Consider the following 72089-nt stretch of genomic DNA (forward strand, 5'->3'; position numbering starts at 1 on the left):
CGACTAGGCCCGCGTTGCAGTTGGAGACGACGGCCTATGTCCTCCCTCAACTAGCCGGAAATCTGCCTTCCTACCCAATTCCGCAAAATTTCCTTCGGGATCTTCCCGATTTTCCACTGGCGGATCCAAAATTCTATGAGAGCGCACAAATAGATGTCCTTATCGGAGCCGATATTCTGCCTTCGGTGCTTCTGAGTGGAGCAAAAACCAACATCTGTGGCTCTCTCTTGGGGCAAGAGACCATTTAAGGCTGGGTACTTACTGGGCCAGTGTCAGCCTCAGCACAAAGCAGAATTTCCTCTTTTTCGACGCAGATCTCCCACGCGTACGATAATTCACTGGACAAACTACTCACAAAATTTTGGGAGGTGGAGAATATACCAACAAAGTTGGTAAAAGAATCCGATTCCTTTAAACGACCACGAGAAGCGAGTGCGGCAAATATGTCGTTACTCTGCCTTTTCGCGACCCAAAACATATCGGTTCCGGGCTAGGGCATTCTAGGTCTTTCGCGTTGGCTCAGTTGGCGATTCGGTGATCCAGGAATATCTCGACTTAAAGCACATGCGTCAAGTTCTTCCTACCCATGATTGCAACGCCTATTATATGCCACATCACGCCGTCTTAAAACCGGAGAGCGTAACTACTAAACTCCGTGTAGTATTCAATGCCTCCAGCCCTTCATCGAATAGTACCAGTTTAAATGATATATCAGCCATCCAAAAGCTAGCAATATCATTCGAAATTTCATTTATGCTCCGGCTCTAGGCGGAGCGGACTCCACGGAAGAAGCTCAGCTCATGGTGCAAGAGCTCCGAGACGCTCTGAATTCCGCCGGATTTCCATTGAGGAAATGGACCTCCAACCAAAAGGAAGTTTTAGCGGCCATTCAGAGCAACCATCTATTAAATACTGATTTTCTCGAGATCGATGCAGAAAGCACTGCCAAAACCCTCGGTATTCGCTGGAAGGCAACCTCCGACGAATTCTTCTTCGTCCCGCCAGAGTTGGCTATTGAAACGTCCTTTACAAAACGCCAAGTCCTGTCCCAAATTGCCAAATTGTTCGACCCTGCAGGCTGGTTAGCGCCGTTTATCGTTCGAGCTAAAACTTTCATGCAGAAGATTTGGCTACAGGAGCTTGGGTGGGACGAAGACATTCCAAATGAGCTTTTTCAGCGATGGCTTTATTTTCTCCGAAGTTATTCGGTTTTGGAGCAGATACGCATTCCACGCTGGCTATCGTTTCATCCAGATTTCAAGGTCGAGCATCATGGCTTTTGCGATGCATCGCAAAGAAGTGGGCAGCACCATTATGGTGCAACTCCTAACCGCGAAAACCCGGGTAGCACCAGTCAAAACGGTTTCGCTCCCACGACTGGAGCTGTGCGGAGCGTTATTGCTTTCCGAAATGGCTGCAGCCATCATTCCGCAGATGCCTACGATTAACTCCGAACTTTACTGTTGGACAGACTCCACGATAGTGCTTGCATGGTTAAGCAAGCCAGCGTGCCAGTGGACCACATTTGTAGCCAATAGGGTGACGAAGATCGGCCAGGCCACAAAAACAGAGAATTGGTCTCATGTTCAATCTGAGCATAATCCAGCAGACCTGGCAAGTAGAGGAGTTTCCCTCCAAGATCTAGCCGATAGCCAGTTATGGTGGCACGGACCGACTTGGTTGCAAAATCCACGCAACCAATGGCCAACGCAGGTCGACAACGCTCCGGTGACCGACCTGGAGAAGCGTGCTCTAAAAGTCCATCTCGCAAAAGCTCTTTCTGAAGAGTTGTTGGCACGTTTCTCCAAGCTTGAGAAAGCTCTACGGGTCCTTGCTTATGTTCATCGCTTCATTCAGCGGTGCAGGAAGCAGACATCTCCATCTGATGTGCATTTGCTGGCCACTGAAATCGCCGCCGCCGAGCGGTTCCTAATTTCGAACACTCAGCGCAGAGAATTCCCTGTGGAATATCACTGCCTAAGTGAAAAGCGTACAGTGCCAAGTTCAAGTGCCATCCTAAGCATGAATCCGTTTCTAGATCCGCAAGGACTGATCAGGGCGTGCGGCCGTGTGGCGGCTTCCGAAAGCCTTCAATACAATGAACGGCATCCAGTGATTCTTCCGTATAACTGCCTGCTTTCTCGCCTCCTTGCGAATTTCACTCATCGCATAACTCTCCATGGTGGTAACCAGTTAATGGTGCGCCTCATCCGCTCGAAATACTGGATTCCGAGAATTAAGAACCTGATGAAAGCAGTAGTAAATTCGTGCAAAGTATGTGTGATCCACAAAAAGCGGTTGCAAAGCCAACTGATGGGTGTCCTGCCCAAAGAAAGAGCATCGTTCTCCCGACCATTCATGTATACTGGCATGGATTACGCCGGTCCGTTCGATATAAAGAACTATACGGGAAGAGCATGTCTTATTACAAAGGGGTATGTGTTAGTTTTTGTTTGTTTCTCCACCAAGGCCATCCATTTAGAGCCTACATCTGACTTAACGACCGAAAATTTTCTTGCCGCTTTCGCTCGTTTTGTATCCAGAAGAGGGTGTCCACGTCAAGTCCAGTCAGACAATGGCAAAACCTTTGTTGGCGCTGCCACCCTGCTTTCCCGCGATTTCCTTCAAGCCGTAAAAGAGTCGGTGACAAATGCCTATAGTCATCAAGAGATACAATGGCAATTTATTCCTCCGGGGGCACCCCATATGGGAAGCCTTTGGGAAGCAGGCGTAAAAAGTTTTAAGACGCTATTTTACAAATGCACTGCCACAAGAAAATACACGTTCGAAGAGCTCTCCACGCTCTTGGCAAAAATAGAAGCGTGCCTCAACTACAGGCCGCTCTCTCCTATGTCTGAGGGTCCGACAGATTTGCTGGCTCTGACGCCAGGTCATTTCCTTGTCGGGGGACCCCTTATGTCCACGGTGGAACCCGAAGTAAAGGAAGAAACGAAATCCATTCTTAATCGGTGGCAGTATTTGAAAGCTCTCCATCAGCAGTTCCGTGTGCGATGGAAAGAAGAGTACCTCAAAGAACTCCACAAGCGCACTAAATGGCAGGCCCCGTCCAAAAATCTCCGCATCGATGACATGGTCGTCATCAAGGACTACAACTTACCCTCTAATGAGTGACGGCTCGGCAGAATTGAGTCTGTCTTCCCAGGAGCCGACGGCAACATCCGTGTAGTAAATATCCGTACTGCACGTGGAGTTGTTAAACGTTCAGTGGCAAAAGTGGTGCTTTTGCCGACGGAGTCTTCCGAATCTCCACACTAATAGGCGCTCCTCTCGTCCTTAGCTGTAGTTCACTAGCACTAATCATCCATTATTTTTCATTTCGTTTTCGATCTCCTTTCGACATTCAACTACGCACAGCATGGCCCCTCGTCAACAAAACGCATGCAGTGCACGTGCCTTGGAGAGCAGACGTACCCGAAGTATTCAATCCTACCGATGCCGAGTCTGCCGCGGTATCCATCCTCTTCGGAAGTGCGCGAGGTTCCTAAAGCTCAGCGCTGAAAAGCGTCTGCGAGCAGTCTTCATTAACAAATACTGCGCCAATTGCCTCGCTCACGAGCATTCCACGGGAGACTGCCGAAGCGGTGATCGTTGCAAGAAGTGCGACCGATCCCACCACACGCTGCTCCACATGCACGAGCAGGTTAGCTCGTTGTTGCGGTCGCGAGCGCGCTCGCGTCTCCAGTCGGTGCCAACCCGGCAAGCAGCTTCGGCCACGTCCCAACGTTCCCGCTGGCAAAATCCGCCAACTCAGCGTAGGAGTTCACCGCCACGACGCCCGGAATCGACCACGCCAGGCCCATCGCTGCAACGCCACAGCGTGAACATCCTTCCGACAGCGCTGGTCAAGTTGGTCAAGACCGCAGCACTCATCGATACCCATGAGCTGCATCGACGCTTCGTTGGCGTCAGCCTTTACGCTTCCGATGACCAATGTTGGCGACGAGAAGGTCTGCACGACGACGATTCGCTCCAGGGTCGACGCGAAAACTAAGCTGGAGGTCGTGCTCAAGATCGAGCCCAGTGTACGGATCCGCACACCTGTCCGGGCATTGAGCGACACAGTGGTGTCCAAGTTCCGGGACATCATGTTGGCTGAAGACCAGTTCCATCAGCCTGCTACCGTCTCCATGGTCTTGGGAGCAGATGTTTATCCAAAGGTTATCCAATCCGGATTCCTGACCTTCGACGAGGGAATGCCGGTCGCTCAGAAAACTGTTTTTGGGTGGATCGTGTCCGGTGCCTGCAGCCTGCCGTAGGATGGCTATGTTGCAACCCCAGTGATTGCAAGGAGGGTGGAATGTCCAAGTTACGGGGTTTGGAATGTCACTCGCTCTCCGCTCCCTCTTACGCTCTCTCGCTCTTCACCACAGAGTCTCCAAGGAGTCTCCGCTGCGCTTGGGAGAGCCTAGCTAATTAGAATAAGCTTCAGTGTAAAAACTATTACGATCCAATAAACATACGCCCGGTCACGCCCGTGCATCTAAGAAGAGTCAAGTGTTCGCCCTTTCGAGTGTTTTCTATTTCAGCCGATTTGGAAAATTCTAGGACATCAACTCCCATCACACCCAACAGGTAGAAAAGAACAAAATGTCTGGATACTAGGAAGAATATAAGCGAATAAATTGTATAGAGTATGGAAAAATGCAATACGGTATTTCAAAAAGTTAGAAGGTATTCACCTATTATTTCACTTATACGCATTCCAGACAGAGTGTATACTTAATGTGTGCTCGACCAAGACGACGGAACCTATTATGTCCTGTTCGAAGGAAGCGAGCATCCTGAAAAAAAAAGAAAAGCCTATGTCTAGTCCTGGCGCCGAAAGCTACCGACGTCGCCTGGACAGTTCTTGAACTCACCTAGATGTTTTCATTTGGCTGGGGAAATGCACTGCACTGCACTGCGCTGAATATGAACTTAAATTGATATTAAATATGACTGTTTTTTTTAAGTTCTTACCTGGAGCACGGTCTTTGGATATCATATTCCGAAAAGCCATCTTGATTGTAGATGGGTTCTGTGCTCTTTTTCTTAGGATAGTTTACCGCATCACCGCTGGCCATTTTAAGAAACTGTTGGTCATCATCTACATCAAATAAAGAAGTACGTGGCATTTTGTTAGAAATGTAATCGTACTGAATTTTTAGATGCCAAATTTTTCCACGCACTGTACAACTCTATGGGTGGCAACCTTAAGTTATTTGTTTGAAATTTATCCTATCGGAACGACAGAATTGTATATTATCGTTGTGAAAATGATTAAACTGTTTAAAATAAAATTTTTATCATATATTGTTTCTATTGGGTTAGGTTTTTATACCCGTTACTCGTAGAGTAAAAGGGTATACATGATCAAAAGTATGTAACGGGCAGAAGGAAGCGTCTCCGACCATATAAAGTATATATATTCTTGATCAGGTTTAATAGCCGAGCCAATCTGGCCATCTCCGTCCGTCTGTCCGTATGAACGTCGAGATCTCAGGAACTACAAAAGCTAAAAAGTTGAGATTAAGCACGCAGACTGTAGAGACATAGACGCAGCGCAAGTTTGTTGATTCATGCTGCCACGACCACTTTTACGCCCACAAACCGCCCAAAACTGCCATGCCCACAATTTTGAAAAATGTTTTGATATTTTTATACCCGTTACTCGTAGAGTAAAAGGGTATACTAGATTCGTTGAAAAGTATGTAACAGGCAGAAGGAAGCGTTTCCGACCATATAAAGTATATATATTCTTGATCAGGATCAATAGCCGAGTCGATTTGGCCATGTCCGTCTGTCCGTCCGTCTGTCTGTCCGTCTGTCCGTCTGTCCGTCTGTCCGTATGAACGTCGAGATCTCAGGAACTACAAAAGCTAGAAAGTTGAGATTAAGCATACAGACTCCAGGGACATAGACGCAGCGCAAGTTTGTCGAATCATGCTGCCACGCCCACTCTAACGCCCACAAACCGCCCAAAACTGCCACGCCCACACTTTTGAAAAATGTTTTGATATTTTTTCATTTTTGTATTGGTGTTGTAAATTTCTATCGATTTGTCAAAAAAATTTTGCCACGCCCACTCTAACGCCCACAAACCGCCCAAAGCTGCCACGCCCACACTTTTGAAAAATGTTTTGATATTTTTTCATTTTTGTATTAGTCTTCTAAATTTCTATCGATTTGCCAAAAAACTTTCTGCCACGCCCACTATAACGCCCACAAACCGCCCAAAGCTGCTACGCCCACACTTTTGAAAAATGTTTTGATATTTTTTCATTTTTGTATTAGTCTTGTAAATTTCTACCGATTTGCCAAAAAACTTTCTGCCACGCCCACTATAACGCCTACAAACCGCCAAAAACTGTGTTTAAGACTCTCCTTCTCCCTTCCACTAGCTGAGTAACGGGTATCAGATAGTCGGGGAACTCGACTATAGCGTTCTCTCTTGTTTCAGTTTTGCTTTAGTCTTATGAATTTCTATCGATCTGCCAAAAAAATTTTTGCCACGCCCAATCTAACGCCCACAAACCGCCCAAAGCTGCAATGACAATTTTTGTATTAGTTTTGTAACTTTCTATCGATTTGCCAAAAATATTCAACGGCTCGAAAAGTTTCTCAAAATCCTTAAGGAGAGTGGCTTAACACTTCGCTATGACAAATGCAAGTTTCTTCAATCGGAGATAACGTTCCCTGGACACATCGTAAATAAAAACGGAACTACCCCGGGCGACAATAAAGTTAGTAAAATTTTAAAGTTCCGACAAATGCCAAAGAGGTCAGACGATTTTTAGGTCTCACTGGATTCTTTCGAAAGTTTGTGGAAAACTACTCCCTAATCTCTAGGCCCGTAACTCTACTTTTACGGAAAACTGAACAAGAAACATTTAATTGGACGAATGTTCAACAAGAAGCTTTCCATGAACTCATCGGAAAATTGTGCTCTGTACCAGTACTGGTTTTATACGATTTTACAGAGAATCACGAGGTCCACACCGACGCTTGTGCTGTGGGTCTGGCAGGAGTGCTGCTACAGTCACATGATCAAAAGGATTGGAAACCTGTTTGTTATTTTAGCCGACATTGTACAGCAGCTGAAAGTAAGTACCACAGCTACGAATTCGAGACATTGGCCGTAGTAGAGACGCTTACCGTTTCGTTACGTAAACCGTTTCATCTTATTACTGATAGTTCTGCTATTGCCAAAGTTAAGGTGAATACAGAATTAATACCTCAGGTAGCTCGTTGGTGGATCAAGATCTTGGACTACGATTGTGAATTCATTCACCGAGATGGTAGCAAAATGGCTCACGTTGACGCCTTGAGTCGTACTCCGGACTTAAGTTCTCAGATACCTCTAGATGAAATAGTACGCACTATAATAACTGACATTGACGACTGGCTTTTGACTATGCAACTACATGACCAAACGCTTGCTGAGATTATCGCCGTCTTAAAGGGTCAACGACATAAGGATCAGTCAAAGCAACTTCAAGCTGATTACGTCATTGAAAATCACCTTCTGTATGCAAAGTCGAAAATGGAAAGGCTTTCGTTGTTCCAACGGCAGTTAGGTGGCGTACAGTACGGACAAGTCACGATGATATAGGGCATTTTTGATTCGACAAAACCATTGCACGGATTAAATTAAGATTCTGGTTCCCAAAAATGCGAAAATATGTAAAGGACTACATATTATCATGCATTGAATGCTGGTACTACAAGTCGAAAGGTGGAAAACCCGAAGGATGTATGCACTACAACGACTCCGATCCAATACCATTTCGAAAACCTCACATAGACCATCTGGGACCCTTCATTCGCATCAAACGAGGATTAACCCATATTCTGGCTATATCTGATCCGTTCAGCAAGCCCCTAACAGTAAAAAGTACGAAAACCGCACCCGTACTAAACATCCTTAGTGAAATATAAAGTTATTTCGTTTTGCCTAGCGTTATTATATCCGACCGTGGAACAGCGTTTACTTCAAAGCAGTTTGAAGATTATTGTAAGAACAACCAGATCCAGCACATCAAAAACGCCGAACGAACACCTAGAGCAAATGGACAAGTAGAGCGTGCGAATCAAACAATCCTTAATTATGTACGGACTATGAGTGAGAACCCGAAGGATTGGGACCTATCTTTACATAATCTTCAATGAAGTGTCAATTCACAAAGAATGATACGTCGGGATTTATTTACTATTAGTATTATTCATAAACTTTTAATTGTAAATAGGATTATATTCTGGGCCTTCACTGTACCATGCTGTTTTTAAGTTGGCACTATGATGCTACCTTCGACTGTACGTAGGTAGGTCAGGCCTGGGTTTTGTTCTTCGCAACGAATTAATAGAGAATAGATTCAATATAAATAGCTGCATTACTAAAAGACTTGAAGGGCCAACAACCAAAAAAAAGAAATGCAATGCCTTGTTTACATAATATATCGTTGCAAATAAGAGAGACAAATTTTATGATATCACTTACATGTTGTTTTCTCCCACGGCGAAAGTACTTTCTCCGGCGAAATTCTTATTGTTTCATGTTTAGGACTTGATGAATGTTTGCGCAAAATTGTTTATATATTTTATTGAGGTATTGCATTGGATGAGTGGCTTGAGTATTATTTATGGTTTTAGTTTTGATAAATATACCTGTTACTCCTAGAGTAAAAGGGTATACTAGATTCGTTGAAAAGTATGTAACAGGTAGAAGGAAGCGTTTCCGATCAGGATCAATAGCCGAGTCGATATGGCCATGTCCGTCTGTCCGTCCGTCTGTCCGTATGAATGTCGAGATCTCAGGAACTACAAAAGCTAGAAAGTTGAGATTAAGCATACAGACTCCAGAGACATAGACGCAGCGCAAGTTTGTCGATTCATGTTGCCACGCCCACAAACCGCCCAAAGCTGCCATGCCCACCCTTTTGAAAAATGTTGTAATATTTTTTCAGTTTTTTATTAGTCTTATAAATTTATATCGATCTGCCAAAAAAAATGTTGCCACGCCCAATCTAACGCCCACAAACCGCCCAAAGCTGCCACGCCCACACTTTTGAAAAATGTTTTGATAGTCTTGGGAGTCTTGTATGCTTAATCTCAACTTTCTAGCTTTTGTAGTTCCTGAGATCTCGACGTTCATACGGACAGACGGACGGACAGACGGACATGGCCAGATCGACTCGGCTATTGATCCTGATCAAGAATATATATACTTTATATGGTCGTAAACGCTTCCTTCTGCCTGTTACATACTTTTCAACGAATCTAGTATACCCTTTACTCTACGAGTAACGGGTATAAATATTGGATATGGTTTCTATAAAGTATGTTTTGTTTTTATTTATGTATCATACCAAATTACTTATCTGACTTGTGTATCATACCAAATATATTCTCTGACTTGTAGGCCAAGGATAAACCGCTTCTTCAAAAAAAAACAAGAGAGAACGCTATAGTCGAGTTCCCCGACTATCTGATACCCGTTACTCAGCTAGTAGAAGTGCGAAGGAGAGTCTTCAACACTGACAGTTTTTGGCGGTTTGTGGGCGTTAGGGTGGGAGTGGCAAAAAGTTTTTGGCAAATCGTTAGAAATTTACAAGACTAATACAAAAATGAAAAAATATCAAAACATTTTTCAAAAGTGTGGGCGTGGCAGCTTTGGGCGGTTTGTGGGCGTTAGAGTGGGCGTGGCAAAAAGTTTTTTGGCAAATCGTTAGAAATTTACAAGACTAATACAAAAATTAAAAAATATAAAAACATTTTTCAAAAGTGTGGGCGTGGCAGTTTTGGGCGGTTTGTGGGCGTTAGAGTGGGCGTGGCGACATGAATCGACAAACTTGCGCTGCTTCTATGTCTCTGGAGTCCGTGTGCTTAATCTCAACTTTCTAGCTTTTGTAGTTCCTGAGATCTCAGCGTTCAGACGGACGGACAGACGGACGGACAGACGGACAGACGGACGGACAGACGGACATGGCCAAATCGACTCGGCTATTGATCCTGATCAAGAATATATATACTTTATATGGTCGGAAGCGCTTCCTTCTACCTGTTACATACTTTTCAACGAATCTAGTATACCCTTTTACTCTACGAGTAACGGGTATAAAAGCGTTTTCAATGGGCTCAACGGCAATGAGACACCATCATATTTAGCGATGAAGCTAAATTTTATGTTAGTGTCGGCGATATGAGGAAACGCATCATCCGTACAAAAACCGAAACATACCATAAAGACTGCCTTAAAAGGACTGTAAAGTTTCCTGCAAGCACTATGGTATGGGGATGTATGTCTGCCAAAGGATTGGGGAAGCTGCATTTTATTGAAGGGACGGTTAATGCTGGAAAATATATTAATATTTTGGAAGAAAGTTTGCTGCCATCTATACCAAAACTGGCAGATTGTGGTGAATTCACTTTTCAGCAGGACGGAGCATCATCGCACACAGCCAAAATAACCAAAAATTTGCTGCAATATAAGCAAATGGAGGTTTTAGATTGGCCATCTAAGCCCTATAGAAAATATTTGGTGGCTAATGAAAAGCAAACTTCGAAATGAGCCACAAAGGAGCATTTCTGACCTTAAAATTAAGTTGCAAGATTTCTCGAGAACATTGCAAAAATTTATTAAAATCAATGCCAAAACTTGTAAAATGTTTAATACAGGCCAGGGGCGATGTTACACAATTCTAATATTAATTAATTTGTTATATTACGCAGCGTTCGAATTAATAGTGGTCATTTTTTTTTTCATCTCTTAAGTCTACCGTTTGAATGAATTAGTCATGTTGTTGTTGTTGGAAGTACAAGAAATTGTAAAGAGAACAAAATTCCCTTTTAGACAAAATACATTAGCATAAGTTATCTGTAATAGTATTGAAAATATAGTGTGTTGAACATTGCACACTGTCAAAAACACATACTTTTCGAATTAATAGTGGTTGGGGCTCGTATATAGTCATGTTTTACGACTATCAGATACCCGTTATATAGCGAATAAGTATTTCTTGCGCTGGGTCTCTGTCTCTCGAGTCTGAATGCTCATACACAACTTTCTAGCTTTTAAGCTTATAGTTTCTGGGATCTCGACGGACGGACAGACGCATGAACTGTACGAGTAAAGGGTATAAGAATATATTGTTTAAATATTACAATTCACAAGTAAGCACTTGTAATGGAATATTTATTTTGATTTCCCATTCTATAATCTGGTATCTGGTGCACCCCGAATTCAATTGGAAGGTTTTTAGTGCTATGTGTCTGTATTGAAGTAGCTATTGCGAAAATACGCCATAGATATACCATAACACTGTGCCACTCAGGCACGTAGTATTCATTCATACACCATCTAAAAGCCGCATTTTCACATCAACTGCCAACAATTTCGGGTACTTTCCAAAGTCGCCACACATAAATGAGGACCTCAGCTTCCCTGGATCCGCTTGGATCCCCCTTACCACACACTAATGGCACTCTGGTGCTGCTAGCAAAGTCTAAAAATCCGACCAAAAACTGTTTGCCTTCGCTTGCCTCCTTCGCCGCCGCAGGCGATGGGCAAAAGTGTCAAAGTGCTAAAGTATGTTCAAAGATTCATAAGATTAAATGCAAAAGCCTATCCCTTTCTGCTAGCACGGAGGTATGTGAAGCTATCTGGAGACAGCCGAATTCTGGCAATAATAGCTGAGCCAAGTCTCTAAACACTTTAGGCAGAAAAGAACAAAATGTCTGGATACTAGGAAGAATATAAGCGAATAAATTTAACGTTATTTAGCATTTAAAGGGATTTTTTAAAATAAAAAGACTAGTAAATTGTATAGAGTATGGAAATATGCAATACGGTATTTCAAAAAGTTAGAAGGTATTCACCTATTATTTCACTTATACGCATTCCAGACAGGGCGTATACTTATTGTGTGTTCGGCCAAGACGACGGAACCTATTATGTCCTGTTCGAAGGAAGCGAGCATCCTGAAAAAAAAGAAAAGCCTAAGTCTAGTCCTGGCGCCGAAGCCTACCGACGTCGCCTGGACAGTTCTTGAACTCACCTAGATGTTTTCATTTGGCTGGTGGAATGCAGTGCACTGCCTGTATTAGCCTATACCGAAAAGTTCATTATCCTGCGGCCTTTCATTTTCTCTATTTAAGAAATCCACTTTAAGGATCCACTGGATCCTCCTCTAATGGCTTTGCTATGCTAATTTATCGATGCCTGCTGGCCATTGGAGTCGCCTTGCGCCCCTTACCAGACGACTTTTGATCCTGTTTCTTATTAATTTAATTATAAATATTATTCTTTTTTACGTTTTCTGTTTTTTTTTGTTTTGTTGGTGGCAATTGCTGAGTAACAGGAAATGGAAAACATTCAAATGTAAACATATGCACAGTGATTTGCCGTGATTTTTAGGACAGAGATTTTAGTCAAATGTGCTCTACGATGCGGAAAATGAGAATATTAGTGCATGATTAGTGTATAATAATTATAATTATAATCAGGTGTTACAACTTTTTTCACCAAATAAAAATATAACAAACAGAATTATAATTAATATGAAAATCAAGCTCTGCATTGTATACCAAACATTGATATCCAATACTCTTTTTCTGTGGGAAACTGCATTCACTTTGCTGACCCAGATGCGTTAATTTACTGATGTAAGACCGAAGAACATCGTTATCATGGGCTCACCCATTTGCCCTCACTTTCGTGCAGAAAAAGAGAAACTGAGCTGGAAAGTCTTTCATAAGAGTCTCATAAATTCTTTGTCTATTGTGGCAAATTCTTAACCATCCAGTTGGCTAACCGTCGTGTACTTTTGTCCCTTTTCTGTTCCATCCCGTTTCACTCTGTTTCTTCGTTTCTAACTGTGCCATATGTGTCCAGGCTTCCAAGTCCTCAAATTGTAACTAGAATTTGATTGTGCCGAGAAATGCGAGTGCATTGATTGGATTAACTTGAGAAAAGCCGACTGCATGTGGCCATAAATGAAATGGAACCCCTTTAAGCCAGGGAAAGCTGTGGATGCAGATGGCCAACAGTGGCATTGCTAAAATTGGGAAATCTTTTAACTAGTCGCTCTCGGAAAGCAAAAGGATACGGGACTAGTTAAATGGGTTTATTTCAAATTTACTTCACCAGCTAAACAAATAGAATTGAAGAAAAACAGAGGTTTTATGTCAGAAAAACTGAACTACATAAATCATAATTTCCAAAACTATGTAAGTTGGCAAACCATTTAGAATATGGTAACGAGAATATCGATTTATTTTAAATATTTTGTGAGATTCTATTAAAAATCAAAGGGAACAGGAATTTTACTATGTACAAGTATATATAATATTATTGTTCTTTAGTTTAAAATTTTAATTAGGAAACTTAATGGCTTTAGTAAGTTGAGTATAAAGCTTTGTGTTGATGCACATTTTTCATGTAAATAATACTATTGGTGTTATTGTTTCTTGTATTTATTCATGTATTATGCTGGAAGTTGCCTTTTTGGTAGCCCTTCCATTGTTGCTTGCCTGTCTTTCTTCCGGGCTCTTTTAACCTGCTTTCTGGCTTTGGTTGGTCCTGTTTGCAGGTATGTGGCTGTGGAATGGCTTACAAGCCGCTTCCCTGTTTTTTCCGGGCCATCCTTTTGGCCTAAGGGGCGACTGTAGCTGCATCCGAATATCTTACGACTTTCCTTCGTCTCCTGCCTTATCTCTGATTATTATCCTTTTAGCTCAGGAACTGCCTCGTTCACGAAGTACAGCTGCTTGTAAGTGCATTCTTAAGCTCAATCAAACTGGATGCTGGGCGAATATGCATTGAATTAAGTGGGCGAAATTCGTATTGGCTCTTGGGCTAGAAAGGCACCAGAGTCTTATGATTAAAATGCCCCGAGCCCGGAATCCCCTATGCCCATAGGTGCATTCCGCTGCAGAATTTAAATGTCCCTTCACCCGAGTGCTTGCGTGTGTGCGCTCGACGTTCAAGTGAAACTTAAGAAAAAAGCCAGACCGCTCGGAATTCTTTTTTCTGTGTCCGCCCTTCCGGGCCGTATTGTTTTTGCTGGCTAAAGCCGTGCAGACATTTGGACCCAACTACTTGAAGTTGTATGCCCCGTTTCCTTATTTATTTTTCCCTTTTTCCTTTTTTCTTTCCTTATGGGACTTTATGGCGCACACGTGTGGGTTCCTTTGGGTGCATATTGAAAACCCAGCATAGTTATGACTTTGAAACAAACTGAGGGCGAAGCACATTTCCTTCTTAGCCCTCAACGTCCCAGGAAAATAAGAGGCTGGAAAAAGCGAGCGTGAATAAAACTGTTATCGGTCTGCGTGCTCAAAAGCGCACTTGATTGCTCAAATCCTTTGTGTATCCCCTTTTAAGCCTTTTGTTTTCCACCAAGACACCAACCAACGCCAAAGCCAGAGCAACAAAAACACTACCCCGGGAGCAACTAAAAGGGGAAAAAAGTCCAAGTCCAAGACGACGTCTCAAGCGGCACTTCTTCCGCAAAAAAAACAATTAACCAAGGAAAGGAAACGAAATTAGCATGACTACACAATTTAAAAATGCTTTGAGGGACAGAAAATATTTGAAGGATACATAGTTATACTGCTTACTTTGCACACCCTGGCAGAGGAGGGTATATTGATACTAGTGAGATGTTGGCTTAGCAATTCTGCAGTATGTGTAATCTATGTTTTGTAAAATCTATGTTTAATTAAAATCTAATCAATAGCAGAGTAACGGGTATCTGATAGCAGAGAAAGAATTCCACGCCTATTCATTTTAAAGAACATAATAATGATTGAACCCATTTTTGAGCCATTGAATTGTTTACCAAAGCGTTCTCAGCTTTATTATAATTACTATTCTATTTTCGATCACATCCTTACATCATTCTGTTTGTAACTCGTAAGTTACATTTTTTTTGATCAGTCGTAGTCCATTGGTTTCTTTTTGATGACGTCTATGGTGGCCTTTCGGTGATTGGCCGTAAGAAGGTACAGTTTCTTCAGCATATTATCCGCCTCACCCGTGGTCATGGCAAACACCTGGACCATTCCCGTCTCATGAACACGGGCCGCCACCCCGGGAACTGCCTTGTCCACGTAGTAGACATACTTCATATGGGGCTCTGGAGAAAGAACGCTTAACGCAGTGAACACCGGCAAAGAGATCCCAAATGGAAAGTGGGCGCAGGAAATGAGACGCAGATGTAGAAGCTTGTTTGAGGGGTCGGCTTTGAAGTTCGCCCTCCCAAGGGTCCTAAACATCAGATCCCTTTGTGTTTCCGCAAGCATCGCATGGCCTCTTCCATTGATTATCAAGACACTGCCATCGGACCAAATCCAGGCTATCTGTGTGGCCTCATACCGGATTTGGATCACATCGATGTCGTTATTGTAAACGGCGTTTCTTAGGAACCTAACCGTATTTTGCAGATCCAAGTTCTTATTCATACTCAGTGTGCAATACATTTTGCAAAAATTCATATCGACGTGCATGCGAAATTCCTCGACCTTGCGCCTTTTGGGACGCCTTAGGATTCTAATCCTCTGGAGGCACTGGTCCAAGTGATCTGGCAGAGGCGGAAGCAGAAGACATCTCCTCAAATTCTCCACCGATTTTGATCCAAACTGCTGGTTCCACTTTGAGCGGAGTCTCTTAGCTTGGGGGTCCCTGAACTCCGTCATGGTTTGGTCAATGATGTACTCGAAGTCCTCGAGGAAAACTGTGAAGCTGTTCTGCCATCCAGTCTCCGCTGAGACATTTCTGTTGCTTTTTCCCAGGACTCGGGGCTTCATTTGCTCCTTGCTGATCTCGGTTTCGAAGTCAATGGCCTCTGGTTCTGCATCAGTTTGATTGTTGGAACTGTCCTCATAGATGAGGAGTTGCAATTGTTGGGAAATGGTTTCACTGCATTGCTGTACCCAACTCTGGGTAGCTTCCTCAGCCTTGGGCCTCGGGGGTAATGTTTTAATGTCTTTGACCTCGAGGATAACTGGCCTTTCTGGTTTTTCCACAATGATTTCAGTTGCTTTCTCTGGTTCCTTTTCTGGAATATTTTCAACGGAAACCTTTTCGTTGGGTGGGGGTTTCCACAACTCAGGCTCTACGGAATCAGGTTTCTGCGGCATTTCGAACACCTTTGGAGAAAACTTTTTCCAAACATCCTTTTCCTGGGAGATAAGATCCTTGGGCTTTAGTAACTCAAGCAGAAGATCCCGATTCTTCTCATGTTCCCTTGCTAGGCTTAATAACATATCAAACTCTTCTATATCACTGTGGGGTTCGTTGAGGCCCTCCGATTTTATCCATTCCTTGATTGCCCGCTGCTCTTCGATTCCAATGGTGAAGCTAGCAAAGGCGACATCGTCCAGAATCCGAGGCTTCTTGGCGTCACTATCGACCTTTCCCTTTGAATCCGATTCTTCTATATCATTATAGGATCCGTTGAGCCCCTCCGATTCTATCCACTGATCCAAGACCCGCCACTCATTTTTTCCGACTTTCCTCTCAAAACCAGTTCCAAAAGAATTCTTTTTATATAGGTTTTTGTTAACTCGAACTGTTTTCGGAGGAAATTCATTGGAGTTTTGAGATTCCGTTAAACTCGGAGGTGGAGTTTTGGAAGCCCCCGAATACTCCATGCAAAACAAAGGATATATAGCATCCGAGGGCTTTATAAGCCCCTTCTTCACATCCATATAACGGGTGTTTTTTTTAGAGGTATAGAACTTTATGTTGGCATTACTGTTCAAGATGGCGACCGATTTAACAGCTGTCAAGTGATTTATTCTCAGTTTGGTTTGGCAATTCGTCATGAATAGACTCACGCCTGAACAACGCTTGCAAATAGTGCAATTTTATTTCGAAAATAATGGTTCTGTGCGGAATACGTATCGCGCACTACGTCCATTTTATCGTCGACAAAATCGTCCATCAGAGCAGTTAATTCGATTAACCATGGACCGTTTTCGCACCGCGTTTACTCTTATTGATAACTCGCATCCCCAGAGACGCCGTACGGTGCGTACAGAAGAAGCTATTGCTGCTGTAGAGCGTAGCATTGAGGAAGACCCGAATGAGTCCATCCGCCATCGAGCACAGGAATTGGATCTGTGTCCATCCACTTTATGGAAGATTTTGCGGAAGGATCTTGGTTTGCGTGCTTACAAAATCCAACTCGTGCAAGAATTGAAACCAAACGATCATCAAGCAAGGCGTAGATTCGTCGAATGGGCCCAAAACGAGATTGCTGTTGTTCCCGATTTTCATAAGCGAATTTTGTTTAGCGATGAAGCGCACTTCTGGTTGAATGGCTACGTCAACAAACAAAACTGCCGCATTTGGAGTGAAGCTAATCCTCAAGTGTATGTCGAAACACCGTTACATCCAGAAAAACTGACTGTTTGGTGCGCTGTATGGGCTGGTGGAATTATTGGTCCGTACTTCTTCAAAAACGATGATGGCCAGAACGTTACAGTCAATGGTGATCGGTATAGAGCCATGATTACTAACTTTTTCATTCCTGAATTGAACGACCATAATGTCCAGGAGCTGTGGTTCCAACAAGACGGCGCAACGTGTCACACAGCTCGTGCCACAATCGATTTATTGAAAGACACGTTTGGTGACCGCCTAATTTCACGTTTTGGACCTGTGAATTGGCCTCCAAGATCTTGTGATTTAACACCGCTAGACTACTTTTTGTGGGGCTATGTAAAGTCATTGGTCTATGCGGATAAGCCACAAACGCTAAACCATTTGGAAGACAACATTCGCCGTGTTATTGCCGATATACGGCCAAATATGTTGGAAAAAGTCATTGCAAATTGGACGTCCAGATTGGACTACATCCGAGCCAGCCGTGGCGGTCATATGCCAGAAATCATATTTAAAATGTAATGCCACAAGATTATCTTTCATGTCAATAAAATTCATGTCAATCGAATAATCCATCGTTGTTTTATTGCAATTTAAAGTTCTATACCTCTAAAAAAAACACCCGTTAGATCTTCCAAATATCCTCTGACGACAGCAGATCTGTATCATACTCATCCACCAAAGTCCCCTTGATGGGTGCCAGCGGTGAGGGTTCTGTATCGACGGTAGGTTTTGGAACAGTTTGACGCACATTTGGAGATATTTTTCCTTCGTTGGGGCATCGTCGACTCTTGATAATCCTTGATGAACTTGGAGGTGGCATTTGCCAGTTTTTGGGAAGCACGTTAGAATTCTCCTCGAGTCCAAAGTCCGGAACAACATTGTCGATGCGGAACTTGGAGGGTATGGGGTTTGGGTGCGGTTCATTTACGGTTCGAAAAGCGCTGAATATGAAATTAAATTGATATTAAATATGACTGTTTTTTTTAGTTCTTACCTGGAGCACGGCCTTTGGATATCATATTCCGAAAAGCCATCTTGATTGTAGATGGGTTCTGTGCTCTTTTTCTTAGGATAGTTTACCGCATCACCGCTGGCCATTTTAAGAAACTGTTGGTCATCATCTACATCAAATAAAGAAGTACGTGGCATTTTGTTAGAAATGTAATCGTACTGAATTTTTAGATGCCAAATTTTTCCACGCACTCTACAACTCTATGGGTGGCAACCTTAAGTTATTTGTTTGAAATATATCCTATCGGAACGACAGAATTGTATATTATCGTTGTGAAAATTATTAAACTATTTAAAATAAAATTTTTATCATATATTGTTTCTATTGGGTTAGGTTTTTATACCCGTTACTCGTAGAGTAAAAGGGTATACTAGATTCGTTGACAAGTATGTAACGGGCAGAACGAAGCGTTTTCGACCATATAAAGTATATATATTCTTGATAAGAATCAATAGCCGAGTCGATATGGCCATGTCCGTCTGTCCGTATGAACGTCGAGAACTACATAAGCTAGAAAGTTGAGATTAAGCACGCAGACTCCAGAGACATAGACGCAGCGCAAGTTTGTTGATTCATGCTGCCACGCCCACTTTTACGCCCACAAACCGCCCAAAACTGCCATGCCCACAATTTTGAAAAATGTTTTGATATTTTTTCAGTTTTGCTTTAGTCTTATGAATTTCTATAGATCTGCCAAAAAAATTTTTGCCACGCCCAATCTAACGCCCACAAACCGCCCAAACCTGACACGCCCGCACTTTTTGTTTTGATATTTTTTAATTTTTGTATTAGTCTTGTAAATTTCTATCGATTGGCCAAAAAACTTTTTGCCACCCCCCTTTCTAACGCCCACAAACCACCAAAAACCGTCAGTGTTGAAGATTCTCCTTCGCACTTCCACTAGCTGAGTAACGGGTATCAGATAGTCGGGGAACTCGGTTATAGCGTTCTCTCTTTTTTGGTTTGATTCCGTAACGTAACCCATTCGGAGCCCGGGTCTTTAAGCCAGCTTTACTTGGGGCAGCCATTGCATTTGAATTTCTATAAATTTCTCATTTTCCATTTAGTTGCAATGGCACGCTACAAAATATAAGCAAACGTTTGTTTTCAGCTCAAACTAAATCCCCCAAACATTCTTGCAATGTTTTTAAGGCTGTTTTTCTTCAATTTGAAATGCTGCAATATATTTTTGTGTGGTGTGGTCTCGGAATTTGAAACTTATCTTTCACAGCCTACATTGTACAGCAGCTGAAAGTAAGTACCACAGCTACGAATTCGAGACATTGGCCGTAGTAGAGACGCTTACCGTTTCGTTACGTAAACCGTTTCATCTTATTACTGATAGTTCTGCTATTGCCAAAGTTAAGGTGAATACAGAATTAATACCTCAGGTAGCTCGTTGGTGGATCAAGATCTTGGACTACGATTGTGAATTCATTCACCGAGATGGTAGCAAAATGGCTCACGTTGACGCCTTGAGTCGTACTCCGGACTTAAGTTCTCAGATACCTCTAGATGAAATAGTACGCACTATAATAACTGACATTGACGACTGGCTTTTGACTATGCAACTACATGACCAAACGCTTGCTGAGATTATCGCCGTCTTAAAGGGTCAACGACATATGGATCAGTCAAAGCAACTTCAAGCTGATTACGTCATTGAAAATCACCTTCTGTATGCAAAGTCGAAAATGGAAAGTCTTTCGTTGTTCCAACGGCAGTTAGGTGGCGTACAGTACGGACAAGTCACGATGATATAGGGCATTTTGGATTCGACAAAACCACCCCGGGAGCAACTAAAAGGGGAAAAAAGTCCCCCAAGTCGACGTCTCAAGCGGCACTTCTTCCGCAAAAAAACCAATTAACTTCTGCTGAGACAAATGTTCAAGAGAAGGAAAGGAAACGAAATTTGCATGACTACAAAATTAAAAACTGCTTTGGGGGACAGAAAATATTTGGAGGATACATAGTTATACTGCTTACTTTGCACACCCTGGCAGAGGGTATATTGATACTAGTGAGAAGTTGGCTTAGCAATTCTGCAGTATGTATAATCTTTGTAAAATCGATGTTTAATTAAAATCTAATCAATAGCAGAGTAACGATATCTGATAGCAGAGCAAGAATTCCCCGCCTATTTATTCTAAAGAACAAAATAATGATTGAACCGACTTTTGAGCCATTGAATTGTTTACCAAAGCGTTCTCAGCTTTATTACAATTACTATTCTATTTTTGATCACATCCTTACATCATTCTGTTTGTAACTCGTAAGTTACATTTTTTTTTGGTCAGTCGTAGTCCATTGGTTTCTTTTTGATGACGTCTTTGGTGGCCTTTCGGTGATTGGCCGTAAGAAGGTACAGCTTCTTCAGCATATTATCCGCCTCACCCGTGGTCATGGCAAACACCTGGACCATTCCCGTCTCATGAACACGGGCCGCCACCCCGGGAACTGCCTTGTCCACGTAGTAGACATACTTCATATGGGGCTCTGGAGAAAGAACGCTTAACGCAGTGAAGACCGGCAAAGAGATCCCAAATGGAAAGTGGGCGCAGGAAATGAGACGCAGATGTAGAAGCTTGTTTGAGGGGTCGGCTTTGAAGTTCGCCCTCCCAAGGGTCCTAAACATCAGATCCCTTTGTGTTTCCGCAAGCATCGCATGGCCTGTTCCATTGATTATCAAGACACTGCCATCGGACCAAATCCAGGCTATCTGTGTGGCCTCATACCGGATTTGGATCACATCGATGTCGTTATTGTAAACGGCGTTTCTTAGGAACCTAACCGTATTTTGCAGATCCAAGTTCTTATTCATACTCAGTGTGCAATACATTTTGCAAAAATTCATATCGACGTGCATGCGAAATTCCTCGACCTTGCGCCTTTTGGGACGCCTTAGGATTCTAATCCTCTGGAGGCACTGGTCCAAGTGATCTGGCAGAGGCGGAAGCAGAAGACATCTCCTCAAATTCTCCACCGATTTTGATCCAAACTGCTGGTTCCACTTTGAGCGGAGTCTCTTAGCTTGGGGGTCCCTGAACTCCGTCATGGTTTGGTCAATGATGTACTCGAAGTCCTCGAGGAAAACTGTGAAGCTGTTCTGCCATCCAGTCTCCGCTGAGACATTTCTGTTGCTTTTTCCCAGGACTCGGGGCTTCATTTGCTCCTTGCTGATCTCGGTTTCGAAGTCAATGGCCTCTGGTTCTGCATCAGTTTGATTGTTGGAACTGTCCTCATAGATGAGGAGTTGCAATTGTTGGGAAATGGTTTCACTGCATTGCTGTACCCAACTCTGGGTAGCTTCCTCAGCCTTGGGCCTCGGGGGTAATGTTTTAATGTCTTTGACCTCGAGGATAACTGGCTTTTCTGGTTTTTCCACAATGATTTCAGTTGCTTTCTCTGGTTCCTTTTCTGGAATATTTTCAACGGAAACCTTTTCGTTGGGTGGGGGTTTCCACAACTTAGGCTCTACGGAATCAGGTTTCTGCGGCATTTCGAACACCTTTGGAGAAAACTTTTTCCAAACATCCTTTTCCTGGGAGATAAGATCCTTGGGCTTTAGTAACTCAAGCAGAAGATCCCGATTCTTCTCATGTTCCCTTGCTAGGCTTAATAACATATCAAACTCTTCTATATCACTGTGGGGTTCGTTGAGGCCCTCCGATTTTATCCATTCCTTGATTGCCCGCTGCTCTTCGATTCCAATGGTGAAGCTAGCAAAGGCGACATCTTCATTGTCCAGAATCCTAGTCTTCTTGGCGTCACTATCGACCTTTCCCTTTGAATCCGATTCTTCTATATCATTATGGGATCCGTTGATGGCCCGCTCCTCTTCGATTCCAATGGTGAAGCTAGCAAAGGCGACATCTTCATTGTCCAGAATCCGAGGCTTCTTGGCGTCACTATCGACCTTTCCCTTTGAATCCGATTCTTCTATATCATTATGGGATCCGTTGATGGCCCGCTCCTCTTCGATTCCAATGGTGAAGCTAGCAAAGGCGACATCTTCATTGTCCAGAATCCTAGTCTTCTTGGCGTCACTATCGACCTTTCCCCTTGAATCCGATTCTTCTATATCATTATGGGATCCGTTGATGGCCCGCTCCTCTTCGATTCCAATGGTGAAGCTAGCAAAGGCGACATCTTCATTGTCCAGAATCCGAGGCTTCTTGGCGTCACTATCGACCTTTCCCTTTGAATCCGATTCTTCTATATCATTATAGGATCCGTTGAGCCCCTCCGATTCTATCCACTGATCCAAGACCCGCCACTCATTTTTTCCGACTTTCCTCCCAAAACCAGTTTCAAAAGAATTCTTTTTATATAGGTTTTTGTTAACTCGAACTGTTTTCGGAGGAAATTCATTGGAGTTTTGAGATTCCGTTAAACTCGGAGGTGGAGTTTTGGAAGCCCCCGAATACTCCATGCAAAACAAAGGATATATAGCATCCGAGGGCTTTATAAGCCCCTTCTTCACATCCATATAGATCTTCCAAATATCCTCTGACGACAGCAGATCTGTATCATACTCATCCACCAAAGTCCCCTTGATGGGTGCCAGCGGTGAGGGTTCTGTATCGACGGTAGGTTTTGGAACAGTTTGACGCACATTTGGAGATATTTTTCCTTCGTTGGGGCATCGTCGACTCTTGATAATCCTTGATGAACTTGGAGGTGGCATTTGCCAGTTTTTGGGAAGCACGTTAGAATTCTCCTCGAGTCCAAAGTCCGGAACAACATTGTCGATGCGGAACTTGGAGGGTATGGGGTTTGGGTGCGGTTCATTTACGGTTCGAAAAGCGCTGAATATGAAATTAAATTGATATTAAATATGACTGTTTTTTTTAGTTCTTACCTGGAGCACGGCCTTTGGATATCATATTCCGAAAAGCCATCTTGATTGTAGATGGGTTCTGTGCTCTTTTTCTTAGGATAGTTTACCGCATCACCGCTGGCCATTTTAAGAAACTGTTGGTCATCATCTACATCAAATAAAGAAGTACGTGGCATTTTGTTAGAAATGTTATCGTACTGAATTTTTAGATGCCAAATTTTTCCACGCACTCTACAACTCTATGGGTGGCAACCTCAAGTTATTTGTTTGAAATATATCCTATCGGAACGACAGAATTGTATATTATCGTTGTGAAAATTATTAAACTATTTAAAATAAAATTTTTATCATATATTGTTTCTATTGGGTTAGGTTTTTATACCCGTTACTCGTAGAGTAAAAGGGTATACTAGATTCGTTGACAAGTATGTAACGGGCAGAACGAAGCGTTTTCGACCATATAAAGTATATATATTCTTGATAAGAATCAATAGCCGAGTCGATATGGCCATGTCCGTCTGTCCGTATGAACGTCGAGAACTACATAAGCTAGAAAGTTGAGATTAAGCACGCAGACTCCAGAGACATAGACGCAGCGCAAGTTTGTTGATTCATGCTGCCACGCCCACTTTTACGCCCACAAACCGCCCAAAACTGCCATGCCCACAATTTTCAAAAATGTTTTGATATTTTTTCAGTTTTGCTTTAGTCTTATTAATTTCTATCGATCTGCCAAAAAAATTTTTGCCACGCCCAATCTAACGCCCACAAACCGCCCAAAGATGCCATGCCAATTTTTGTATTAGTTTTGTAACATTCTATCGATTTGCCAAAAATATTCAACGGCTCGAAAAGTTTCTCAAAATCCTTAAGGAGAGTGGCTTAACACTTCGCTATGACAAATGCAAGTTTCTTCAATCGGAGATAACGTTCCCTGGACACATCGTAAATAAAAACGGAACTACCCCGGGCGACAATAAAGTTAGTAAAATTTTAAAGTTCCGACAAATGCCAAAGAGGTCAGACGATTTTTAGGTCTCACTGGATTCTTTCGAAAGTTTGTGGAAAAATACTCCTTAATCTCTAGGCCCGTAACTCTACTTTTACGGAAAACTGAACAAGAAACATTTAATTGGACGAATGTTCAACAAGAAGCTTTCCATGAACTCATCGGAAAATTGTGCTCTGTACCAGTACTGGTTTTATACGATTTTACAGAGAATCACGAGGTCCACACCGACGCTTGTGCTGTGGGTCTGGCAGGAGTGCTGCTACAGTCACATGATCAAAAGGATTGGCGACCTGTTTGTTATTTTAGCCGACAGCTAAAAGTCAGTACCACAGCTACAAACTCGGGACATTGGCCGTAGTAGAGACGCTTACCGTTTCGTTACGTAAACCGTTTCATCTTATTACTGATAGATCTGCTATTGCCAAAGTTAAGGTGAATAAAGAATTAATACCTCAGGTAGCTCGTTGGTGGATCAAGATCTTGGACTACGATTGTGAATTCATTCACCGCGATGGTAGCAAAATGGCTCACGTTGACGCCTTGAGTCGTGCTCCGGACTAAAGTTCTCAGATACCTCTAGATAAAATAGTACGCACTTTAATAACTGACATTGACGACTGGCTTTTAACTATGCAACTACAGGACCAAACGCTTGCTGAGATTATCGCCGTCTTAAAGGGTCAACGACATAAGGATCAGTCAAAGCAACTTCAAGCTGATTACGTCATTGAAAATCACCGTCTGTATGCAAAGTCGAAAATGGAAAGGCTTTCGTTGTTCCAAGGGCAGTTAGGTGGCGTACAGTACGGACAAGTCACGATGATGTAGGGCATTTTGGATTCGACAAAACCATTGCACGGATTAAACAAAGATTCTGGTTCCCAAAAATGCGAAAATATGTAAAGCACTACATATCATCATTCATTGAATGCTGGTACTACAAGTCGAAAGGTGGAAAACCCGAAGGATGTATGCACTACAACGACTCCGATCCAATACCATTTCGAAAACTTCACATAGACCATCTGGGACCCTTCATTCGCAGCAAACGAGGATTAACCCATATTCTGGCTATATCTGATCCGTTCAGCAAGCCCCTAACCGTAAAAGCAGTAAAAAGTACGAAAACCGCACCCGTACTAAACATCCTTAGTGAAATATCAAGTTATTTCGTTTTGCCTAGCGTTATTATATCCGACCGTGGAACAGCGTTTACTTCAAAGCAGTTTGAAGATTATTGTAAGAACAACCAGATCCAGCACATCAAAAACGCCGTACAAACACCTTGAGCAAATGGACAAATAGAGCGTGCGAATCAAACAATCCTTAATTATGTACGGACTATGAGTGAGAACCCGAAGGATTGGGACCTATCTTTACATAATCTTCAATGGAGTGTCAATTCACAAAAGAATGATACGTCGGGGTTTAGTCCGATTGATCTCGTTTTTAACTTCAATGCTGTTGACGTTGTGCAAAACTATTTAACGGCAGCTATACAAGCAGATCTGGAACATGATAAGAAGAAGGACTCTGTTATCGACAACCGAACGCAAGCTGTCGCTAACATCGCATGCGAACGAGCAAAATGGAAGCACAGATTCGACTTTAAACATTCTAACCCTTCTATTTATTCCATAGGTAACCTCGTAGTCATTGAAAATGAGCCGGCTGCAACGGAAGAATCACGCAAGTTAGAACCACGATACCGAGGACCCTATCAAGTTGTCAAGGTCCTGAGAAATGATCGCTACGTCGTCGGAGATATCCCCGGAATACAGATTACAGGACGTAAATACAGTTCTGTGTTCTCCTCTGACAAGATGAAACCATGGTGCGCTACTATTCCCGAGGTGAATGTATCTGATGACGAATACTCCATGCAAAACAAAGGATATATAGCATCCGAGGGCTTTATAAGCCCCTTCTTCACATCCATATAGATCTTCCAAATATCCTCTGACGACAGCAGATCTGTATCATACTCATCCACCAAAGTCCCCTTGATGGGTGCCAGCGGTGAGGGTTCTGTATCGACGGTAGGTTTTGGAACAGTTTGACGCACATTTGGAGATATTTTTCCTTCGTTGGGGCATCGTCGACTCTTGATAATCCTTGATGAACTTGGAGGTGGCATTTGCCAGTTTTTGGGAAGCACGTTAGAATTCTCCTCGAGTCCAAAGTCCGGAACAACATTGTCGATGCGGAACTTGGAGGGTATGGGGTTTGGGTGCGGTTCATTTACGGTTCGAAAAGCGCTGAATATGAAATTAAATTGATATTAAATATGACTGTTTTTTTTAGTTCTTACCTGGAGCACGGCCTTTGGATATCATATTCCGAAAAGCCATCTTGATTGTAGATGGGTTCTGTGCTCTTTTTCTTAGGATAGTTTACCGCATCACCGCTGGCCATTTTAAGAAACTGTTGGTCATCATCTACATCAAATAAAGAAGTACGTGGCATTTTGTTAGAAATGTTATCGTACTGAATTTTTAGATGCCAAATTTTTCCACGCACTCTACAACTCTATGGGTGGCAACCTCAAGTTATTTGTTTGAAATATATCCTATCGGAACGACAGAATTGTATATTATCGTTGTGAAAATTATTAAACTATTTAAAATAAAATTTTTATCATATATTGTTTCTATTGGGTTAGGTTTTTATACCCGTTACTCGTAGAGTAAAAGGGTATACTAGATTCGTTGACAAGTATGTAACGGGCAGAACGAAGCGTTTTCGACCATATAAAGTATATATATTCTTGATAAGAATCAATAGCCGAGTCGATATGGCCATGTCCGTCTGTCCGTATGAACGTCGAGAACTACATAAGCTAGAAAGTTGAGATTAAGCACGCAGACTCCAGAGACATAGACGCAGCGCAAGTTTGTTGATTCATGCTGCCACGCCCACTTTTACGCCCACAAACCGCCCAAAACTGCCATGCCCACAATTTTGAAAAATGTTTTGATATTTTTTCAGTTTTGCTTTAGTCTTATGAATTTCTATAGATCTGCCAAAAAAATTTTTGCCACGCCCAATCTAACGCCCACAAACCGCCCAAAGATGCCATGCCAATTTTTGTATTAGTTTTGTAACATTCTATCGATTTGCCAAAAATATTCAACGGCTCGAAAAGTTTCTCAAAATCCTTAAGGAGAGTGGCTTAACACTTCGCTATGACAAATGCAAGTTTCTTCAATCGGAGATAACGTTCCCTGGACACATCGTAAATAAAAACGGAACTACCCCGGGCGACAATAAAGTTAGTAAAATTTTAAAGTTCCGACAAATGCCAAAGAGGTCAGACGATTTTTAGGTCTCACTGGATTCTTTCGAAAGTTTGTGGAAAAATACTCCTTAATCTCTAGGCCCGTAACTCTACTTTTACGGAAAACTGAACAAGAAACATTTAATTGGACGAATGTTCAACAAGAAGCTTTCCATGAACTCATCGGAAAATTGTGCTCTGTACCAGTACTGGTTTTATACGATTTTACAGAGAATCACGAGGTCCACACCGACGCTTGTGCTGTGGGTCTGGCAGGAGTGCTGCTACAGTCACATGATCAAAAGGATTGGCGACCTGTTTGTTATTTTAGCCGACAGCTAAAAGTCAGTACCACAGCTACAAACTCGGGACATTGGCCGTAGTAGAGACGCTTACCGTTTCGTTACGTAAACCGTTTCATCTTATTACTGATAGATCTGCTATTGCCAAAGTTAAGGTGAATAAAGAATTAATACCTCAGGTAGCTCGTTGGTGGATCAAGATCTTGGACTACGATTGTGAATTCATTCACCGCGATGGTAGCAAAATGGCTCACGTTGACGCCTTGAGTCGTGCTCCGGACTAAAGTTCTCAGATACCTCTAGATAAAATAGTACGCACTTTAATAACTGACATTGACGACTGGCTTTTAACTATGCAACTACAGGACCAAACGCTTGCTGAGATTATCGCCGTCTTAAAGGGTCAACGACATAAGGATCAGTCAAAGCAACTTCAAGCTGATTACGTCATTGAAAATCACCGTCTGTATGCAAAGTCGAAAATGGAAAGGCTTTCGTTGTTCCAAGGGCAGTTAGGTGGCGTACAGTACGGACAAGTCACGATGATGTAGGGCATTTTGGATTCGACAAAACCATTGCACGGATTAAACAAAGATTCTGGTTCCCAAAAATGCGAAAATATGTAAAGCACTACATATCATCATTCATTGAATGCTGGTACTACAAGTCGAAAGGTGGAAAACCCGAAGGATGTATGCACTACAACGACTCCGATCCAATACCATTTCGAAAACTTCACATAGACCATCTGGGACCCTTCATTCGCAGCAAACGAGGATTAACCCATATTCTGGCTATATCTGATCCGTTCAGCAAGCCCCTAACCGTAAAAGCAGTAAAAAGTACGAAAACCGCACCCGTACTAAACATCCTTAGTGAAATATCAAGTTATTTCGTTTTGCCTAGCGTTATTATATCCGACCGTGGAACAGCGTTTACTTCAAAGCAGTTTGAAGATTATTGTAAGAACAACCAGATCCAGCACATCAAAAACGCCGTACAAACACCTTGAGCAAATGGACAAATAGAGCGTGCGAATCAAACAATCCTTAATTATGTACGGACTATGAGTGAGAACCCGAAGGATTGGGACCTATCTTTACATAATCTTCAATGGAGTGTCAATTCACAAAAGAATGATACGTCGGGGTTTAGTCCGGTTGATCTCGTTTTTAACTTCAATGCTGTTGACGTTGTGCAAAACCATTTAACGGCAGCTATACAAGCAGATCTGGAACATGATAAGAAGAAGGACTCTGTTATCGACAACCGAACGCAAGCTGTCGCTAACATCGCATGCGAACGAGCAAAATGGAAGCACAGATTCGACTTTAAACATTCTAACCCTTCTATTTATTCCATAGGTAACCTCGTAGTCATTGAAAATGAGCCGGCTGCAACGGAAGAATCACGCAAGTTAGAACCACGATACCGAGGACCCTATCAAGTTGTCAAGGTCCTGAGAAATGATCGCTACGTCGTCGGAGATATCCCCGGAATACAGATTACAGGACGTAAATACAGTTCTGTGTTCTCCTCTGACAAGATGAAACCATGGTGCGCTACTATTCCCGAGGTGAATGTATCTGATGACGTAGAAGACCGAATCATTATTCATTAAATCTAATTAAACAAAACCGTTCATTTGTTGTTCCCACTTAACTCAATTTTTAACCTAGATCCTAATTAGATGACATGTAAAATAGAAAAATATTAATAGAAAAAAAAAACAAAAAAGTAAACTCCAAGAACTTATTTGTACATTCTAATCTTATTTTGTTCTTTTAATTATTATTATTGCGATTATTATATTATCATTATTATATATGTATATATTTATACCCGTTACTCGTAGAGTAAAAGGGTATACTAGATTCGTTGAAAAGTATGTAACAGGCAGAAGGAAGCGTTTCCGACCATATAAAGTATATATATTCTTGATCAGGATCAGTAGCCGAGTCGATCTGGCCATGTCCGTCTGTCCGTCCGTCTGTCTGTCCGTCTGCCCGTATGAACGTCGAGATCTCAGGAACTACAAAAGCTAGAAAGTTGAGATTAAGTATGCAGACTTTAGGGACATAGACGCAGCGCAAGTTTGTCGATTCAGGTTGCCACGCCCACTCTAACGCCGACAAGCCGCCCAAAACTGCCACGCCCACATTTTTGAAAAATGTTTTAATATTTTTTCATTTTTGTATTGGTCTTGTAAATTTCTATCGATTTGCCAAAAACTATCTGCCACGCCCACTCTAACGCCCACAAACCACCAAAAACTGTCAGTGTTGAAGACTCTCCTTCGCCCACAAACCGCCCAAAGCTGCCACGCCCACGCTTTTAAAAAATGTTTTGATATTTTTTCATTTTTGTATTAGTCTTGTAAATTTCTATCTATTTGCCAAAAAACTTTTGGCCACGCCCACTCTAACGCCCACAAACCGCCAAAAACTGTCCTTCGCACTTACACTAGCTGAGTAACGGGTATCAGATAGTCGGGGAACTCGACTATAGCGTTCTCTCTTGTTTTATCATATATTTTTTATTAATGCACAAGAAATTATTCCAAAGTTATTTATTCATTGTAATAGTCGTTATATATAAATATGAGTGAAAATACAGTGGCTGTAAAGGAAATATGTTCAACAACATCCTATACCTATTGGAAGTATTAATATAATATAAATGTAATATGATGCAAAAATAAAAAAAAAAAGAATTAGTATTATTCATTAACTAATAATTGTAAGTAGGATTATATTCTGGGCCTACACTGTACCATGCTGTTTTTAAGTTGGCACTATGATGCTACCTTCGACTGTACTTAGACACGAGAGAGGCTCGGTGTACACAATATTTCGATCCTCGACTGTACCATTGAATAAAATGTCGTAGGTCAGGCCTGAGTTTTGTTTTATGATATCACTTACATGTTGTTTTCTCCCACGGCGAAAGTACTTTCTCCGGCGAAACTCTTATTGTTTCATGTTTAGGACTTGATGAATGTTTGCGCAAAATTTTTTTATATATTTTATATTTTATTGAGGTATTGCATTGGATGAGTGGCTTGAGTATTATTTATGGTTTTAATTTTGATAATTATACCCGTTACTCCTAGAGTAAACTAGTATACTAGATTCGTTGAAAAGTATGTAACAGGCAGAAGGAAGCGTTTCCGAGCATATAAAGTATATATATTCTTGATCAGGATCAATAGCCGAGTCGATATGGCCATGTCCGTCTGTCCGTCCGTCCGTCTGTCCGTCCGTCTGTCTGTATGAATGTCGAGATCTCAAGAACTACAAAAGCTAGAAAGTTGAGATTAAGTATACAGACTCCAGAGACATAGACGCAGCGCAAGTTTCTCGACTCATGTTGCCACGCCCAATATAACGCCCACAAACCGCCCAAAGCTGCCCCGCCCACACTTTTGAAAAATGTTTTGATATTTTTTTTACCCGTTACTCGTAGAGTAAAATATTCGTTAAAAAGTATGTAACGGTCAGAAGGAATTGTTTCCGACCATATAAAGTATATATATTTTTGATCAGGATCAATAGTCGAGTCGATATGACCATGTCCGTTTGTCCGTCCGTATGAACGCTGTGATCTCAGGAACTACAAAAGCTAGAAAGTTGAGATTAAGCATACAGACTCCAGAGACATAGACGCAGCGCAAGTTTGTCGATTCATGTTGCCACGCCCACTCTAACGCCCACAAACCGCCCAACCCTGCCAGGCCCACACTTTTGAAAAATGTTTTGATATTTTTTCATTTTTGTATTGGTCTTGTAAATTTCTATCGATTTGCCAAAAAACTATCTGCCACGCCCACTCTAACGCCCACAAACCACCAAAAACTGTCAGTGTTGAAGACTCTCCTTCGCACTTCCACTAGCTGAGTAACGGGTATCAGATAGTCGGGGAAGTCGGTTATAGCGTTCTCTCTTTTTTAGTTTGATTCCGTAACGTAACCCATTCGGAGCCCGGGTCTTTAAGCCAGCTTTACTTGGGGCAGCCATTGCATTTGAATTTCTATAAATTTCTCATTTTCCATTTAGTTGCAATGGCACGCTACAATATAAAAGCAAACGTTTGTTTTTAGCACAAACTAAATCCCCCAAACATTCTTGCAATGATTTTAAGGCTGTTTTTCTTCAATTTGAAATGCTGCCATATATTTTTATGTGGTGTGGTCTCGGAATTTGAAACTTATCCTTCACAGCAATTGTGCATGTTTTGTATAGGTAAAATATCCTTAGATTGCGGACTTAAGCTTTTAGTTTATCTTTAAATTATCTAGAAGCTTTTAAACATTTGATTTAAATGACAGTCAATTTGTTTAGAGAGATTTGAAGTTGAGTATTTGTATTAACCTTTTGAGTCGTATAAAAACAAGAGAGAACTATATAGTCATGTTTTACGACTATCAGATACCCGTTATACAGCGAATAAGTATTTCTTGTGCTGGGTCTCTGTCTCTCGAGTCTGCATGCTAATACACAACTTTCTAGCTTTTAAGCTTACAGTTTCTGGGATCTCGACGGACGGACAGACGCATGTACTGTACGAGTAACAGGTATAAAAATATATGGTTTTAATATTACAATTCACAATTAAGCACTTGTAATGGAATATTTATTTTGATTTCCCATTTCATATTCTTGTATTATTAAAGTAGCTATTGCGAAAATACGCCATAGATATACCATAACACTGTGCCACTCAGGCACGTAGTATTCATTCATACACCATCTAAAAGCCGCATTTTCCCATCAACTGCCAACAATCTCGGGTACTTTCCAAAGTCGCCACACATAAATGAGGACCTCAGCTTCCCTGGATCCGCTTGGATCCCCCTTACCACACACTAATGGCACTCTGGTGCTGCTAGCAAAGTCTAAAAATCCGACCAAAAACTGTTTGCCATCGCTTGACTCTGTCGCCGCCGCAGGCGATGGGCAAAAGTGTCAAAGTGCTAAAGTATGTTCAAAGATTCATAAGATTAAATGCAAAAGCCTATCCCTTTCTGCTAGCACGGAGGTATGTGAAGCTATCTGGAGACAGCCGAATTCTGGCAATAATAGCTGAGCCAAGTCTCTAAACCCTTTAGGCAGTGTCCAAGTTACGGGGTTTGGAATGTCACCCGATCTCCGCTCCCTCTTACGCTCTCTCGCTCTTCACCACAGAGTCTCCAAGGAGTCTCCGCTGCGCTTGGGAGAGCCTAGCAAATTAGAATAATATTTTCAGTGTAGAAAGTATTACGATCGAATAAACATACGCCCGGTCGCGCCCGCGCAACTAAGAAAAGTCAAGTGTTCGCCCTTTCGAGTGTTTTCTATTTCAGCCGATTTGGAAAATTCCAGGACAGCAACCCCCATCACACCCAACATTTCTGATCCATTCGAGCCCGATCACCTGGATTTTCAAGTTTGTCCACCAGCAAACAAATTACAAGATAAGTACGAAATCTCCATTCCTTTTAATTGCCGGTCTGCAGCAAAAGGATGAAAATCCAATTTCGTTCAATTTGCTGTAAGATTTATTGTCAAATCTAACGGATTTCTCCGAAAAAAGGCAATTAAAGAAAAGTACTTATTCTTTTCCACGGGCGCCGCCATATTACCCACCGTTCTCCTTTTACCCTCATTCGTGAAAATTTCTAAGTCCAAATTTCCGAATATATTTAAATATTCATCCAGTCCGAAAAGTGCAAAATTCCAAATATGAAAAAGTGAAAATAATTTGTGTCAAGTTCAGTGAAAATTTCTAAGTCCAAAGCTCCGCCAAAAGTGGCAAAAATTCTGTTCTCGTTTCACTGTGTCCAACGCAAGCCAAATTCTTTTCGCAACACATTTATGCTTTAACTCCGCAGTCCTATTAATACAATTTGCTTTGCTATCGAAAAAACAAACAACACATACCCTCTGGCCATTCCAAATAAAATATTAGTTAAACATTTACCCGCCAGTTTCATATATTACATATATTACATCAACATATATTACATCAACATATATGTGGGGTTTTATTATAAATGTGGGGTTTTATTATTATAATATAAGTTTTATTTGAATTTTGTAACAAATAATATAGGATATTGAAATTAATCGTCACCGTCGTCGTATTGTTGTCGATCTCGTAGCCACACAGGCAGAACGCACAACTTCCTTCTTCTCCGAGCAAAAAACAACTCTCCTCTCTACCGCTGTCGTAAAGCACTTCGCCCTCGTAGCGTTGCGCTTTTTCTCCTCGTTGATCGTCGTGTTTGCGAATTCGCCACCTCGCTAATTCGCCATCATCTTCATCTCGTCGTTGTTATCGTCGTTGTCGTTGTCTAGGGATCAGCTGTTTCATACTAGTGGGATTAGGGTAAACAGCCAAAAACCAATCCCACATATATTACATTAACATATACTGCATCCATATACATTGCATATATTACATCCACATATATCACATATACCTTAACGTATCACATCCAATAATTAAGTCAGGCATGGTGTTCGATGGGTATCGAGCGCACGCGAGCGATGGTCCGGCTGCTGCTTGTCGGTAAAAGGGGGTGGTGGTCTTGCCTATTTCGGATTATAATACTTATTTTCGCGTGCTAGACAAGCTAACCTGATCCGGAAGTAGGAAAACTCACATTACAGACAACTAGAAGAGGAAAACATGTTCAAATGGTTATCGCCAAACCGATCTCGGCCAGCCTCCGGTGTTGTTGGAGGCCTTCGCTGACCCGCCCTGTCAATGGCCATCTCATCATCATAATTTTCCCTGATGGCCCCTTCTGAAACCTAAGCTATTCGCAAGGGCCTCATGCTAGCTGCGGCAAAAACTTAGAGAATTACCACATTATAAATTGGATTTTATTACTTGTACATATAAACATTCTTAAAACTAGGCATATAAGATATATAGGAACGAAAGTGCAACAAGATGAATTTTTGCATATAATTAAATTATTGGTTTTGGAATGTACGAAAAGTGAGGATTAAAAATATAAAAAAAAAAATTGACAAGAAAATTACAAGATAATAATATGCGTAAATTAAAATAGTGACTGTTTCGGATTTCGCTCAGTGTAATTATGTTTATTTCTTTTGCATTTCCTTTATGATTCGTTTACGTTAGTATTTATTTGAGCGTTTCAAGGGATAAAAAACAATAGGGACATCTACGTTAATGCCCTTAGGGTGAACTCACTTTAATTTGGCCAATATAATCAATATGGTTTTTCTTTGGTGACTCACCCTTTTCTCTTGTAACTTCCATCGGAGAAAGCGCTTTCGGCGACGGGAGCTATTTCTTTGGGAGTAAAGTTTTTCTTTTTGATTATAAATATAAAAATATTGATTACTTCGCACACATTCTTATGAGGTATCCCTGTTATTTTTTTCTTCCTCTCTTGTTAAAGTTGGGACATTTTTTTTCCGTGTGGCTTACAAATTTAACACAAACATAAAACACAAAGCAAAGAAATCAGACACTCCTCCTCACAATTATTTGCGCATTACATTTCCACAATAATAAAAATTCTTAACCTAATTTACAAAAACGTTGGCCTTCCTTGGTCGCAGATTTTGCCCTGCCCTTTTTGGGTAGCTGCAGCCGAAGATTTTCCTTTTGTGTACTGACAAAAAAACTACAATTGCTAGCGCTGCCTGGCTGCAGCGCATCTTCCTTCCGGATCAGTATGCTTGGTTTATTTTGTTCTTTTAAAACCCTGCACGAGAGTTAGGCGATAAAAGTCTGGGTATCTTAGCCCTTTTCCATCCACTTACCCCAGCTCTCCGCCGGTTCAAACTATTTGCCAATCTGGTTCGCCTCTGGGACTTGCACTTATTTGGTTTAAATTGCCCACAAACACCAAACGAACTTTCTCCGCCGATCTTAAACTTGAGAATGGCTGCTGATGACGCCAGAATAAGGCGGCAACCTAGCATCTGCATTCCTTTTGAACATATACCACAGTGTAAATTGTTTCCCGTCGGCAAATCCAAACCACAAATAAAATTTATTCCAAGTGCCGACGCGGAAAAGGCGTTTTGTTTTCCTTCAATTTTTTCCGTAAATTTCCAAATTAATTTCCGAGCAATAAATTAAAAGCGGTTTTTTCTCTTTTTTTTACAAATAAATTTTTCAATATTTATTAAATTATTTTTTAAATTTTCAAAAAAAAATTTAAAAAAAAACTACAAGACAATAATTTTTGTTCATCCATAAATAAATAATACGCCCGCCAAATATAAGTCGTTCACCCGACAAATATTTTTTCTGTATTGCTTGGATATTAATTTGTGTTTGTTTTAGAAGTACTTACAACGCGGAGAAAAGACTCAAATTCTACCATTCCATTTTCTCCGTTTCCAGTTGTAAACAAAAAAATAACATTTTCTACGTTCTAATAAACATTTTTTTTCACCGTGTTCCACATTCCAAGTGTTCCAACCGTAAATCAGGTGGACCTAATTACCATAAATCACAGGTCATTTATACAATTCGCTGTTCACTCCGAGCCACCTGTCCAATTAGTTGAAACTACGGCGTTTCCACTTCGTAAATTTTACACCACTTTCTCACCCATTACATCCTATACGGTCTTTTTCCGCTGCTTTATACCGTTTAGGGCGGCAAGCTTAAATTTATTAAGTGCAGTCTAAGGAATCGGTCTACATTTTCAAAAGTGTGACCGGGCTCCAAACCCGCTTCCCTTCCATTTCGCATTTCTTCGATTATGCCCATCGGGGGCGATAAGAAGAAATTGTCCGCTGACAAACCCAGGTCTATTTTTTCACCACAAGGGCCCAAGAGTCCAAGAATCCCAAGCATTTCGGTGAAAACGCCTGCGCAGATTTCCGACGACTGTGCTACTCCATCCAAAGCCACAGTACAGCGCACAGCTAAAAATATGGCTGGTTCCGATCTAGCGCTAGCCAGATTAATTTCGGTTTCTGACCGCTTAAGCGAATTTGAGGCTCAGATTAACACTCCGGAATCCGCAGCTTCAACCGTCACGATGCACAGCGTCCGTCGCGACTAAGTCCGAACCCTATGGTACAAGGTTGAAAAGGTATTCGACCTCTGCTCAGAGTGCCTTGTGTCAACAGGCGAAGCGGCAGTAGGCAACATGCCTATTCTCAGGGCTAAATACAGTTATTGCTATTCAGTCTATGAAAGGTGTGTTGCCCAGCTCGTTGATAAAATCGAGCAGGGCACGTCTCAGTCCATCCCAGCCGCGAACGCTGCGCCCCAGGCCTACATTTCCTCTGGCTGTCGGTTGCCTCCATGCGATACAGAAGTTTTCGCAGGCGACTATCTTCGCTGGGCGACTTTCCGGGATCTTTTCACAGCCATTTATATCAATAATCCACGGCTGACTCCGGTTGAAAAGTTATTCCATTTAAATGCCAAAACAAGTGGCGACGCGCATGGCATCGTTTCGATTTCGCCTCTCACCAACGAGGGTTTCTGCGTCGGAAAACCTAATAGAGCGTTTCGAAAATAAACGATTGTTGGTAAACAGTCAATTGAAAATACTGTTTAATGTGCAGTCGATACCACAGGAATCTGGGGCGGCCTTGAAGGTACTGCAAAGTACTGTTCAAGGTTGCTTGACTGCCTTAGAAATGTCAGGCATCAACACTGAGAACTGCGACTGCCTGCTGGTATATCTGTGTTCATCCAAGCTCCCGAAGATAACTCTCTCCTTATGGGAGCAGTCGCTCCATAAGAAAGCCGACATCCCGACATGGGCAGAGCTGAACACCTTCCTCACAGAACGTCATCGAACCCTAGAGGCCATCGATGATGTGAGACCGTCCGTACCAAGTCAATCGCACTCCAAAGCGATGAACTCAAGTGGGCCCTCTAGAAAACTAAATTCCTATGAGTCGAAAGTGGCTCCAAAATCGAAAAGTTGCGACTTGTGCAACAAGGAAAACCATCCTGTCCGTGTATGTCCGCGTTTTCTCCAAATGTCGGTTGACGACCGGTCAGCCTACATTAAACGGAAGTAGTTATGCTTAAACTGCTTTGCAAAGGGACATCAGCTTCGTGAGTGCAAAAGCACGCACAATTGTTTTACTTGCCGTGGCCGGCATCACAGGTTGTTGCACCGAAACAACCCCTTTTTCAGCAATTCCAGCTCTTCAAATCCTGCAAGGCCAATTTCCGCTAATCAGGCCAATTTCGTTCCAAATGAGCAAGCCGGTGTTCAAAATTATTTCGCAACGGGCTCAAGAGCCAATAATCAATATTTCCCATCTTGGCACTAACTTTAAGGCACGCGCTCTGACCGACTCCGGATCAGAGGCAACATTCATAACCCAGCGACTGTTCAATCTAATTAGATTGCCATTCCAGGTGGTTCAAGCCCATGTCTCAGGCTTAAACCAAACAGTAGCCGCTCAGTCCAAGAAGCTCTGCAGTTTCACCATCCGATCTCCGATTAGGCCCGCGTTGCAGTTGGAGACGACGGTCTATGTCCTCCCTCAAGTAGCCGGAAATCTGCCTTCCTACCCAATTCCGCAAAATTTCCTTCGGGATCTTCCCGATTTTCCACTGGCGGATCCAAAATTCTATGAGAGCGCACAAATAGATGTCCTTATCGGAGCCGATATTCTGCCTTCGGTGCTTCTGAGTGGAGCAAAAACCAACATCTGTGGCTCTCTCTTGGGGCAAGAGACCATTTAAGGCTGGATACTAACTGGGCCAGTGTCAGCCTCAGCACAAAGCAGAATTTCCTCCTTTTCGACGCAGATCTCCCACGCGTACGATAATTCACTGGACAAACTACTCACAAAATTTTGGGAGGTGGAGAATATACCAACAAAGTTGGTAAAGAATCCGATTCCATGTGCGAGAAGAATTTCCTTCAAACGACCACGAGAAACGAGTGCGGAAAATATGTCGTTACTCTGCCATTTCGCGATCCAGAACATATCGGTTCCGGGCTAGGGCATTCTAGGTCTTTCGCGTTGGCTCAGTTTTTAAGAAATGAGCAGCGTCTAAAAAGAGACAAGGCCTTAAAAGCGAGATACGATTCGGTGATCCAGGAATATCTCGACTTAAATCACATGCGACAAGTTCTTCCTACCCATAATTGCAACGCCTATTATATATATCACGCCGTCTTAAAACCGGAGAGCGTAACTACTAAACTCCGTGTAGTATTCAATGCCTCCAGCCCTTCATCGAATGGTACCAGTTTAAATGATATCCTTCCCTGTCTTACATTCCGACTTGACCATTCAACTTCTAAAGTGGCGCTGTTTCCGATACGTGTTCAGCGCCGATATCGAAAAAATGTATCGGCAAATCTGGGTAGATCCGAAGCACACTCCATTCCAACGGATGGCTTTTTTTTTCTCCGAAGTTATTCGGTTTTAGAGCAGATACGCATTCCACGCTGGCTATCGTTTCATCCAGATTTCTAGGTCGAGCATCATGGCTTTTGCGATGCATCGCAAAGAAGTGGGCAGCACCATTATGGTGCAACTCCTAACCGCGAAAACCCGGGTAGCACCAGTCAAAACGGTTTCGCTCCCAAGACTGGAGCTGTGCGGAGCGTTATTGCTTTTCGAAATGGCTGCAGCCATCATTCCGCAGATGCCTACGATTAACTCCGAACTTTACTGTTGGACGGACTCCACGATAGTGCTTGCATGGTTAAGCAAGCCAGCGTGCCAGTGGACCACATTTGTAGCCAATAGGGTGACGAAGATCGGCCAGGCCACAAAAACAGAGAATTGGTCTCATGTTCAATCTGAGCATAATCCAGCAGACCTGGCAAGTAGAGGAGTTTCCCTCCAAGATCTAGCCGATAGCCAGTTATGGTGGCACGGACCGACTTGGTTGCAAAATCCACGCAACCAATGGCCAACGCAGGTCGACAACGCTCCGGTGACCGACCTGGAGAAGCGTGCTCTAAAAGTCCATCTCGCAAAAGCTCTTTCTGAAGAGTTGTTGGCACGTTTCTCCAAGCTTGAGAAAGCTCTACGGGTCCTTGCTTATGTTCATCGCTTCATTCAGCGGTGCAGGAAGCAGACATCTCCATCTGATGTGCATTTGCTGGCCACTGAAATCGCCGCCGCCGAGCGGTTCCTAATTTCGAACACTCAGCGCAGAGAATTCCCTGTGGAATATCACTGCCTAAGTGAAAAGCGTCCAGTGCCAAGTTCAAGTGCCATCCTAAGCATGAATCCGTTTCTAGATCCGCAAGGACTGATCAGGGCGTGCGGCCGTGTGGCGGCTTCCGAAAGCCTTCAATACAATGAACGGCATCCAGTGATTCTTCCGTATAACTGCCTGCTTTCTCGCCCCCTTGCGAATTTCACTCATCGCATAACTCTCCATGGTGGTAACCAGTTAATGGTGCGCCTCATCCGGTCGAAATACTGGATTCCGAGAATTAAGAACCTGATGAAAGCAGTAGTAAATTCGTGCAAAGTATGTGTGATCCACAAAAAGCGGTTGCAAAGCCAACTGATGGGTGTCCTGCCCAAAGAAAGAGCATCGTTCTCCCGACCATTCATGTATACTGGCATGGATTACGCCGGTCCGTTCGATATAAAGAACTATACGGGAAGAGCATGTCTTATTACAAAGGGGTATGTGTTAGTTTTTGTTTGTTTCTCCACCAAGGCCATCCATTTAGAGCCTACATCTGACTTAACGACCGAAAAGTTTCTTGCCGCTTTCGCTCGTTTTGTATCCAGAAGAGGGTGTCCACGTCAAGTCCAGTCAGACAATGGCAAAACCTTTGTTGGCGCTGCCACCCTGCTTTCCCGCGATTTCCTTCAAGCCGTAAAAGAGTCGGTGACAAATGCCTATAGTCATCAAGAGATGCAATGGCAATTTATTCCTCCGGGGGCACCCCATATGGGAGGCCTTTGGGAAGCAGGCGTAAAAAGTTTTAAGACGCTATTTTACAAATGCACTGCCACACGAAAATACACGTTTGAAGAGCTCTCCACGCCCTGAGGGTCCGACAGATTTGCTGGCTCTGACGCCAGGTCATTTCCTTGTCGGGGGACCCCTTATGTCTACGGTGGAACCCGAAGTAAAGGGAGAAACGAAATCCATTCTTAATCGGTGGCAGCATTTGAAAGCTCTCCATCGGCAGTTCCGTGTGCGATGGAAAGAAGAGTAACTCAATGAACTCCACAAGCGCACTAAATGGCAGGCCCCGTCCAAAAATCTCCGCATCGATGACATGGTCGTCATCAAGGACAACTTACCCTCTAATGAGTGACGGCTCAACAGAATTGAGTCTGTCTTCCCAGGAGCCGACGGCAACATCCGTGTAGTAAATATTCGTACTGCACGTGGAGTTGTTAAACGTCCGACAGTGGCAAAAGTGGTGCTTTTGCCGACGGAGTCTTCCGAATCTCCACAATAATAGGCGCTCCTCTCTTCCTACGTTGTAGTTCACTAGCACTAATCATCCATTATTTTTCATTTCGTTTTCGATCTCCTTTCGACATTCAACTACGCACAGCATGGCCCCTCGTCAACAAAACGCATGCAGTGCACGTGCCTTGGAGAGCAGACGTACCCGAAGTATTCAATCCTACCGATGCCAAGTCTGCCGCGGTATCCATCCTCTTCGGAAGTGCGCGAGGTTCCTAAAGCTCAGCGCTGAAAAGCGTCTGCAAGCAGTCTTCATTAACAAATACTGCGCCAATTGCCTCGCTCACGAGCATTCCACGGGAGACTGCCGAAGCGGTGATCGTTGCAAGAAGTGCGACCGATCCCACCACACGCTGCTCCACATGCACGAGTAGGTTAGCTCGTTGTCGCGGTCGCGAGCGCGCTCGCGTCTCCAACCGGTGCCAACCCGGCAAGCAGCTTCGGCCACGTCCCAACGTTCCCGCCGGCAAAATCCGCCAACTCAGCGTAGGAGTTCACCGCCACGATGCCCGGAATCGACCACGCCAGGCCCATCGCTGCAACGCCACAGCGTGAACATCCTTCCGACAGCGCTGGTCAAGTTGGAGACCGGGACGAAGACCTTCGAGACCGCAGCACTCATCGATCCCCATGAGCTGCATCGACGCTTCGTTGGCGTCAGCCTTTACGCTTCAGATGACCAATGTTGGCGACGAGAAGGTCTGCACGACGACAATTCGCTCCAGGGTCGACGCGAACACTAAGCTGGAGGTCGTGCTCAAGATCGAGCCCAGTGTACGGATCCGCACACCTGTCCGGGCATTGAGCGACACAGTGGTGTCCAAGTTCCGGGACATCATGTTGGCTGAAGACCAGTTCCATCGGCCTGCTACCGTCTCCATGGTCTTGGGAGCAGATGTTTATCCAAAGGTTATCCAATCCGGATTCCTGACCTTCGACGAGGGAATGCCGGTCGCTCAGAAAACTGTTTTTGGGTGGATCGTGTCCGGTGCCTGCAGCCTACCGTAGGATGACTATGTTGCAACCCCAGTGATTGCAAGAGGGCGGAATGTCCAAGTTACGGGGTTTAAAATGTCACCCGCTCTCCGCTCCCTCTTACGCTCTCTCGCTCTTCACCACAGAGTCTCCAAGGAGTCTCCGCTGCGCTTGGGAGAGCCTAGCTAATTAGAATAAGCTTCAGTGTAAAAACTATTAAGATCGAATAAACATACGCCCGGTCACGCCCGCGCATCTAAGAAAAGTTCGCCCTTTCGAGTGTTTTTTATTTCAGCCGATTTGGAAAATTCCAGGACAGCAACCCCCATCACACCCAACAGGCAGAAAAGAACAAAATGTCTGGATACTCGGAAGAATATAAGCGAATAAATTGTATAGAGTATGGAAAAATGCAATACGGTATTTTAAAAAGTTAGAAGGTATTCACCTATTATTTCACTTATACGGATTCCAGACAGGGCGTATACTTAATGTGTGTTCGGCCAAGACGACGGAACCTATTATGTCCTGTTCGAAGGAAGCGAGCATCCTGAAAAAAAAAGAAAAGCCTATGTCTAGTCTTGGCGCCGAAGGCTTTTCATTTTCTCTATTTAAGAAATCCACTTTAAGGATCCACTGGAAGTCCAAGTCCCCCGTGCCTCCTCTAATGGCTTTGATGAGAATATGAGAATGAGAATATTAGTGCATGATTAGTGTATAATAATTATAATTATAATCAGGTGTTACAACTTTTTTCACCAAATAAAAATATAACAAACAGAATTATAATTAATATGAAAATCAAGTTCTGCATTGTATACCAAACATTGATATCCAATACTCTTTTTCTGTGGGAAACTGCATTCACTTTGCTGACCCAGATGCGTTAATTTACTGATGTAAGACCGAAGAACATCGTTATCATGGGCTCACCCAATTGCCCTCACTTTCGTGCAGAAAAAGAGAAACTCTGTCATTAGGTGAAAGGGACTGAGCTGGAAAGTCTTTCATAAGAGTCTCATAAATTCTTTGTCTATTGTGGCAAATTCTTAACCATCCAGTTGGCTAACAGTCGTGCAGTTTTGTCCCTTTTTTGTTCCATCCCGTTTCACTCTATTTCTTCGTTTCTAACTGTGCCATATGTGTCCAGGCTTCCAAGTCCTCAAATTGTAACTAGAAATTGATTGTGCCGAGAAATGCGACTGCATTGATTGGATTAACTTGAGAAAAGGCGACTGCATGTGGCCATAAATGAAATGGAACCCCTTTAAGCCAGGGAAAGCTGTGGATGCAGTTGGCCAACAGTGGCATTGCTAAAATTGGGAAATCTTTTAACTAGTCGCTCTCGGAAAGCAAAAGGATACGGGACTAGGTAAATGGGTTTATTTCAAATTTACTTCACCAGCTAAACAAATAGAATTGAAGAAAAACAGAGGTTTTATGTCAGAAAAACTGAACTACGTAAATCATAATTTCCAAAACTATGTAAGTTAGCAAACCATTTAGAATATTTTAACGAGAATATCGATTTATTTTAAATGTTTTGTGAGATTCTATTAAAAAAATCAAAGGGAACAGGAATTTTACTATGTACAAGTATATATAATATTATTGTTCCTTAGTTTAAAATTTTAATTAGCCAACATAATGGCTTTAGTAAGTTGAGTATAAAGCTTTGTGTTGATGCACATTTTTTCATGTAAATAATACTATTTGTGTTATTGTTTCTTGTATTTATTCATGTATTATGCTGGAAGTTGCCTTTTTGGTAGCCCTTCCATTGTAGCTTGCCTGTCTTTCTTCCGGGCTCTTTTAACCTGCTTTCTGGCTTTGGTTGTTCCTGTTTGCAGGTATGTGGCTGTGGAATGGCTTACAAGCCGCTTCCCTGTTTTTTCCAGACCATCCTTTTGGCCTAAGGGGCGACTGTAGCTGCATCCGACTTTCCTTCGTCTCCTGCCTTATCTCTGATTATTATCCTTTTAGCTCAGGAGCTGCCTCGTTCACGAAGTACAGCTGCTTGTAAGTGCATTCTTAAGCTGAATCAAACTGGATGCTGGGCGAATATGCATTGAATTAAGTGGGCGAAATTCGAATTGGCTCTTGGGCTAGAAAGGCACCAGAGTCTTATGATTAAAATGCCCCGAGCCCGGAATCCCCTATGCCCATAGGTGCATTCCGCTGCAGAATTTAAATGTCCCTTCACCCGAGTGCTTGCGTGTGTGCGCTCGACGTTCAAGTGAAACTTAAGAAAAAAGCCAGACCGCTCGGAATTCTTTTTTCTGTGTCCGCCCTTCCGGGCCGTATTGTTTTTGCTGGCTAAAGCCGTGCAGACATTTGGACCCAACTACTTGAAGTTGTATGCCCCGTTTCCTTACTTATTTTTCCCTTTTTCCTTTTTTCTTTCCTTATGGGACTTTATGGCGCACACGTGTGGGTTCCTTTGGGCGCATATTGAAAACCCAGCATAGTTATGACTTTGAAACAAACGAAGCACATTTCCTTCTTTGCCCTCAACGTAATGGCAGGTCCCAGGAAAATAAGAGGCTGGAGAAAGCGAGCGTGAATAAAACTGTTATCGGTCTGCGTGCTCAAAAGCGCACTTGATTGCTCAAATCCTTTGTGTATCCCCTTTTAAGCCTTCTGTTTTCCACCAAGACACCAACCAACGCCAAAGCCACAGCAACAAAAAAACTACCCCGGGAGCAACTAAAAGGGGAAAAAAGTCCCCCAAGTCGACGTCTCAAGCGGCACTTCTTCCGCAAAAAAACCAATTAACTTCTGCTGAGACAAATGTTCAAGCCAAGGATAGGAAACGAAATTTGCATGACTACAAAATTAAAAACTGCTTTGGGGGACAGAAAATATTTGGAGGATACATAGTTATACTGCTTACTTTGCACACCCTGGCAGAGGGTATATTGATACTAGTGAGATGTTGGCTTAGCAATTCTGCAGTATGTATAATCTATGTTTTGTAAAATCTATGTTTAATTAAAATCTAATCAATAGCAGAGTAACGGGTATCTGATAGCAGAGAAAGAATTCCACGCCTATTCATTTTAAAGAACATAATAATGATTGAACCCATTTTTGAGCCATTGAATTGTTTACCAAAGCGTTCTCAGCTTTATTATAATTACTATTCTATTTTCGATCACATCCTTACATCATTCTGTTTGTAACTCGTGTTACATTTTTTTTGATCAGTCGTAGTCCATTGGTTTCTTTTTGATGACGTCTATGGTGGCCTTTCGGTGATTGGCCGTAAGAAGGTACAGTTTCTTCAGCATATTATCCGCCTCACCCGTGGTCATGGCAAACACCTGGACCATTCCCGTCTCATGAACACGGGCCGCCACCCCGGGAACTGCCTTGTCCACGTAGTAGACATACTTCATATGGGGCTCTGGAGAAAGAACGCTTAACGCAGTGAACACCGGCAAAGAGATCCCAAATGGAAAGTGGGCGCAGGAAATGAGACGCAGATGTAGAAGCTTGTTTGAGGGGTCGGCTTTGAAGTTCGCCCTCCCAAGGGTCCTAAACATCAGATCCCTTTGTGTTTCCGCAAGCATCGCATGGCCTCTTCCATTGATTATCAAGACACTGCCATCGGACCAAATCCAGGCTATCTGTGTGGCCTCATACCGGATTTGGATCACATCGATGTCGTTATTGTAAACGGCGTTTCTTAGGAACCTAACCGTATTTTGCAGATCCAAGTTCTTATTCATACTCAGTGTGCAATACATTTTGCAAAAATTCATATCGACGTGCATGCGAAATTCCTCGACCTTGCGCCTTTTGGGACGCCTTAGGATTCTAATCCTCTGGAGGCACTGGTCCAAGTGATCTGGCAGAGGCGGAAGCAGAAGACATCTCCTCAAATTCTCCACCGATTTTGATCCAAACTGCTGGTTCTTCTTTCTCCCAGGACTCGGTGCTTCATTTGCTCCTTGCTGATCTCGGTTTCGAAGTCAATGGCCTCTGGCTCTGCAGCAGTTGGATTGTTGGAACTGTCCTCATAGATGAGGAGTTGCAATTGTTGGGAAATGGTTTCACTGCATTGCTGTACCCAACTCTGAATAGCTTCCTCATCCTCGGGTCTCGGGGGTAATGGTTTAATGTCTTTGACCTCGAGGATAACTGGCTTTTCTGGTTTTTCCACAATGAATTCAGTTGCTTTCTCTGGTTCCTTTTCTGGAATATTTTCAACGGAAACCTTTTCGTTGGGTGGGGGTTTCCACAACTCAGGCTCTACGGAATCAGGTTTCTGTGGCATTTCGAACACCTTTGGAGAAAACTTTTTCCAAACATCCTTTTCCTGGGAGATAAGATCCTTGGGCTTTAGTAACTCAAGCAGAAGATCCCGATTCTTCTCATGTTCTCTTGCTAGGCTTAATAACATATCAAACTCTTCTATATCACTGTGGGGTTCGTTGAGGCCCTCCGATTTTATCCATTCCTTGATTGCCCGCTCCTCTTCGATTCCAATGGTGAAGCTAGCAAAGGCGACATCTTCATTGTCCAGAATCCGAGGCTTCTTGGCGTCACTATCGACCTTTCCCTTTGAATCCGATTCTTCTATATCATTATGTGATCCGTTGATGGCCCGCTCCTCTTCGATTCCAATGGTGAAGCTAGCAAAGGCGACATCTTCATTGTCCAGAATCCGAGGCTTCTTGGCGTCACGATCGACCTTTCCCTTTGAATCCGATTCTTCTATATCATTATAGGATCCGTTGAGCCCCTCCGATTCTATCCACTGATCCAAGACCCGCCACTCATTTTTTCCGACTTTCCTCCCAAAACCAGTTCCAAAAGAATTCTTTTTATATAGGTTTTTGTTAACTCGAACTGTTTTCGGAGGAAATTCATTGGAGTTTTGAGGTTCCGTTAAACTCGGAGGCGGAGTTTTGGAAGCCTCCGAATTCGCCATGCAAAACAAAGGCCATGTAGCATCCGAGGGCTTTATAAGCCCCTTCTTCACATCCATATAGATCTTCCAAATATCCTCTGACGACAGCAGATCTGTATCATACTCATCCACCAAAGTCCCCTTGATGGGTGTTAGCGGTGAGGGTTCTGTATCGACGGTAGGTTTTGGAAAAGTTTGACGCACATTTGGAGATATTTTTCCTTTGTTGGGGCATCGTCGACTCTTGACAATCCTTGATGAACTTGGAGGTGGCATTTGCCAGTTTTTGGGAAGCACGTTAGAATTCTCCTCGAGTCCAAAGTCCGGAACAACATTGTCGATGCGGAACTTGGAGGGTATGGGGTTTGGGTGCGGTTCATTTACGGTTCGAAAAGCGCTGAATATGAAATTAAATTGATATTAAATATGACTGTTTTTTTTAAGTTCTTACCTGGAGCTCGGCCTTTGGATATCATATTCCGAAAAGCCATCTTGATTGTAGATGGGTTATGTGCTCTTTTTCTAAGGATAGTTTACCGCATCAACGCTGGCCATTTTAAGAAACTGTTGGTCATCATCTACATCAAATAAAGAAGTACGTGGCATTTTGTTAGAAATGTAATCGTACTGAATTTGTAGATTCCAAATTTTTTCACGGACTCTACAACTCTATGGGTGGCAACCTTAAGTTATTTGTTTAAAATATATCCTATCGGAACGACAGAATTGTATATTATCGTTGTGAAAATGATTAAACTATTTAAAATAAAATTTGTATCATAGATTGTTTCTATTGCGTTAGGTTTTTATACCCGTTACTCTCTAGTCCCCTAACTTTACTTTTACGGAAAACTGAACAAGAAACATTTAATTGGACGAATGTTCAACAAGAAGCTTTCCATGAACTCATCGGAAAATTGTGCTCTGTACCAGTACTGGTTTTATACGATTTTACAGAGAATCACGAGGTCCACACCGACGCTTGTGCTGTGGGTCTGGTAGGAGTGCTGCTACAATCACATGATCAAAAGGATTGGCAACCTGTTTGTTATTTTAGCCTACATTGTACAGCAGCTGAAAGTAAGTACCACAGCTACGAATTCGAGACATTGGCCGTAGTAGAGACGCTTACCGTTTCGTTACGTAAACCGTTTCATCTTATTACTGATAGTTCTGATATTGCCAAAGTTAAGGTGAATACAGAATTAATACCTCAGGTAGCTCGTTGGTGGATCAAGATCTTGGACTACGATTGTGAATTCATTCACCGAGATGGTAGCAAAGCTGCCACGCCCACACTTTTGAAAAATGTTTTGAAATTTTTTAATTATACCCGTTACTCGTAGAGTAAAAGGGTATACTAGATTCGTTGAAAAGTATGTAACAGGCAGAAGGAAGGGTTTCCGACCATATAAAGTATATATATTCTTGATCAGGACCAATAGCCGAGTCGATATGACCATGTCCGTCTGTCCGTCTGTCCGTCTGTCCGTCTGTCCGTCTGTCCGTCTGTCCGTCTGTCTGTCCGTCCGTATGAACGCTGTGATCTCAGGAACTACAAAAGCTAGAAAGTTAGGATTAAGCATACAGACTCCAGAGACATAGACGCAGCGCAAGTTTGTCGATTCATGTTGCCACGCCCACTCTAACGCCCACAAACCGCCCAAAACTGCCACGCCCACACTTTTGAAAAATGTTTTGATATCTTTTCATTTTTGAATTGGTCTTGTAAATTTCTATCGATTTGCCAAAAAACTTTTTGCCACGCCCACTCTAACGCCCACAAACCGCCAAAAGCTGCTACGCCCACACTTTTGAAAAATGTTTTGATATCTTTTCATTTTTGTATTGGTCTTGTAAATTTCTATCGATTTGCCAAAACACTTTTTGCCACGCCCCCTCTAACGCCCACAAACCGCCCAAAACTGCCACGCCCACACTTTTGAAAAATGTTTTGATATTTTTTCATTTTTGTATTGGTCTTGTAAATTTCTATCGATTTGCCAAAAAACTTTTTGCCACGCCCCCTCTAACGCCCACAAACCGCCCAAAACTGCCACGCTCACACTTTTGAAAAATGTTTTGATATTTTTTCATTTTTGTATTATTCTTGTAAATTTCTATCGATTTGCCAAAAAACTTTTTGCCACGCCCACTCTAACGCCCACAATTCGCCAAAAGCTGCTACGCCCACACTTTTGAAAAATGTTTTGATATTTTTTCATTTTTGTATTGGTCTTGTAAATTTCTGTCGATTTGCCAAAAAACTTTTTAAATTTAAATGCTGAGTAACGGGTATCTAATAGTCGGGAAACTCGACTATAGCGTTCTTTCTTGTTTTTGTATTAGTCTTGTAACTTTCTATCGATTTGCCAAAAATATTCAACGGCTCGAAAAGTTTCTCAAAATCCTTAAGGAGAGTGGCTTAACACTTCGCTATGACAAATGCAAGTTTCTTCAATCGGAGATAACGTTCCCTGGACACATCGTAAATAAATACGGAACTACCCCGGGCGACAATAAAGTTAGTAAAATTTTAAAGTTCCGACAAATGCCAAAGAGGTCAGACGATTTTTAGGTCTCTGGATTCTTTCGAAAGTTTGTGGAAAACTACTCCTTATTCTCTAGGCCCCTAACTCTACTTTTACGGAAAACTGAAAAAGAAACATTTAATTGGACGAATGTTCAACAAGAAGTTTTCCATGAACTCATCGGAAACAACAGTTGTATATTATCGTTGTGAAAATGATTAAACTATTTAAAATAAAATTTTTATCATAGATTGTTTCTATTGGGTTAGGTTTTTATACCCGTTACTCTCTAGGCCCCTAAGTCTACTTTTACGGAAAACTGAACAAGAAACATTTAATTGGACGAATGTTCAACAAGAAGCTTTCCATGAACTCATCGGAAAATTGTGCTCTGTACCAGTACTGGTTTTATATGATTTTTCAGCGAATCACGAGGTCCACACCGACGCTTGTGCTGTGGGTCTGGCAGGAGTGCTGCTACAATTACATGATCAAAAGGATTGGCGACCTGTTTGTTATTTTATTGTACAGCAGCTGAAAGTAAGTACCACAGCTACGAACTCGAGACATTGGCCGTAGTAGAGACGCTTCAAAGATTCCGGGTGTATATCCTGGGTAAACCGTTTCGTCTTATTACTGATTGTTCTGCTATTGCCAAAGTTAAGGTGAATAAAGAATTAATACCTCAGGTAGCTCGTTGGTAGATCAAGATCTTGGACTACGATTGTGAATTCATTCACCGAGATGGTAGCAAAATGGCTCACGTTGACGCCTTGAGTCGTGCTCCGGACTTAAGTTCTCAGATACCTCTAGATGAAATAGTACGCACTATAATAACTGACATTGACGACTGGCTTTTGACTATGCAACTACATGACCAAACGCTTGCTGAGATTATCGCCGTCTTAAAGGGTCAACGACATAAGGATCAGTCAAAGCAACTTCAAGCTGATTACGTCATTGAAAATCACCGTCTGTATGCAAAGTCGAAAATGGAAAGGCTTTCGTTGTTCCAACGGCAGTTAGGTGGCGAACAGTACGGACAAGTCACGATGATGTAGGGCATTTTGGATTCGACAAAACCATTGCATGGATTAAACAAAGATTTTGGTTCCCAAAATGCAAAAATATGTAAAGGACTACATATCATAATGCATTGAATGCTGATACTACAAGTCGAAAAGTGGAAAACCCGAAGAATGTATGCACTACAACGACTCCGATCCAATACCATTTCGAAAACTTCACATAGACCATCTGGGACCCTTCATTCGCAGCAAACGAGGATAAACCCATATTCTGGCTATATCTGATCCGTTCAGCAAGCCCCTAACAGTAAAAAGTACGAAAACCGCACCTGTACTAAACATCCTTAGTGAAGTATCAAGTTATTTCGGCTTGCCTAGCGTTGTTATATCCGACCGTTTACTTCAAGGCAGTTTGAAGATTATTGTAAAAACAACCAGATCCAGCACATCAAAAACGCCGTACGAACACCTTGAGCAAATGGACAAATAGAGCGTGCGAATCAAACAATCCTTAATTATGTACGGACTATGAGTGAGAACCCTATCTTTACATAATCTTCAATGGAGTGTCAATTCACAAAAGAATGATACGTCGGGATTTATTTACTATTAGTATTATTCATTAACTTTTAATTGTAAGTAGGATTATATTCTGGGCCTTCACTGTACCATGCTGATGCTACCTGTATGATGCTACCTTCGACTGTACATATACACGAGAGTGGCTCAGTGTACACAATATTTCGATCCTCGAATGTACCATTGAATAACATGTTGTCGTAGGTCAGGCCTGGGTTTTGTTCTTCGCAACGAATTAATAGATAGCTGCATTACTAAAAGACTTGAAGAGCCAAGAACCAAAAAAAAAGAAATGCAATGCCTTGTTTACATAATATATCGTGGCAAACAAGAGAGACAAATTTTATAATATCACTTAGATATTAGATGTTGTTTTCTCCCACGGCGAAAGTACTTTCTCCGGCGAAATTCTTATTGTTTCATGTTTAGGACTTGATGAATGTTTGCGCAAAATTGTTTATATATTTTATTAAGGTATTGCATTGGATGAGTGGCTTGAGTATTATTATGGTTTTAATTTTGATAATTATACCCGTTACTCCTAGAGTAGAAGGGTATACTAGATTCGTTGAAAAGTATGTAACAGGCAGAAGGAAGCGTTTCCGAGCATATAAAGTATATATATTCTTGATCAGGATCAATAGCCGAGTCGATATGGCCATGTCCGTCTGTCCGTCCGTCTGTCCGTATGAATGTCGAGATATCAGGAACTACAAAAGCTAGAAAGTTGAGATTAAGCATACAGACTCCAGAACATAGACGCAACGCAAGTTTGTCGATTCATGTTGCCACGCCCAATATAACGCCTACAAACCGCCCAAAGCTGCCATGCCCACACTTTTAAAAAATGTTGTAATATTTTGCAGTTTTTTATTTGTCTTATAAATTTCTATCGATCTGCCCAGAAAATTTTTGCCACGCCCAATCTAACGCCCACAAACCGCCCAAAGCTGCCACGCCCACACTTTCCCACGCTCTCTAAGCCAGCTTTACTTGGGGCAGCCATTGCATTTGAATTTCTATAAATTTTTCATTTTCCATTTAGTTGCAATGGCAAGCTACAAAATAAAAGCAAACGTTTGTTTTCAGCATAAACTAAATCGCCCAAACATTCTTGCAATGTTTTAAGGCTGTTTTTCTTCAATTTGAAATGCTGCCATATATTTTTATGTGGTGTGGTCTCGGAATTTGAAACTTATCCTTCACAGCAATTGTGCATGTTTTGTATAAGTAAAATATCCTTAAATTGCGGACTTAAGCTTTAGTTTATCTTTAAATTATCTAGAAGCTTTTAAACATTGGATTTAAATGGCAGTCAATTAATTAATTTATTAACTATTAGATACCCGTTATACAGCGAATAAGTATTTCTTGCGCTGGGTCTCTGTCTCTCGAGTCCGCATGCTCATACACAACATTCTAGCTATTAAGCTTATAGTTTCTGGGATCTCGACGGACGGACAGACGCATGTACTGTACGAGTAACGGGTATAAAAATATATTGTTTAAATATTACAATTCACAAGTAAGCACTGTAATGGAATATTTATTTTGATTCCCCATTCTATATTCTGGTATCTGGTGCACCCCGAATTTAATTGGAAGGTTTTTAGTGCTATGTGTCTGTATTGAAGTAGCTATTGCGAAAATACGCCATAACACTGTGGCACTCAGGCACGTAGTATTCATTCATACACCATCTAAAAGCCGCATTTTCCCATCAACTGCCAACAATCTCGGGTACTTTCCAAAGTCGCCACACATAAATGAGGACCTCAGCTTCCCTGGATCCGCTTGGATCCCCCTTACACACTAATGGCACTCTGGTGCTGCTAGCAAAGTCTAAAAATCCGACCAAAAACTGTTTGCCTTCGCTTGCCTCCTTCGCCGCCGCAGGCGATGGGCAAAAGTGTCAAAGTGCTAAAGTATGTTCAAAGATTCATAAGATTAAATGCAAAAGCCTATCCCTTTCTGCTAGCACGGAGGTATGTGAAGCTATCTGGAGACAGCCGAATTCTGGCAATAATAGCTGAGCCAAGTCTCTAAACACTTTAGGCAGAACAGAACAAAATGTCTGGATACTAGGAAGAATATATTTTTTTTTTTTAAATTTCTCTTATTTATTGAATCTTCCGTTTTACTTAAGAGACTAACAATAAGTTTTTAAATCTTATTCTAATCTAGCTAATTATCATTTTATGAGATGATTTGTGCTATGTGGCCTAACAAATTTAACGCTGGGCTGGTTGATCGTTGCGGTGCAGTCGAGATTTGGATTTGTCTCAATGACAAGTTTTATTTCTAGGTCTTTGTGTATATTCTCGTTCCGAAGATACCATGGAGCTCCAGTTATGATTCTCAGAATCCTAGACTGTGCTCGCTGTATGATGTCGATGTTGCTTCTCGATGCATTGCCCCATAGCTCGGAGCCATAGGTCCATATGGGTTTAAGAGCGGAGTTATACAAAAGGGCTTTGTACTCCAGGCTTAGGGAGACCGAACGTTTATAAGCCAGTGTAGATCCTTTGCTTTTAGTCTCAGGTGCGTCGTCTTGGCCTCTATGTGTTTCCGCCAGGTGAGCCGCTTGTCCAGATGAATACGTCATCGGCTTGTGGAATGCGCGTGTGGTTCATAACCAAGGGCGGGCAGCTTTGTTTGTTAAGGGTAAACGTAACTTGTTTGCATTTTTGTTCGTTTACTCGTATGCGCCAATCTGCAAGCCAATTCTCTACACATGTTAAATAGCGTGCTAGTCGCTGTGTTTTGTCTTTCCCAGGCTTAGGGATCATAACTATAACTAATTTCTTCCACTTTTGAGGAAAGTATCCAATTTTGGTAATAGCGTTGAAGAGTAGGCAGATTTGTAGAACTGCACACATTGGAAGCTCGATGATCATTTTCGGTGTTATTAAATCGAAGCCAGGCGATTTTCCAGTCTTCAGTTGCTCTCTAATGACTTTCGTTATTTCGCTTGACCGGAATTCTATGGGATCTTGTGGTGCTAAGTCAGATGCAGTTAAGGGTGGGAGAGTAAATGAGTTATTGGCAGGATTTGGTTGGAATTACTTTTTGAGATGATCAGCGAAGACTCTTGCTCTGTCCATGTCACTACGAGACCAGTTTCCGGTATAGTTACGGAGTGGTACGACAGTTTCTGCTGGTGCCTGCAGATTCCTGTGGGCTTTCCACAATGAGTTTTTTGTGCTGGTGGGCGTGAGATTCTCGATGTAACGCAGTTGTGCGTCCGCTTCTTTTTTCTTAAGCGCTTTAGTAAGTCTGCGAGAAGCTGCTTTTAGTCCACTCTTTGCGCCAGGTGATCTGTGCTCCTGCCACTTCCTTCGAAGTCGTCGTTTTTCAAGCACAAGTAGTTCGGTATCTCGACTTGTCATGTTGAACTTTTTACTGCAGCCGTGGGTACCTTGTGGAGTTGACGCTTTGCTGCTGCAACTAGTGTTGATTCTAGGCTACCAGCAAACTGATCGATGTCTTGCTCGGTTTCCAATGAGCTAGAGAAGTCGGTATGTGAACAAACATATTTTTTGTACCTCTCCCAGTTGGTCCTGTTGCTTGTGAGTCTATACGGCCGCTCGATGTGTTGCAGTTGGTACAAAAGATTAAAGAGCACCGGGCAGTGATCAGATGAAAGTTCTAAAAGGGCCTCAGCTGTAATTATTGATTGGGATATCCTTTTGGTGATGGCAAAGTCAATCAAGTCTGGAAGCTTTTTAGGATCTGCTGGCCAGTATGTAGGCGTACCCGGAGAAACATAATTAAGCTTGTTTTAGGGGTCGCTATCCGAGATCCCCAGTACATGTGCTTGGCATTCCAATCACCAGCTGCAACAAACCTTTCACCGAGCGAGTCGAAGAGTGTTGTGAATTTGTCCTCTGATATTGTGAAGCAGGGTGGGCAATAGACAGCAGCCAGAGTGAGAGCACCGTTATAGCATTGGAGGCTTATAGAGGTAGATTGTAGGCAGTCTTCTTGCCAATTACTAACAAAGTGGTGTTTTGATTCGCGATCGTATTAGTATGCCAGTGCCTCCATGGGCCTTGCCATCCGGGTGATTCGTAGAGTAAAATTTGTATCCTGGTATTTGAAAATTGTACTTTTCAGTAAGGTGAGTCTCTGAGAGTAGCATAACATCAATGTTTCTGTCGGCTAAGAACTGAGCAAGTTCTAGTTGTGCCGCGAAACGCCATTAGCGTTCCAGGTTGTTATTATTAGGGAGTCATTATACTGTTTTAGAAGAAACGAGCATTTGAATAAGGATGTTTTGGTTCCTCATAAGCTCTTGCATAGTTGTTTGCATGAAGGCCATGAAGTCTTTCATGCTTGCTGCATCGAAAGCATAATCGCTTCAACGCCAATTGGCTGCTGTTGCATGTTATCGTGAGTGTTTGTTTGATGAATGGGGGTGTCCGCTGCTGGTGTTTGGATCCCTGATTTTAGTGCACTTGCAAAGGAAATATTTGGCGCTGTTCGTAGCTGGTAGACAAAGGGATGTTAGTTGTACTCGGTTCCATTGCATTGCAATTGTTGGTGTGGTACGATCACGAACTGAAGTCACTCGTTTGTTCCTTGTAAACAATGCATCCTCGCCAGTTGGCTGTGTGGTTTTCGCCACAGTTGCTGCATAATTTAATTGAGCTGTCGTCCTTGTTCTTAGGACAGTTTGCGGTACTGTGAGCATCGCTGCAAACGACGCAGATAGATTTAGGGTGCAGTATGCTTTGGTGTGGCCATATTCTTGGCAGTTAGTGCACTGCACTGGCTGCTTGCGCTTGTGTGGCTCTTCGACGGTTATTCTCCGGTGCAGTAGAACTGTAGTTTATAAATAGGATGTACTTCATTTTTGCTGATTTTTTGACTCGATGGCTCCAGTTCGACTTTGAAGAGTGGCTGCGGCTCTTTCTTCCTGTTAAGAATGTTGATCACCGTTTTTGCCTTAAAGTTTTTCTCCTTTAGTGAATCGATAATTTCGGTTGGGGTCACTGATGATTCAATTCCTTTAATGACAACCTGCAATCCTTTGGCACTTTTAAGCTGGTAGGTATAGTAACTCTTTCCAGCTTCATCCAGGTACTTGGTCACTGATCGATGGCTAGACTCATCCGGAGTCTGCACTTTCGTTTCATGTATGTTTCCCTTAGGAAGAGGTATAACGTGGAACTTGTTTTCTCCGATGATCGTAGCTAGTTTGTTAACCAGTGCACTTGAGGTTTTCTCTTGTATAGGGTGTTTTTTTTAGAGGTATAGAACTTTAAATTGCAATAAAACAACGATGGATTATTCGATTGACATGAATTTTATTGACATGAAAGATAATCTTGTGGCATTACATTTTAAATATGATTTCTGGCATATGACCGCCACGGCTGGCTCGGATGTAGTCCAATCTGGACGTCCAATTTGCAATGACTTTTTCCAATATTTGGCCGTATATCGGCAATAACACGGCGAATGTTGTCTTCCAAATGGTTTAGCGTTTGTGGCTTATCCGCATAGACCAATGACTTTACATAGCCCACAAAAAGTAGTCTAGCGGTGTTAAATCACAAGATCTTGGAGCTTATGAAAAATCGGAACAACAGCAATCTCGTTTTGGGCCCATTCGACGAATCTACGCCTTGCTTGATGATCGTTTGGTTTCAATTCTTGCACGAGTTGGATTTTGTAAGCACGCATGACGAATTGCCAAACCAAACTGAGAATAAATCACTTGACAGCTGTTAAATCGGTCGCCATCTTGAACAGTAATGCCAACTTAAAGTTCTATACCTCTAAAAAAAACACCCGTTATAAATATTGGTGGCGGCTTAATCTTATTCTGCTCCTGTTCTTTGATTGGATACACTTCGCCGTCATCCAGTAGTGCAAACCTATTTGAAGTTGAGTTGTCAACGTTGGTGCGATTTATTTTCGGCTGATTCTGTTGTGTGCTTAGCTTTCGCTTTATTTGAATGTAGCGATCCAGCCCGGTTTGAAAAAGTTTTGTGTTTTGTTTTGGTTCTTGTCCGCTTTTGTTTTCTAGAGTCGGAGAGAGTGCACTTGCTTTGGTTGTTGTTGATTCAGCAGAAATGTACATAGCTCTCGGTACTGAGCATAGTGTTGATGTTGTTGTTGCTATAGGTGCAGTTGCAGTAGATATCGAAGTTACTGTGCTGGTAGCTACAGAGCTTGACACCGTTTGCAATGAGGAGAGCGCGAGAGAGACGCTATCAATGCTTTCGGGTTCACATCGTGCAGTCATAAGCATTGGTGAGCAAGACCGCGATCGTATGCTTTCTGCAGGTGCTAGGTCATTGACCCGATGTATTGTTTGGCACTCGCGGGCGTCAGACACGACGGTGAAGTATGCATTGTCTCGTTGGAGAGAGAGCCGGCGCTCGTCTTGCTCTTTTTGCCGCTGAGCGCGCAAATCGCGTTGGCTCATTTTGGAACTGTCGATTTGTTTGTTGTCTATTTATATGTTTTTTTAATTTAATGTTTCCACACACAACAAATATTATAGATTAGCAATTTACATTGCTAATAGCGTCTTTTCGCTGATATTTGTAATTTATTTTGTTTTATTTATTCACTTCACTTAAATAAACTGATTTTGTACAGAGCTCGATGAAAATACGTCTCACTCCGACGCGAGTCGACGCATATACTTTTAACATGGAATATTCCTGAAACAGTTGTCAACCAAGATTGTACAAACAACAAAATTTAATATCAGGAAACAACATCATTAAAATTAAAAATTGTACCATGCAAATAGATGAATTCCTAATTTCTAATAATGTAGCAGATTTTACACAAACATTTATATCACCAACCAATCAATTAGAAACAAAAGAAATGATAAAATTGCATGTAAAACACTACAACTTTTTCCAAATTATATGCATTACAACTTTTGTCATCATGATAATTAGTTTGACTCTGTATTTAGCATATAAGTTTAAAAATATACCTAAGAAAATTATTGTCAAATACTGTAAACAAAAAGAAGAACATCCGCACCTTGAAACTAATGTCAAGGAAAATATTCAACCAGAAAACAATGTTATGATATATCCAAATTTAACGACCTGAGGACAGGCCAAATTCAATGAGTGACATATCCATAAGTCCCTAAGACTTAAGCACATGCCTACACACTAATACACATACAACATGCACACCCAAACACACCCACACACCCTACACAACTCTGGATGTACCCAACAGATACCAGATACCTGATAAGTCACCCACTGGTAGACTAAACATCCGTTGTCTAATTTAAACAATCTATGCTTAAGCCCTCGCATCATCGTTGCGTTCCCACGTTCAAAGCTCGGACTCGCAATCCCGAAAAACAGAAGTATTAGATTTCAATAAACAAAATATAAGAATCTAAGAGCACTTGTATCCCAGAGCGAATGCACTTGAATCCAAGAGAAATGCAAAGACTATTAAAGTCAGCAACTCCAAAGCTTTCTCTCTTCATTTGATCAGAACCCTAAAGTCTAAAGTCCATATTAGAAAAGCTCGAAACCGAGGCTTGAACGTCAATCAAATCAGAGTAATTATAAGTTCAGTTTGAGACCTAATTATAATCGGTCGGTGTTCTTCTCAACTAAAATATTGTAATCATTCAGTATTGCGATTGTTTAATTATATATACTAGTAATATCTTAGAATTTGTTAAAAACGTTAGTATTGATCGCTTTAAGAACGGAAGAGAGTCTGAATTAGATATAATAGAACAGAATCTATTATAGTCAGAACATAATACTCTGTAGGCAGGCCCGTCGACAGATGGGGAGGGGGACGGGGTGTTTCCCCTGGGCCCGTATTCCCTGTCGCCGGGCCTGTCTGTAGGGATCATGCAACTCTTAATTTGATCTACATTGATTTAAAATTAGGAGTGAGTAATTTCTAGTGAATCTGCTTGGAACAGAGAAGTTAAGCCCACTAACCAAGTCTGAACTATCAACTTCACAACGAATAAGATTGAAAATAAAGACTGTTTCAAGCATCATTCTACGGTTAGGAAGGGAGGCTAAGTTAATTAACATTAGGCTACTGGAATAAGGTTTGCATCCCAATTAAGGCGCCGTAAGGCAAAAAGTAAGAAGTTCTTTTGAACCGATTCAATGCATTCCGAGTAAATTTCTTATTTGGGACACCACAAAGGTGAAACGGAACGACTAGAGATATAAATAAGGTTTTGGTCATGTAAGGATTATCAAATGCCTTTGACCACCGTTTTTTAAAACCAAACACACCCCTGGCCTTATTGACAATAAACGAAATATGGTCTGAAAATTGATCTGCGTTTCGTGAACACGTGCTGACATAGTGATATAATTGACCTACAAAGGTGCTGCAAATGAGGAGTGATAACGTTTTTTAAAAGCTTAGGGATATCCGAAAATTTGGAGGTTTTTAATTGCTTGTATCCGATTTGCTACCCTTTTTATGGAGAGGGATCACAAAGGACTCCTTCCATATATGGGGGAACTGTGAAGATTCCAGAGATAAGTTAAACAGTTTCAGTAGAGGCTTGAACAAGGCATCCGCACAGAATCTAAGCACACAGCTAGGAGTTCTGGCGAACAGACAGGCTTAACACGCTGAAGATCGTAAAGCAGTGCTCTTTCGTTTAGCGTGGGAAAATATTAAATTCGACTTTGATACAGCGTAAAAGTAAGTTCTGAATGAGGCTTGAAAAAACTTGGACATATAAATCAGCTGTTGCCTGATCCGACGTTACCGTAGTATTTTCAAAAAATAGCGAGGAAGGGTAAGAGATTGTCTTGCGCTTAGTGTTAACGAAATTATAAAACTGTTTGGGATCCTGTGCGAACTGGAACTTACAACGGTTTAAATAATTCTGATAGCTCTGAGCATTAAGCACGGTAAAATTTAACATAGCACTGACCATATTCAGGAAATTCCGAGGACGGCGGAATATAAGAGCACGTAAATAAACAGAGCTATCAGAATATGACAGCTTTACACATAAGAATTCTCCGTTACGGAACTCGTCAAAAGTTTTTTCTTGTATATAAGACAATACATCAGATGATGTTTGATCAGGGGAAAGCCGAGAAACGAAAATTTGCTTCTTTAGTGGAACCACTGAGAGGGGTTTTGGCACTGCAGGTTGTATTACTGAAGTGCCAACTTGTGCCGGTAGTCCGGACTCAATATTCCTTTATGGTGGTAAACTATTCGGACAAACGGAAACTGTAGCAATCCCAGGCTTGGCCTGGATTGCTCCGAAGCTTTTTTAGCTGCCGATCTGAGCAACATGTGAGGGTTTGCTGCGATCGTCAACAGATCAGCTGTGGAGTCCTGTTGTTCACTTGCCGGAGGTTGCGGGGCATTCCCCTTAGGCAGCCTACCAACAGCGGCTTTCTTCCGCTTTGGAGATTCCTTTAATAGCTTGAGGCTATTAAATTGTGAATCTAGCGCGGAAAGAAGATCATCAGCCACCTTTAGTTTGGCGCATAAAGAGTTTCATTTCATTAGCAACTCCTAGGCAAGTATCACAACATTATTTTAGATTTGCGCCTTTAGCTAGGTCATCACTTGTTCGGCCGTTAAACCAGCGCACTTTGTGTGCACCATTCTATCACATAGCCAACAGGTCATTAGTTTTGTAAGCAGACAACATAGGTTTTCATATTTAATTGAATTTCGACCACTGTACCAAAACACAAAATCAAAAATGTACCGTAAAGCGCAGTCTGCACGCTTAGAACTTTAGTACTTTAGCCATACTTTTGTATGGGAAAGCGAGAGAGCGGGTACACCGTGCAGTGAAGTACAAAAACTTCACCAAACAGCACTACGGACAACGCACGAAAGAGAGAGTAAAGAGCTTCACTCGCGAAGCGAACGGAACTAACTAGTACGAAATTGAATTATTCAAGAATTTTCTAAAATCCACCGCTGGATTTGGCATAAACATAAATAAATTCGGAGGCGGAAAAAAACACGACCGTTCGCTTTGAAGCTTGAAGACGATTGTGTCAAATAACATATTCTATGTTACAGCCTTACTCTTCCCCGGTACTCTTCGCGGAAGCTTTGTGCAAGCTTCTACTGAAACTGTTGATCTTATCTCTTGAATCTTCAAAGTTCCCTTTATATGGAAGAGTCTTTGTGATCCCTCTTTATAAAAAGGTAACAAATTAGATGAAAGAAATTACATAGTGTAAGGAGTCGTAAAACTCCCACAAATCAAGGTGCAAAAGAGTCAACGGCAGCCATGCCATGCGGCCCGTGCTCAAAAGAGTGCAAAATAATGGTGAAGTCATCATTCGGTGTCCTATGACAGGAGCGGTTCTAGACGTGCGCTTTCGGGTGTTGTACTGTGATTTTGGGAAGAGCTCTGCTTAAACCTAATCTGAAACCCTGTTTTTTCCTTGGTCGGGCAATCACACAAGTTTGGTGGGACGAACAAACAAACAAACGAACAAAAAAGTTCGTTGCAAGAATCTCTAATTGTCGGCTGTCACTTAGCTTTTGAAATGTTATTGGCAGCACCTTTCTTAGACATTATATCGCCATGTCAGCACGGTTATATAAAATGCAGATTAACAACCACCTAATGGAGCTATTTTCCTTCTTTACATAGCTTTAATAATAATCTTCAAACTAATGTCATCTACACTGACTTTAGTAAAACATTTGACTGTTAACCATTCATACTTGGTTAGAAAACTTGATATATTACGTCTTCTAAATCTTCTAAATTGGATTTTAAGTTATTTGAACGACAAGACTCAACGGGTCATCTTCAAAAATTGTCTTTCTTGTATTCTCCGAGGAACTCACTAAGTGGGTGATGATCTTGTTGTTCTTCTGGACCCCAATATTTCGTGTATTTTGAATAATGCCAGGGGTGTGCTTGGTGTTATAAAAAGGTGGTCAAAGGAATTTAATAACTTCACATGACTTGAACCTTATTACTTTCGTTAGTCCGTCCTATTCTTGAATATGTATCACCTGTTTGGAGGCCACAATATCGCATTAAATCGGTTTAAAAAAAAATTCTTAAGCGCCTACATTGGGATGAAACCTTATATTAGATTATTATTTTATTAGACTAATGTTAATTAATTTGCCTTCAGTAGCAAACTGTTGACCGAAGCTTGGAACGGTCTTTATTTGTATAGCGGTGAACTTGACAGTCACGATTTGGTTAGTCGGCTAAACTTCTCTGTTCCAAGCAGATGCACTAGATATTACGTACACCTAATATGTAATCATTGTAGATCGAACTATGAGTTGCATGACCTCTTCACAGTGTTATGTTCTGACTATAATAGACTTTATCCGGTTATCTCTCATATCTATCCATCTTTTATCTATCATAAAGCAAAAGGATTCTTTAAAAGATTTTGAAAATCTATACAGTTCTAAAGCATTAGGGGTTATACGAATTTTACAGTCTTTGGGAACCCTTAAGAAAAGGTGACGGGATAGACACACGAAATACCCTTTCGATTTTCTTTTTGGTACAATGCATTGCAATGGTACGAAACAATGGTTAAAACTGTTTCCCTATTGCTATTATATAAATACATATATATATATTGTTATTTACGTACTATATTTTCTAAAATGCCTCTTGTTTTTTTTTCAGGGTGAATCTAATGAAGCGCGGATAGCAGTTGCTAATCAAAGAGCACATCAACTGTTAAAGTAAAAAGATTATGCGATACATACACATTTCAATATTTTCTGATTTGTACGTGTGCAACCAAGGCTTTTGTCCATGATTTCAGCCCCCTATGTGCTCCAAAAAGTTATATAAAACTGAAGATCTTTTGAAAAAACAAACACAGTATTTGCAGAACCTTTTAAAAGTTTTTAAGTTGTTCAGATATATGACGGGATTATTTTTTATTGGATATGTCAAATCAAAATATTATAGGAACTGTTTATTTTTAAGGTACACAGAATCATCAGAATTGTGAAACCACTGTTTGAAAAATAACAATATTTCATGTTTTAGTCCAAAGTATCCAATAGTGTTTTGAGATGCGTATTATTTAGTAGTGTAAAGTTATCCAAATTATTTAAATTTTGTTATGCATCTCCAAGGGATGTAATAATTTGAACTTTAAGTGCTCGCTTTAGACGAGTCGATATAGCCAGTTCCCTTAGTTCTTATAAAGATGGCGTTCTTTGATAAAACGCTGTCTTACGTTTGTTCATACAATACCGAGTATACACATCGCGTTGATCACCCTTAAGAAAGTTTTTTAATAAATGTTTAAAAAATAATAATAAATAAATAAATATTGCCATTCAGTAGCTTATATCCCAAATTTTGCATATCATGGTATCCAAATATTTTCCAGTGTATTTATTTTTTGTCTTACCATAATTAGTCCCAAATTTTCAGTGGTTTTGTAGTAGAGACACCTATATAAAATATGTATATGTACATAAATTAAATTACATGGGATAGTAGCGCCGCAAACCACCGTTAGCCCTTGCAATTAGAACGGTCCTAATGGTTTTTAGTTTAACTTGCATTAAAAAATTTAGATTTCGAGTAAAAGAGATTGTTCCGTTGAAAAGTGTGTAAAAGGTAGAAGGAAGCGTTGCTAACCCGTTAGGTCGTAAGTGAAGATCACTAGCTGAGCAGATCTGGCCATTCAGAATTTTGAGATATCATATAGATATTATATCGACTATCGTCGATCCGACTCACTTCTACCTATATACACTATAAATAGCAAATATCATTATAAAATAGTTATAATTTACTTATTTAAAAGTAGTAGTTAGTGTAAGGTATCCGTTGTTTTATTTAACATTTTAAAAATATACTTTAATCACATTGATTGAAAATGTATGTACAGGTTAAGTTAAATGTAATTCTTTATTAAAAATTTAATGTTTTCATGGCTTTATCCACCAGGCACTACATAAAACATGGAGTATTTGTTAAAACTAAACGCTTACTGAGTGGTCATAAACATAAAAATTTTCCTTACTACATAGTCGCTTACATAATTCATAAGTTACGTTCATGTAAAAGCACAAGAAAATCGTATTATTAACTTTCTTTATCAACGTTTCAGACGAAGATGTTATTAAAAATTTAAAAATAAAACATACCTCTAACATACATATAAAATAATTAACATACTTCTGTAGTCCGGTTTTATTAACATTTTTTGCTCACTTTAAAATGTTACTAAATCCTGTGAAATTAAATAAATGATTGGTCTATGCAAGTTATTTTCAAATATTTGTTTGTCTTGGAGGTAAGAAAACGCTATTTACATATAAAGGGTGTTTGTTCAGGAGGTTTATGTGTATACCCGTTTTTCGTAGAGTAAAAAGGTATACTAGATTCGTTGAAAAGTATTTACCAGTATAACAGTAAAGAATATATATTCTTGATTAGGATCAATAGCCGAGTCGATCTAGCCATGTCCGTCTGTCCGTATGAGCATCGAGTTCTCAGAAACTATAAAAGCTATAAAAAGAATGTCACGCCTATTTAACGGCCAAAACTGACACTTTTGAAAAATGTTTTTAAATTTTTTTAGTGTTGAAATTTTTTCTTCGCAGTTCCACGAGGTGATTGTCGCGTATCAGATAGTCGGGGAACTCGACAATAGCGTTCTCCGTTGTTTTAAATGAATGCACTGGTTGCGATAGAGAGCAGATTGGTTGGCATGTCGATGGGAAGGGGTGTAACTTCAGCGCACGGTGACAAATCAATGGGTTCTGTTTTTCTGTTACACCGGCCTCAACGGATGCAATATTTTCTTCAGTGTGCACTCTGCGAAGTTTAATCGGTGGCCGGAGGTCTAAATGAGTGAATTGGGTGCGACACTTCTCGATAGTATTGCGCACTGTCGGAATTGATTATAAGCACCATAAAACGGGCGAAGCAAACGGTGCACTTTCACAAACGACCTCTGATTTTCAAAATAAAATTCAAGGATTTGGTATCGCTGCTCAGCTGTTAACCTAATCATTATGAATTGTGAGACCAAACTGAACATATAGCACTCAACAGATCTCAGTCGTTATCAAAGATGGCCGAACTAAACGCTACGGAAAAAAAACCGCCTAAAAAACACCCGATATTTACATGCCCCAAAGGAGGGAATTGTAAATCGAACTCTTGAGCAAAACCTGCCATACGAACGGACACCGCGCAGACTACCAGAGCTTTCTGAGTTTGAAGGTCGACCAGAAGAATTTTTTTTTTTTTTCGCGCGAGTCCTACGGTTACACCTCCCGCCCAACCGACCGAGGGGCGCTGCCGTGTATCGTACGACTCGAATCGCGGGAAGATAGACGCGATATAGAAGACAGTATATAGTAGTAAGATCTAAGAATTCGTTAAGTATGTTAGTATTGATCGCTTTAAAAACGGCAGAGAGTCAGAATTAGGGATAATAGGATACAATCTATTATAGTCAGAACATAATACTCTGTAGGGATCATGCAACTCATAATTAGATCTACAATGATTTAAAATTAGAGGTACGTAATTTCTAGTAAATCTGCTCGGAACAGTAAAGTTTAGCCGACTAACCAAGTCGGCACTATCCACTTCACCACGAATAAGGTTAAAAATAAAGACTGTTCCAAGCATCGTTCTACGGTTAGCTAAGGAGGGTAAGTTAATTAACATTAATCTACTTGAATAAGGAGGTAATCTAAGGTTTGCATCCCAATTAAGGCGCCGTAAGGCAAAAAGCAAGAAGTTCTTTTGAACCAATATTCCACAATGTGTAGTGGCCAGTGTACCAGAAATAAGCAGAAGCAAATAATCTAACAAAAAATTATTATCATCTGTAAAGACTCAAACTAGACCACTTTTCGCTATACTGGGGTTAATTGAAAACTCGTAACAACTCCGTCAGACAGAAGCTATAAGTCCCAGTTGTCCCTTTCGCACTTTAGTCGTCGCCTTTGCAAAGAGTACAGCGAACACGCGATCATTCTGATTTTTCTACTCTGAGACGACAGACGCTCTGAAAAGAACAGACCACCGAAGGGAAGTAAAAACACGTGCGGTATTTAAAAAGAGTAATGAGTCAAAGAAAGTGTATTAAACCAAACAGAAAGACATATTTTGAGTGCGGAAGTGCGTAAAGAGCACGGAAATCGCCGCTTTTGGATTCCTGAAATTTTAAAAAAGTGAATAGTGTATTTGCAAAGGCAGGTGAATAAGAACACTGAAAAGCGTTATTTTGTATTTACGTTAAAGACTTGATTTACTGTTGGCCGGCACTTTTACACGCCTATGCGCTGCCAAGCCATGCGGTGTACATACATATTTTCGCGGAGTGTTGGTATAAGAGAATTCGCTACACACATATGCATACACATATTTATGCATGGGAGAGAGTTTTGCACTTGCTAAAATCGGACGTGTTTTTGTAACGCTGCGCGGAAAAATTCTTTATCACGAAGTCGGCTTGGCGAGTCTGGCGGAATAACTGCCCAAAAGCCACACGCTGCTCATGTGCTTCATTTCGGCGCGATTAAAAGTAAAAAAAAACGAGCGCGATCGGTAAATTGCCTAATTTTTATGACTTTGCAGCTGAGAACAACAGCTGACAGCGCTGCCAACTTACGTCGCAAGTGATCGGAGCTTAGTGGCGTTGCCAGACCATCGGCTCTGCCAGGGCTGCTCGAACAGTTGAATAGTGTACCTGTACCTAAATAGTAATATTCAAACAATAAATTGAATTTTTTGAAGTGGACAATTGCTAAAAATACGAAAAAACCAAAAAATATAAAGTTATATATAAATTTGCGTGGAGTTGACCAATATTTAGCAAGGGACATCATCCTCTCACCATCTCGGTGCCCAAGTAGAGGCTCTGGTGTCCGAGAAGGGGCGGAATAACCTCCATCAGCCAACGCCTAGGAGAAATCCGTGGCCTAAGTGGGACCCTGTTAAATTCGGTGCTCTACGTTTGCATAGGGTAAACTAGGGTTGAATCTTGTCAATTAATAGACGGTCCAGCGGGGGGCACTGCCCCCGACGACGTGGTGGACCCATTCAAACGAAGCGCCAGAATGTCCAGGAGATCACGGAGATAACGGACCGAGCTGTAATGCCAGCGGCTGTGAGCGTAGCGCAAGCCGTCCCCCAGACGCTTACGTCAACAACCACATCGGTGGAGCTACTACAACAGAGAACTTGGCCCCCTCAACATCCCTGATGAATAGGAAGATCTCCGACCTCATCAGCGTGCCGTCCCAATATACACCAGCAAAAACCCCGCCTGTTTCGCCGACTAGGCCACTAGACCTATCGGCCTACAAAAACGAGGACTTCAGCAGCATCCTGGGCATTATGAACTCGAAAATAGTGGTACTGCCATAAGCTTTTAAGACGCAGCGCCACGTTACGCGGGAAAGTCCATATTAGAAAAGCTTGAAACTGAGGCTATAACGACTTTGGGGTTCTGATCAAATGAGAAGAGAGAGAGCTTTTGAGTCGCTGACTTTAATTGTCTTTGCATTTCTATTGGATTCAAGTGAATTCGCTCCTGGATACAAGTGCTTATAGATTTTTATAATTTTGTTAATTTAAATCTAATACTTCTGTTTTTTCGGGATTGCGAGTCCGAGTACATCCAAAGTGTGTAGGGTGTGTTTGTGTGACCGATGACCCGGTCAGCGGCCGCAATAGATTGCAGAAGTAAACAAAATCAACACCAGTTCCGGGCACACTTCACCGAAGGGGGTATTGACTCCCCAAAATAGGGGAAAGCGAGAATATGATTCCTAGGTGGAAAGACTTGGCATAGAAGACCAATAGATCAGAAAAGCTCTATGCCGGTAAAAAAGACCATGGCTCACCGATGAAAAAGCCAGTCAGTACCCGGGAAACACCCGTAGTCAATACCCAGAGGTAATCATCGTACATCAAATACTCGTGCAATTATCCTTCAGTCTATAGCCGGGAAGACTCAAGGATAACTCCAGTCAAGAAGAAAAATGTCAAGGAGAAAGGACGCTATCATCCTTTAAAAGAAATAACAGGACTAACAAGGAACACACTTTGAAGGAAGACCATAGTTCCACAAAACTCTCAGGATGGGCGGCAAGAAGTCTAAAGCCTCCGACAACACAGCAAATGTGATCAACAACCGTGGAGGTTGTCGACCACAGGCAGGAAATAGAAGGAGTGCACAATACCCTGGAATTCATCGCTGCTATACTGATCTTCCTGGCTCTATTAAAGATCGTGAATATGTACAAGAGATCCGTACAGCGGAGGAGGGACCATCACCATACCCTGGACAGGCTTGCATCCGGTTTCCACAAAGTGCTTAATTAAAAATACTATCGGCAAAACAATTAAAATAAAAGAACAAGTAAACCAGTGCATGACTGTTAATGTGAACGTCAGAAAAAACAAGCACAGCGTAGACTTTCCTAAAAGTGCTCGCTCCAACTAATCTGAGAGCCGAATAGCAGACAAAGCGTGCTACAAAAGAAAAGAAACCCATCTCATTCATACACTTATATAATTAAATAATCGCAATACTCATATGTAAAAAAATATAATTTTATTTTACTGAATGATTACAATATTTTTTAGTTGAGAAGAACACCGACCGATTATAATTAGGTCTCAAACTGAACTCTGATAATTACTCTGATTTGATTGACGTTCAAGCCTCGGTTTCGAGCTTTTCTAATATGGACTTTAGATTTAAGGGTTCTGATCAAATGAAGAGGGAAAGCTTTGGAGTTGCTGACTTTAATAGTCATTGCATTTCTCTTGGATTCAAGTGCATTCGCTCTTGGATACAAGTGCTCTTAGATTCTTATAATTTTGTTTATTGAAATCTAATACTTCTGTTTTTCGGGATTGCGAGTCCGAGCTTTGACGTGGGAACGCAACGATGATGCGAGGGCTTAAGCATAGATTGTTTAAAATTAGACAACGGATGTTTAGTCTACCAGTGGGTGACTTATCAGGTATCTGGTATCTGTTGGGTACATCAAGAGTAGTTTAGGGTGTGTGCTTGTGTTTGGGTGTACATGTTGTATGTGTATTAGTGTGTAGGCATGTGCTTAAGTCTTAGGGACTTATGGATATGTCATCCCCCAATCATTGAATTTGGCCTGTCCTCAGGTCGTTAATTTGGATATATCATAACATTGTTTTCTGGTTGAATATTTTCCTTGACATTAGTTTCAAGGTGCGGATGTTCTTCTTTTTGTTTACAGTATTTGACATAATTTTCTTAGGTATATTTTTAAACTTATATGCTAAATACAGAGTCAAACTAATTATCATGATGACAAAAGTTGTAATGCATATAATTTGGAAAAAGTTGTAGTGTTTTACATGCAATTTTATCATTTCTTTTGTTTCTAAGTGATTTATTGGTTCTAAACGTGTAACATTGTTGGTGATATAAATCGTTTGTGTAAAACTTCTACATTATTAGAAATTAGGAATTCATCTATTTGCATGGTGCAATTTTAAATTTTAATGATGTTGTTTCCTGATATTAATATTTTGTTGTTTGTACAATCTTGGTTGACAACTGTTTCAGGAATATTCCATGTTAAAAGTATATTTGGTTCTATATTTATTTGGAATTTCTTTGGATTTAATGTATTTGCATTGAGTTTGCTCTTGTTTAATAAGTCAACAATACATTTGTCGAATATTAATTTATCAGTATCTTTACATAAAACTTATCGAATATTTGCTCGGTTAGAATATAGTTATGTTCATCTGGGTACGGAACTATTTGAATTTCGGAACTTTAGTGACCTCGCTAGGAACGTGGGATAAGATCAAAACTTTGTTCGTGTCTGACTTGTGCCAAGTTGATGTTTTTATCTTTAGCATTTTCTCCGAATTTACGTGTTTCAAATAATCATGTTTTAGTAATTTTGGGTTAAAGATTCCTAATCTGGTTAATTGCATACCTAACTCGATGTCTTCTATGTATTCTGTAACTGCTTTAGGTTGAATATCAGTATCGCAATTTGTTGGTTCTGTTCTTTTTCCACCTTGAGCTTATTAATTATGTATATACCGCTGTTGATTATATCGATAACCATGTTTAGATCATGGGTTTTAACGGAGTCTTCTGACATGTTATTAATTTTTTCCTCTAACTCCTCCCTGTCGTCTTCATCTAATGTACCAAATAAGTATTTATATGCCTTCCCTACTACGTTCAAGAGACCTCTTTTGCTTCTGTTAATAATTCTTAATCCATTATTTCCCGTTTTAGTTTATCGACTAAATATTGTATCTGAGGTACATTGGAATAGTCATTTGCTTCAGTTACTAGATTTTCGAACATAAGCATTGTCTTTGTTATGTTTATACTCAAATAGTGGTATTCGTAGATGGTTGGAATTTCCATCGTGCCGGTTTGGAATATAAGGTATACATTTTTCGCACTTATTGGGTTTACTTCGATGTTGCTGCATTTGACCATAGTGATAAGTGATAACATGCAACTAGCATTATTATAAATATATTGCGTACTTTGCGCTTCTCTGGCTGGTCTGGAATTATCGTATTTGCTCTTATTAATCTTTTTTTGTTTCTGGAATTTTGATTTATAATGAACGATTTTCCTGCCGCGGTTTGTTTCCTCAAAATGTTTACTGTCTACTTGTTCAATTCTTCCTGTCTTTTTAAATGGATTGGTGATTTTAACTCTTCACGAGTGGAGCCTGTCTATATTTTATATCAACTTCAAAATCATGCCTATTCTTATTAAGATATTCGATCTTATCAATTTTGTTTTGTTGTACGTTAAAGTCTGGGCTGCCTGCATATAGAAAAATGTCTGCCGGAGATCGTTTTGTACTATTATGTTTAGTTTTATGATTATAGACGAATAAGATTGTTTCGAACCTTGTAAACCTATCTTCGATATTTTGTTCAATAACGATGATTCTTAGTTTTTTCGTTTACGGTCTTGTGAAATCTTTCTATATCGTATACACCATTTTTGCTGGTTGTTACAGAAATTTGTACGCCTTCGGATCTTAACCAATTTTGCAAAGCTATGCACATAAAAGCTGAATCTTTGTCTGCTTTAATTTCTTGTGGCTTTTCCCATATCATTGAATATTTTAGTAATGGCTCTTTTCGCTTCTAGCAATCTCTACTTTTTACTTCAACTAGTGAGGCAAATTTTGAATAAATATCAATACAAGATAAGAAGATCTGGTTACCCGTGAAATAAAAATCTATCACGTATTTTCCCTTGTGTTAAATATTTCTGGTGTTGTTTCAAATGTCAATTTAGTGTCTCTATGTTCTGTTTTGCCAGATTACAGATTTCACATTCGTTGATAATATTTTGAATTAGCTTTTGACTATCTGGGTAATAGTATTTTTCTTTAAACCAATTAATGGTTTTTTCTATGCCTGGATGTAAACTTACTTATGTCTTTTTAGGATTAAATCCTTAAATTCCGCATAAGTTAGTATATCAATTAGCTTCGTGTTACATCTCAATAGTTTTGTGAAATTGTTAGGGCTTATGATTTCGGTAAATGCCTCTGGAAGATCAGAAAATCCTCATATAAGGGAAGTAAATTGCGCTTTTCTTGGTGCACACATATTCCTTAATGAGGGTTTAGGCGAGTTCAAGTGTCATTTCTTTATAGATTATTTTAATCTTTAGTTTTTGAAAGTAGTGGCTTACACTTGTTGTGTCACTGTCGCTTTTCTCTATCTCTATTTGTCTAGAGAAGAAATTAATTGGTCTCTCCGTTATGGATATATAATTTAAATTATCTTCATTAGCACTATGTATAGTTGCGTCTGCGCTGTTTGCGAC

At 41.3% G+C, this 72089-nt stretch overlaps 1 protein-coding gene across 1 annotated transcript; it reads right to left on the bottom strand.

Annotated features, from left to right (window-relative positions):
* Positions 1 to 14946: 14946 nt before the first annotated feature.
* On the bottom strand, positions 14947 to 47489 carry LOC120457992 (the record flags this gene model as incomplete). The annotated part of the gene is made up of 3 exons (XM_039645483.1): positions 14947 to 15840; positions 46200 to 46781; positions 46914 to 47489. Coding segments are annotated over 3 exons (2052 nt in total), but the record flags the coding sequence as incomplete, so codon positions are not given.
* Positions 47490 to 72089: the final 24600 nt, after the last annotated feature.

This window comes from Drosophila santomea, unplaced genomic scaffold (assembly GCF_016746245.2).
Source record: "Drosophila santomea strain STO CAGO 1482 unplaced genomic scaffold, Prin_Dsan_1.1 Segkk9_quiver_pilon_scaf, whole genome shotgun sequence".
Classification (NCBI taxonomy): Eukaryota; Metazoa; Arthropoda; class Insecta; order Diptera; family Drosophilidae; genus Drosophila; species Drosophila santomea.